Here is a 61,926-nt window from a genome sequence, read left to right on the forward strand (position 1 = left end):
AGCAATCTCTAGCTTCTGCTTGGCTTGGGAGCTGTCCAATTGATGTCTTCTTGCTAAGGGGAGATTGCTATTACCCATAGGTTGCTCGTGGGAGATGTATTTTGACAAAACACAACTCGTTTTTACTGTTTACGTATGATAGAATAGAGCTGATCTCTTTTTCTGGACAACTACTACTTAGTTTGAGCCAAGCAAGAGGTACATATAGCAGTAAGAAGCAAAAACGCTCTCCAAACCTCATCGCCCAGCTCTCTAGAGGTTGTTTGTGAAATATCTCTCCAAACCTCATCGCCTAGCTCTTTAGAGGTTGTTTGTGGCTGCAAAAAACTCTCCTACATCTCCTATCAAGTGAAGAGAACCTTCAGCTTGTAGATCTCGTTTTTTTGCTCCTGGACAGCTTTTAGAGACTTCAAAAGTGATATACGACTTACTTTCTTCCTTTTTCAGCACCCCAAAGGTTTACTATATCCTCATACATCATTTTTGTGGAGTCTTAGTCTCTCTATGAGCTACGAGGACTCCTGTGTTCCTCCAAACACAAAGTGCTGCTGCTGTTTTTTTGTTCAAAAGTGATCAAATTGTCATTTTTCGGACTGTTTATTTCTCAAACTGTGTGGATTTGGATGCTGGTCTGAACTGACAAGTTGGAGGCAAGTATACAAGCTCCGACTTTGCTTTTGGAAGCAAGTTCATTTGGATTTACTGTCAAAAGTTATGAGCTTGGGAAAATCGAAAAAAGTCACAGTTTACAATTTACTGTCAAATTGTCAGAGGCAGTTGCAGGCATGATATTGCAATGTTCATGGATATATGTGATGGTATTTGGATGCCCACTGGTTGGATGTTAATGTCAAGTAGCTTGACAGATGCAATGCCTTGTCAGTGATAGTAGCAAAGTGGCATTTTGAGTCCGGTTGATCCATTGAACTAGTAACTGAAGTTTTCGGACTGCTGTCAAAAGTGTGCAGGTGCCTGTTTTCAATAGTAGATATCAAAAAATCCTTAAGGAATTTGGATCTACACTGAACTGGAAGTTTGTAGAGCCATGCACTGGCTACATTTTTGCTTTTGACAGTATTTGCATCCCAGCTAAGGTGTGAAAGATATTGACAGTCCAATACAGTAAAGATTACCATAACTATCCCATTTGGAAATTTAGAATGAAGAACTTTGTGATTGGAAAATGCTATTGGGATTTGGTTACAGGTGATGAGAAAGAGCCTAATTTGCCAAAAAGAAATGCTACTATAGAACAAGTTAAGAATCATAAAGCTTAGCTGGAAAGAGCACGGAGGGTACTTCATTGGTTTTCAATATCTATTTCAGATGCCATGGTTATGCAAATTCTGAACTGCAAATCTCCCAAGAATGCATGGAATATCTTAACAAGATATTATGACACAACTACAAGTGCCAGGAAAATTCAGCTGAAGCAAAAATTCAACAATATGTTAAGGCGGGGTAGAACAATACAGGAGTGCGTGACTGAAATCAAAACCATAGCTGATCAATTAGCTTCTATTCATGCTTCTGTGGATAATGATGACATGGTTGCACTCACTTTGAATGGACTTGGTCCTGAATATAAGTCTTTTGACACTTCTATTTCTGTGACGCAGAATATGCCGGATTTCAATGAGCTGGTTGCTCTTTTGATCCATGAGGAAGTGAAGCTTGGGCTGAACACCAATGGCAGTAGCTCAAGGAATAGTGATGCAGTGTTCTACTCTGATAAGAGAGGCCATGGTGGATGACACAGAGGCTCATTCTGTGGTAGAGGTGATGGCAGGCATGTCCCTAAAACCCCTAGTCAGTCACCTCGGAGAGGAGGTGGAGCCTTTAGAGGTAGGGGGAGAGGTGCTTCTCATGGTAGAGGTACTTGGCAGCAACCGCAACAAACAGTGCATAATCCTAATAGTGATAAGACATGTCATTACTGTGGCAAGGTTAGCCATATTGCCAGAGACTGTTTCAAGAAGCAAGCAAATCAAAGAGGAAAGGCAAATCAGCATGGCCATTTTGCCTCTTCTAATCATGCGGATGAGACATCCTCAGATCAGCTATTTGCTATGATGCATGTGCAGGATCATAAGCCTACTGATGGTGGCTTGGATGATATATGGTATATTGATTCAGGAGCATCTAATCACATGACACCATATGGAGAGTGGTTTGATGAGATGACTCCTGGTGTGAATGGTTATGTTTGCATAGGAGATGATACATAGCATGACATTACACACAAGGATGTTGTGCCTCTGGTGATGCATGATGGTCAGACCAAGAAGCTGCATGAAGTGTTGCATGTGCCTTCGATCACCAAGAACTTGTTGTCTGTTGGACAAATGGCTGAGCAAAACTTGCAAGTCCGGTTTAATAAGGATGCTTCATTGAGGAGTTTGGTAATGGCTGCAAGTTGATTGCAAAAGGGAAAAGGCAAGGAAGAATGTTTACTTTGGATGCATGCATGCCGGAACTAAAGGCTGCCATGTTCACCCATGGTATGAGTGTTGTCCCTGATTTGGAAATTTGGCACAAATGCATTGGTCATATTAATATTTTGAAGCTGAAAAATATGCAGCATAAAGGCATTGTTGTTGGCCTACCAAAGTTCAAGTATAATGCTTTAGAGCATGTTTGTCTTGCATGCCAGTTTGGAAAACAATCAAGGTTGCCATTTACTAAGCATCTGCGGGAGAGTAGTAGACCTTTGCAGTTGATTCACTCTAATGTCTGGGGTCCCACACACACTACCTCGATGGGAGGTTCATCATATTATGTCACATTTATTGATGATTTCAGCCGGTATACATGGCTGTATTTTTTGAAACATAAGGATGAGGTCCTGCCTGCCTTCAAGCATTTCAAGCAACATGTTGAAAAGGAGTTTGGGTCATATATCACATGCTTGAGATCAGATAATGGAGGTGAATATCTGTCAAATGAATTTGATGACTTCTTGGCCTATCATGGGATTAGACGAGATCTTACATGCCCATATACACCACAGTAGAATGGAGTGGCTGAACGTTAGAATGGGGTGATTGGTTCATGTGGTAGAGCTATGTTGAATGAAAAGAAATTACCTGATTATTATTGGGCAGAAGCACTTGCAACTGCAGTGTATGTGCTGAATCGCACTCCTACTGCTGGCATTCATATGCTCACACCATATGAGAAATTGTATCAACAGAAGCCTCATGTCAGTCATTTAAAAGTGTTTGGTAGTTCATATGTGCATATACTAGATGAAAAGAGACAGAAAAGCTGAAAGATGTGTGTTTATTAGCTATGCACAGAACTGGAAGGGTTATAAATGCTACAACCCATCGACCAAGAAGACTATGGTGAGTCAGGATGTTGTTTTCGATGAGCTAGAATCTTAATATGGCAAGCCAAAAGTGGTTGTTCCAAATGATGCATCTGCAGGTCATGCATATGATAAAAATTAGCAAATTAGTACATCCATATATGTGCCTACATCTACTCTTTCTACTACAGTGAATCCTTGGTCTACAACATATCAGTATGGACTCTTTTATGAGTATGGAAAGGATATAGAACTGGTTGGATACACAGATGCAGATTGGGCAGGATGTGCCTATGACAAGAGATCCACCAATGGTTATGCATTCAGCCTTGGTAGTGCAATGGTGAGTCGGAGTAGTAAAAAGCAACCCACAGTGGCATTGTCTAGTATAGAAGCAGAGTACAGAGGTGCAACATTGGCTGCATGTGAGATTGCTTAGCTTCAAAAGCTTTTGCAGGATTTGGGACTGCATGTGGAAAAACCAGTCAGACTTTATTGTGATAACATGAGTAGTGTGCAGTAGGCAAGTAATCTGGTTTATCATGGTAGAACTAAGCATATTGAGGTACACTACCATTTCATCAGAGAGATGGTGTTATTAAAGAAGATTGATCTCATGCATGTGAAGACTGAAGATTAGGTTGCGGATATCTTTACCAAGTCATTGGGTAGAGATAAGTTTACATACTTTAGAGAGCTACTTGGTGTTATGCTCCCTACTTGAGCTTGAGAGGGAGTGTTGGGAATCAAGCTCTCGGTTATTATTCCTATTGTGTGAGTAGGTGAATAAGGTGAGTCACACTGACTCAACCATAGTTAGTTCTTATCTACTATGTATGGGTGTGACCTTAGTAGTGTTCAATAGTATTGTGTGGGTGAATATGAGCTGATTGTAGAGGAGACTGTTGCTCCCTCCTGGTTGCTTCCTATATCTCTCTTCTTGTTTTTCTTAATAACCTCAACTATAAAAGGATACTACCAGTTCATTACAAACCGCTTTCGATTTGAGAGGCAGATTCTCCTCTTCTATCTTAAGCCCCATGCCACGGCCTAGCCTATAGAGTAGTCCCTAGCCCTTATGCTCGCAAGGCACAAGAGCTAGATGGGACCACTCTTAGGGTGCAAATGTTGGTATATGTGCAATGCCCACCTTTCATATGTAATCACCAATGTTCCATAGTGCCCTTTTGTAAGGCTCCCAATATGAGGAGAAGCCATGGTGTGAGCACTGAACATTGGTAGGATCCTAGTTTTGACACTAGATGAGGTCTCATGGTGACCATTTAATGGTTAGGAGATGGTAGAAGGAACATCGTACTCCTCAAGGGTTCGGGAGCAACGCCCCCAATCTTGGGGATCTAGGAACAACTCCAACGAAGGTTCGAGGACAGTGCCCCTGATGGGGGTGTGGTGGCAACGCTTCCAAACGACGAGATCTAAGGCCTACCGATAGGCCCCACCGACCCGTGATGATATGCCCTCCGTTGCATGCGCACGATCATTCGCGTGTAAATTTGCTTACGCGCGTGTGATAGATGGTCGACGGTCAATGATCTTTAGCGAGGGACAAAATTCAAGCAAACATGTGCCACCGTCCTCACACTTAGTCATAAGTCAATATCCATGTGCCACCGCCAACCTACCAATGTGGTGAAATTGATCTTCTACGAAGGGCTATATAAGGAGGCCACTTCTCAATCCTCAACATTGAATGCCAATAGCCCTACCTCAAGCCCTTCTCCATCCAAAGTCTGTCTAAATCGCCATCAAAGCTCTACTGGAGAGCACACGGGTGGAAAGCACCATCAGTTGTATCTAATACGAAATTTCTATTCTGTTCTGTTGTGTCTATTCTTTGGTTATTGTACTATCGTTGTTAAACAATCTCTCCGTTGCAACGTATTTCTATAGCATGTACCTGGTCTCTCTTAAATACAGAGATGGTTTTTGTCACTTTTTTATTTGCGTGCATGACATTTTTTCTTTTGCATGTATGTATTCATGCTATATCATGTTGCATGCATGTAATCCAACTCTCAAAACAAAATATACATGCAACTTATATCATATTGCAGACTTGCATTGCAACCAGTATGCATGTTGCATTGTGTTACATGCATGCATTGCATATTACATTCGTAAGTGTTGAAATTTTCTTGTACCTTATGCATTGCATTTTACATTTTGTATGTGTTAAAAATTTGCTTTGAATTTATGCATGCAGAATACTCAAAATGCACCCGCCACTTCCTTAAACCTTCACATAGCAACGTTGAGATGTCAAGAGACAAGCCATCTTGTGATGACAAAGCCAAAATACCAGGGAAGAGAGCTATGACATGAGGGGAGAAGCATGCACGTGAAGTCTAGACAGATGCAAAGGATTGCCACTACAACTCTTAAATTCTTCTCGAACAGTATCTAGTGCGCCTCGTAGTGGGCAAATCCTACGGGCTCACAGTGGAAGGACATCAAGGAAGGACATCAAAAGGTTGGTGGCCAAGGAGGACATGTTAAACCATCTAGTTGACAGATGCAAAGGGAGAGCATTTTGAAGGTGAGGAAAGCCAAAGAAGGTGAAGGCACTCTACATCCGGTTCTCAACGTATTCAGTGACAACACGAATGGAAGATCAGTGCAGGCACCTAGAGATCCGAGCACGAGCATGCGATATTTATATCAATGTACATGCCAAAGAGCCTCACCATAGGGATGTGTCTCTATACATCACAAAGATGTTTTTTGGCATTCTATGAAAGGACTGACACAATATTTCTCCTCATATAGCAACAAACATGTAAGCCCTCACACAGATGTCACGATAACACAAGAGATGCTCTCAGATGCATTAATAGGAGCACAAGAGATGGAGGAGCAGTTGCACAGTCTTCGTGATGAAAATGAAATGCATATACAAGTGAAGCGGCACAAAACTTGGACACGGCTCCCTAGGCACAGTGCGCAATCGCATGATACAAAGAATACAAGTGGGTAACCAACACTCCCAATGTGCAATGATATTATAAAAAACCATCATACTAAACGTTTTTGAAGGTGCAAATACTAAATTGGTCCCTTAATAAATCCTACAGGGCACTCATTACTAAGAATTGAGTATTAATGAGGCCAATCAAATCATATCATTAGAAGAAACATATTTGACCAATCCCTCAAAAAAGATCCGAGTAATGATTCCACATGTGCAGATGCACGCTACTTAGCACCATGAGCTAATTCTAGATCCACTACATCAAATGGTTCCAAGCACACCGAGGCAATCAAAGAGGGATGTTTCTATATGTACATTGCAAAATATTTTCGCTGGACAAGAGGCAAACATAACAAAAACGACAATCCTTCCTGAATCTTTGCCGTCAACTTCAATTTCCCTGAAGTCTCGAGATCGAAATAATGTCCCAATTCATCGCTAGAGAGACTCTAGCACATGCATGCCAACAGCAAATTCCTTCATACCAGAACTTTTGCATTTCTTCTCAGCTGCTCCTGATCTGGATTTAGGGTTGAGAGTATCTATTCACAAAGAACTCATCAGCCAAAAGAAGTCAAACAAATGTTGCAGGTAGATATTTCAAATACCTTCAGCAAATATACCAGGTGCAAAAGTAGCACTACTGAGACAAACCATGTAACACAACACGTAAAAGAGTTTAAATAATCCACACCAACCTTGTCTGTAAATTCTCGAAATGACTGTTCTTCCATAGCTTCATTTAGAACCTGCAGCAAGATAATACAGGTAATCTGTGTTAAAAAAAGGGCTTAAAGAAGTACATCTTTGCAAGTGTAGTTGTCATCTGGAATTTTCAGATTCTCTTGCTTTCACTCAATAATTCATCCTGAGATAGAAACCAAACAAACCTTCTCTACTTCTGAGGAGCTATCAATGTTTCTGATGAGCTTTTGAAGCTCTGGATCCTTCAGCATGCACCGTATCTCATCTGAGGCAGCTGTAATTATAACAAACAGGAGTTCAGAAACCATAATCAACAAGTGGCACAACTAAAAAAGTAATTTGTTTGCTTTAAGTGTTAACTCTAAGTGATTGCACAACAGAAAAAATCGGTAAGGTTTTGGTAAGGTTTTGTTGGTGACTGCGCTCATTCTGACTTGTAGCAAACTCTCATGTTTCTAATTGAGGGAAGCATGGGGAAATAAAAGATCCCACAGTCTTTCTGTTACTCTCAGAGCCAGAGACATGGAAGAAAGAAAACTTATGCGATCTATTACACTCTTATTGGCTTGCCGTGAGGTAGGTCTTAGTGAAGACGATTCTGTTGGAGTGGTCACCTCCCCATCTGTAAGCCCCAATATGAGGAGAGCATGGGGGAGGGAGACCTACGGCAGTACCCCACAGAAAAAGAAAGGGGCTGCCACATGGACAGCATCATTGCTGTCATGTGGGCAGCACATCTAGAGAAGGTGAGGAGTGGCTGCATGATGGTGACACATGGCGGCTGACCTCAGCAGCAGTACAGATGAGTACAACACTGCACACGTGGCTGGAGATAGCCTGGCAGAGGGCAGAACCAGCACGACAAAAGTGGAGCAGCAAATGGGGCTGCTAGTGGGCAGTGAGTGGCATGCCTTATATAAGGCTGGGCCCCTGCCTTGATGGGAGGGCCAAAGGCCCTAGAAGTGTGGGCCAAAGGGCCCCAGTTTTAGAGCCCTTAAAGGGCTGGACCAGGAGCAGACTGGTCGGCCAGCCTGGTCGGCCAGTATGAAGCTGACTGGTCAGTTTTTATGACAGGCCCTTGGGGCCTATAAAAGGAGAGGCTCTAGGCCTCATTTCATATCCAACATTCAGCAAGTTCAGGAGCAGACAGGAGCAGCCAGAAGCCACTCCCTTGGGCCTCACACTCGGGGTGAAGGAGATTGGAAGGTGTGCTGCAGACTGAGTTCCCTAGAGGCTGGACCTTGGCTGTCTTCTAGGGCAGCAAGGTGTTGTGATCATCATACCTTCTGGAGCAGCCATTCACAAGCAGGTTGGGGCAGTGGAACACCTATCTTGGGGCCTACATTCAGGAGGACCAAGGGGACCTGTGTGCTGCAGACAAAGCTTGGCAGGGGCTGCCCACCTAGGCTGATTCACAGGCAGTAAGGTGGAGAAGAACACGGGATGCGTCAATTTTACGAGCAAAAACCTATGAGCAGGTTTATCCGAGCGTGTTTTTCAAGAGATTTTTAAAAATGTTTTTCTTTAGGAAACATGGTTCTTACACTTTTATTTTCACTAGAACTAGATCCCTTTATCATAAAAATATACAGACTAGTCACTCATTCATTTTTACACAACATAATTTTTAGAGACATCCCTTTGTACCCCTGTTATTACCTTAAAAAAGTGTTGATTCCTTTAAGAAACATTCCTCATAATCACTCTCAATGTAATAATACTATGCATATATAATTACTTATTAACACATTTATATCATATGGCAATATCTTTTTAGTGTTTTTATAGCATATTTATGGACATGTTTCTAAAGAAGTTTAAATTACTATAAATAAGTATTAACTTGGGCTTATATATCACTCTCATAAAATACATGTAATATTTAATACTATATATGAAAGATTTTCCAAAATATAACTTCATAGATGTGCTCAAATGGGGTGTTCCGATCAATTTGAGTGGTTGAATGACTATATTTGGACATTGGATATGAAAGTTATGTCACTTTTAAAAGTGTTGTCCAAGGTAGTTTCGCCAGCGAAACTACCTTGGGAGACTTGCTTCAAAGGGGTTTCGCTGGCGAAACTACCTGGATGGCTTGCTTCAATGAGTTTTCTTTGAAGAAACTCTTTCATGAAGATAGGTTGAGAGAGGGTTTTCAATGTCACCCCCTATTAAGTAAAAGTTGTAAGAAGGATCATAAGGGAATTTTCATAGAGAAGTCTACTCTACATGTGGGTTTCTTCAAAAGCCATCCCATTATGCTCTCACCATTCCTACAGATTCACCTAAAGATTTTTGTATAAAATAGGCATTGCTATAATACTTTGCATATTTCTAAGTGAAACTATGTTTTCTTCTGATCGATTTTTGCCATATTTATGCATAGTTGGAAGCTCTTTTTTCCTTCGCTCGGACGCTCGGAAGATTTCGCTCAGAAAATGCTCGTCCCCGAAGAACACACTAGACGGAAAGTCTACAGATGCTCGAGGTGGAGCACGCGGGCTCGAGTCTAGAGATAGCCAGCAGATAGGAGAAGTACCTTGTGGTAAGATCAGAGGACCACACCATTGGTGGGACTCTGGATCTCTCTTTTGTATTGTGTCCATAGTTTTGGACGGAAATATATTATTTTGGTGGTCTCTCTATCTGGCTGGTTCATTGTCTATTGATGAGTCTACACATCTATTTTATGCACATAAGTTAAGAAGTTTGTGATTCCACTCCCCACACCACACTGTGTGAGTTCCTGGGCATTACTATTAGTCTTCCGCTGTGCGTACCCTCTGTTGGGTAATTTCTAACATGGTATCAGAGCAGAGAAAAATCGTCATTTTTCGATTTTCATTTTATGACCCACTAACTATTTTTCTTTTCTACAAATCCTCCATATTTTTAGCCACTCTCTCTGTCCCCCTCCCTTCCCCCCCCCCCCTCTCTCTCATCTCTCTCTCTCTCTCTCTCTCTCTCAATTCATCATCTCTCCACCCTCTTTTCCGAGCTTCAAATCCAATTTGTTTTCTTCTTTGGTATTTTAGATTTTGGGCAGGCCTTATGAATGATTTATTATCATTCACCTTGTTATCTAAGTAAAAGAAACACCCTGCTGCTACTCAATGTCGTTTTGAAATTGTTGCTAACCCTTCTGAGACATACGCAATGCACATATGCATAAAAGCAAAAGCACTAAACTCAGGACTGATTGACAAACATATATTGCGTGAAGATGCAGAAAGATGATCACCCATGAGATGCTGCCTCAAATGAGGTTGACAAAGATTACAGCAAGCTCTCCAGGGCCATGCTCTTCAGTACCCTTCTTATGATCCTTCCATGTGTTAAAGAGGAGAAATTTCATGGAGAATATAATACAGCCCCAACTCTGCCCCAATCCCTTTAGGTCCCCCCAGAAATGGATGCATGAGAATCCTCAACCATTGTCCACGCCTCGACAAGGAGGTATGTTAATGGTGTTGAAATTGTACAATTTGTCAAAAATTAGCGAGATGGCCATTGATTCCAAGACCCTTGAATCCCATTCCAGCATATCAAACTTTTGAGCAATGGGGATAGGCTTTGTGGGACCAATCCCCTGCTCATCTCATGGTCCTACTGGTAGCCACAGATTATGCAATACGGTGTGCAGGGGGCAAATCCATAGTCCACAACAAATCAATCACAATTGCAGTCGAGCAAATTTGTGCATGCCTTGGGTATCCATTGGCAATCCTCACTGATGGAGAAACTTCTTTTAGAAATGAATTAATTAAAAAGTTAGTCAATAAACTGAAGATAAATTACATGTCCACAACACATTATTCCCAATGTAATCACTTGGCTGAGAAAACAAATGGATTGTTGTGCACTTCACTTGAGAAGCTTGTAAACACCAAGAAAAGGCTTGGGATAAGCATTTAGCAGACTTTTTATGGACTTACAAATCTACACATAAACTAGCTATTAGTTTTACACAATTCCAATTAATATATGGAATAGAGGAAATACATAGTCTTCGCATTGTTGTTGCAAGAACAAAAGGCCAGGAAGATGAAACCGGCCTTCAATAAATCAAAGGGCAGTAAAACTAACAAGAAACCAGTCAACAGTGCTACATTAACAATTCAGCAAAAGTATTACCAGCAGACTGGGAGCTAGAGTGCCCCTGCGCCAAGACAAAGACACAGATTGGCCCCAAACCTTGGCGCCCCTTTCGGCATTTCTTTAATAAAGTGAGAGGCCCTGAAATCCAAGCTACATAAAGGATACACTCCTTACAACTGGGGTATTCCACATCCCATCGGGCATCCACATACCCTGCATAACCTACTGTTCCCTGCTCACTCCTGGCAATAGGTCTCCATCCCTAGTCCAAGAAGCTTGCACAAAGTCTCGTGGAGTGTGGAGGGTTCAGGAATTCAAAAGGACTACGTGACACATATGTAAAAACAGAGTCGGTGGGGAAGAGAGGCTGCCCACGACATCATGCGTGTCCTTGGAGTCCCGTTCAAGCTTGCTCACATACCTCATGGTGCGCAGATTCCCCCAATATATATATATATATATACAGACACGCTTCAAAGGATTTCGGCCCCACAAGTTTTTCCTTGTATTCTGAACTCTGTAGCAAGCCTCCCAGCCACGCATACTGGTCTTGCAGTCATCAATAGCGCCACCCTTCGAAACGTAGCCTTTGAAACGACCAAGCTGCCCATCTATTCAATAGCGCCGCCCTCTGCCGCGGGCTCTTCAGGAGTTTTTTTTTTAACGACAACTGTGGCCCTACTATGCCTTTGTCTCGATTAATTGCGAAGGCTAGCCGCCTCTAAAAGACTTTGGGGAAGTTTCTCTTTTCTGCGCGCAATCCCACAGTCTGTGACCCGCAGTCCTGCAGTGTTTAATAGCGCCGCCACCCTCGGGAGAACCAGCCGTGCAGCGCAGAATCCTTTAGAGACCTTAATAGTCTCTCTTCTGCTGTGCGATCCTGTCTGCGAATTTACAGTTGTATGCAGTATTTCGGTCAGCGCGTCATCTTGGATTCCGAAGCCTCTAGCCCTTTGATTCCGCGTGCAGTTCCATTGTGCATTCAAGCAGCACATCAAAGCATCCGTTGATTCTGTACACTGAGAGTCGATTTCGCGAATCCGCATCTTTTTGACCCCTGTGTATCCACGTTGTTTGAGCCTATGTCTTATCCACTGTCAAATCAAAGGTTGCTTTGACTATATACAAGATTAAAGATACTAAGGTCCATATTTTACTCCTTTTATAAAAAAAAGAAAGAGAGCGCTTTAAAGTGCTAAAAAAAGAAGACGTTTCCCTCTCTTTTGCAATCTGCAACACAAAAGCAAGGCCACTCCACCGACCAGCAAAGGGCGTATATTTTTTTTTTTTTTAAAGGAAAGAAAAGAAAAGAGAGCAAGGCAAAATCTAAAGAAGCTTGAATCAAGAAGGCGATTAGAACCACGAATCACCGAGCAATTAATTGGAGATCAGTCAAGCGCAAGGCGACTACGAGCAACATCATTGGTCACATATCTTCCACTCTAGTCCTTTCTACTTCCGATCAAAGAGCGAGATAAGTGATTTCTTTTGCTTTATATTTCATACACTTAGTATCTTCCGCCATCCATTTCTTACCATACACTCGAAACGCACTTTTTCATCCGTTTAATTCTCATACACTTAGTATCTTTATTTTTGTCCGCTCTGCTTTATTTGTATTTATCGCATTATCATGGCACAGCAGCCACAACCACCCACGCTCCAAGAGCAATTAGATGCACTTCAGGCACAGTTAGCCGATGAGCGTGAGCATAGGGAGAGATTGGAAAAGAAAATCAATGGTAGGAAAAGGAAAAGACATTCATCTGATGATGAGTCATCCGACGATGATTCCAACGATGATACTATTATCAGGATAGTTAAAGCCACACTGAGAGCACAAAATTTGAGGAAGAAGAGTAAGATAAGTAGAAAAGCTTTCTCATTTCAAAATTTTGATGGAAAGAAAGAAGCGTGCACTGTCTTGGATCAGTCAGCTAGATGATTATTTTTCAGGGGAGAAATTTTCTGAAAAAGATAAGATTAAATGTGCTGCAAATCATTTAGTAGAGAGTGTTGCACTTTGGTGGAACATCACTAAGCACAGTAAAAGGCGACCAAAATCTTGAAAGTCTTTTCAAAAGCTTATCAAGAGAGATTTCCTTCCCTCACATTTCAAAGCAAAAGCTAGACAACAATGGGATCCTTTCAGGCAATTCGATAAGGAAACGATCTCCACATATACTGATAGATTTTGGCAAACGTTGATCCAATTACAATCCTTGAAGAAAGTTAATGAGCGAGATCAACGCAGAAAGTATGTGGCAGGTCTAAAGTCTAAGTTGAGAGCCGAGATTAACATGTTTCATCCTCGCTCATTGAGCTCAGCAATTTCTCTTGCAATGAATTGTGAAAGGAAGAATGGGATCCCAAAAGAAGGAAAATATCCGGAATGGCATGTACCCTTCCATAAGAAAAAGAGATTTGATAAAAAGCCCTTCTTTAAATCTAAAAATGGTTTTGTTCCACAGAAGACAGATTGTTCTTCGAAGCCAAACGGTGGGACTTTTCCAAAGAAAGAAATAAGGTGTTTCAAATGCAACAAGCTGGGACACATAGCCACTAAGTGTTCTGAAAGAAAGAAGACCCCAACGGCGAAAGTGCACATGATTGACGACGAAGAAGCCAAGCAAGAGAGAGGTAAGTATAATTGTCATGCTCTTCTAAAGATGAAAGGTTTCATTAATGGCAAAGAGGTTGTTATTTTGCATGACGATGGTAGTATACATGATTTCATTTCGGAAAGAACCTTAGCAAAGCTAAACCTAGAGTCTTTCCCATCTAACTATAAGGTCAAAGCTGCTTTTACCAAAACAAAGTACAATTGTACTAGAGAAGTCAAGAATCTTGAAATCTCAATCAAACCTTACGAGGATACACGAGACTTTTTAGTGGCACCCCTACAGGGAGTGGACATCATCTTAGGGATGCCGTGGAGGCATCAATACAATCCTAAGATAGATTACGATTCACATCAGATGTGGATTGAGAAGGACAGACAAGAAATATGTCTGAAAAGTTCAATGAAATCTCAGGTCAGTCCTTTACTCAACCACACACAAGCCAAAAGAGCAATTAGAAAACGTGCAAAGACATATCTTATTTTGGTGAATACGGTTACGGCTACTCAACCAAACACTAAGCCTATGCACCAAATATTCTTTCTCAATTTTTTGATTGTTTCTTAGAGGATTTACCGCCTGGACTACCATGTTCCCGACCTAAAGATCATAGGATAGAAATCCTACCGGGCAACACTCCACCTTGCAAAGTTCCTTATAGAGTCAACCAGCTAGAGCAAAAGGAAATACAAAAGCAAGTGGAGGAATTGATAGAGAGAGGATTGATAAGACCCAGCAGTTCTCCTTATGGAGCACTTGTCTTATTAGTCAAAAAGAAAAATGGAACCTACCAAATATGCATAGACTATCGTGCACTGAACAAAATCACAGTGAAGAACAGATATCCAATCCCTAGGATTAATGATCTTTTGGACAAATTGAAAGGGACCAAGGTCTTCATCCGGCTATCATCAAGTTCGTATGGTAGAAGAGGATATATACAAGACTGCTTTTAGAACTCAAATGGGACATTATGAGTTCTTAGTTATGCCTTTTGGGCTAACTAATGCTCCAGCTACTTTTAGTAGAATGATGAACCGAATCTTTCTTAAACACCAAGATCGTGTGGTAGTATTTTTCGATGATATTCTGGTATTTAGCAAAGATGTTGAGAAGCATAAGGAACATCTGAAGCTAGTCTTTTCACTCTTGAAAGAAAAACAATTGTACATAAATCCTGAAAAGAGCAGTTTCTTTCAAGATCAGATAGAGTATTTGGGTCACATTGTATCCGTTGATGGGATTCAAGTAGATCCAAAGAAGATTGAGTGCACAGTCACATGGCCTAAACCCCAAGATATACATGAATTGAGATCATTCTTGGGATTGTGTAGCTTTTACAGAAAGTTTGTCAAGAATTTTGCATACATTGCACATCCATTGACAGACCTTCTTAGAAAAGCTAAGCATTTCTTATGGACCGAGCATCAAGATAAATCTTTTACAACTTTGAAAGAAGTTCTCACACAAGCTCCTGTGTTACAACTACCCAATTTCTCTAGACCATTCTTTGTAGTTATAACTGATGCTAGTGGATATGGAATTGGAGCCGTACTTATGCAAGATGGTCATCCAATAGCATATGAGACCCGAAAATTAAAACCAGCAGAATGCAATTATAGCACATATGATAAAGAATTAACCGTTATTGTGCATGCCTTACGAATGCGGAAACATTATTTGATGGGATCCGACTTTCTTATCAAAACCGATCAGCAAAGTATCAAGCATTTGTTGACTCAGCCACTTATATCCGATAGGCACATCAAGTAGGCATCATTTATACAGAGTTTTCAGCCCATGATTCAGTATCAACCTGAAAAAGAGAATGTAGTTGTTGATGCTCTTAGCAGAAAGCCAAGTATTAATCATATCACTGCTGTAGAGACCCAGCCTTTTGAAGGAATGAAGAATTCTTATCAAGGGAATCCGGACTTCTCCGATATATGGAATAAATTAGAAAATAACAATTGGAATCCTATGTTGGACTATTCACGCACTGATGGATACCTCTTTTATCAAAAAAAATTATGCATCACTCGACCCTTTAGACAAATTGTAATGGAGGAAATGCACCAACCACCATATATGGGACATAGGGGAGTGACTGCCACTTTACAAGTGATAGCAAGAGAATTTCATTGGCCTACTATAAGAAAATATGTGGCTAAGTTTGTAGCCGAATGCATCACTTGTCAGAAGATCAAGAGTTACAAAGGCAAGACCCCAAGATTGCTTATGCCTTTGCCTATTCCTATGCAACCTTGGGAACAAATATCTATGGATTTCATAACAGGTTTTCCTACTACAGCAAATCAAAATGATGTGATTTGGACGATAATAGATCGCTTTAGTAAGCAAGCTTATTTCATCCCATGCAAGAAGATTTTAACAGCTCAATAAGCTGCACATTTATTCATCAAGCATATCTTTGTTCATCATGGCTTGACAAAGATTATAGTGTCTGATCAAGATTCAAAGTTTTGCAGTAACTTCTGGACTGCATTATTTCATAATCTAGGCACTAAATTAGACTTCTCATCAGCTTTTCATCCAGAATCGAATGGACAAACTGAAGTTACAAACACTACTATTCTAGATATGATAAGAGCTTATGCAAGAAGTCAACCAAAGACTTGGGACAAATACATTCATCTCTTACAGTTTGCTTATAATAATACTCCTCATTCTACAACTGGAAGAGCACCCTTTGAGATTATCCATGGGAAGGTTTTACCTATTCCTATCACACGACTGACCCATAGAGTGGAAGCAGCAGATGCATTTACCCATGATTATCAAAATATTCTCAAAGAAGTTCGAGAAGTGATTGCAATAGCTCAAGAGAAGTACACAAAACAAGCTAATAAGAAACGGAAACACATGCTTTTTAAAGAAGGCAATTATGTACCTCTTCGGATTGAGAAAAGAAGATTGAAGAGTGTTGAGAAATGGCCAGTAATCAAGATGTCACCACGTTTTTATGGACCATTCAAGGTGATTCAGAAAATCAATGATCTAGCTTATAGGCTTGAATTACCTAATAATTGAAAAATACATAATGCTTTCCATATCAGCCTCTTAAAGCCCTTCAAAGGACCTTTACCTATTCATCCTATCTATGAAGAGGCCCCATTGATTGTTGATGAAGAAGAAATTCTAGAACCTGAATGCATTGTTGATCATCAACAGACCTCCACCCGAAAAGGAAATGTCTATACTAAATACTTGCTCAAATTTAAGAACCATCCAAGAGACGATGCTCAGTGGATGCCTGAGCGGTTCTTTCGAACTTTTCTAGACCTCCTTAGTTCCTATAATCAAACACGCAACTGAGGTCAGTTGCAATCCAAGCAAGAGAGATGTTACGAAAATTATATCTATGATATATCTTGCCTTGGGACATTATTATTTTTAGTCGAGTGTGACTATGGCAAAGTACTCCATAGGAGCGCACCGGACGCGGCGGGGGTCCTAGTGGTGGATAATTTGTGTGGTTAGTTGGGGACGCCTGACTAGCTTGTGTTTTGCCATGCTAGATGATCGGTATTGTGGGTGATTCCATGTTAATACTGATGTCGCTAGTGTCATTGGTGTTGTGCTTGATTATTGTGCTTTGAGCGCGGTTATGTTGGGATCAGTTGATTCGGTGGTTCGTTCAATCAATTGTTAATAACTAATGTAATTAGCGGCTTGAGTACAGGTGATGGAACTCATAGCGAGGATTAGAGTTAGTGCGAGGGTACCGATCGAGGTATCGCACAGCGCATTATATATGGCCATGGGCCAATTTTATATTTGTTTTATTATTGCAAGTTTAAGCAATATATTTGGTTGTGGACATAATTCATTTTGGGCCCTAAGATGGCTATGTAAAGCAAATCCATCCTTTTTGGATGAGAGGGATAATTTTGGCTCCTTGGTGCTTTTATGAAATATCATAAATACTCTAGATGAGGAAGCGTGAGCCACTCATCTAGGGGGAGGAGATTGTACCCATTGTGTTGTCGTTTTCATGGTGTGATTGCATTCTCTTTCTCCAATTGATTAAGTGGTGAATTTGTGTGAAAAGAATTACCTTCTGGTTTCATATCTTCAGTGCAAATTGCAGCTATATGCCCTTGATTTAGCGTTTGGACAATGTTTTCTTGGTCAAACACTTGCATGCAGATTCTTGGGACAAATTCATACATTTGGCTCCACGTTGAGCAGTCAGTTGGGCATTCACGTTTGCAGAGAATTTGCTGTCATTTTTTGGCCTGACATTTACACATTTGCAGTTAGTTTTTGAGCAGCAAGCCCATTGCAATGATAGCCTTGCGGCTTTGATGTTTGCAAAGCACATTTCTTTTCTGGGCCAAGGAATGCTTTCCGCTGAGGACGAGCTTGATGGCACCAACTATCCCTTGTGGTTGTACATCGTGCACCACTTGCTGGTTGCCAAGAATTTTTGGGGTATTGTTGGAGGATTAGGAATCAAACATGCCTCTCAAACATAGGCATCTACTGCCACCACCACCAGTGGTGCTCCTGCTACTTTTGGTTCATCTACCACTGTTGCCGCAGTGCCTCTAGCTCCTTCCACGTAGGATTTAAGCGATGGGATTAGAGGGATACCTAGGCACATGTCTTGATTGCTTTGTCTTGCAAGAGGTTCATGATACCTCATATTTGGTATTGCAGGACAGCCAAGGTTGCATAAGATACTTTGGCTAATCCTTATCAGATTCGGAATAAGGCCAAGGTTGCCCTTTTGTGCAGGTAGTTGGACAATGGTAAGATGGATGAAGGGGGGAGCATGGATGCCTATCTCACCAAACTTAAGGACCTTAAAGAGCGGCTCATCAATGCGGATGACATTGTGCCAGATTCTCAGGTGGTTTCACGACATTGAACGGACTACCTAATTCATATTAGGGCTTTGCTACAACAGTGAATTTAGTGGCCATGGGTAACCTCAGCCACTACACTTCGCTCATCTTGTCACCTTGCTAGCCCAAAAACAAAGGCTAGACAAAAGGAAACCAAGCTCTAATACCATGCCAAAGGAAGGTGGAGTGACGGGAGTCTATCCGAAGAATCACAAACTCACACATGAGAGGATGAAGATAGCTCTCACGTGTAGCCCTCAGTGTTGTTACTCCCACGCTTTTGGGTGTTTACACAATCACACAAAGGGATGAAGTGATAAGGTGCCTTTTTAGCAGTCTTAACCTTCTATCATTAGACTCATGTGCTTTTCCGCCCCGCCCACCCCCCCACCCTCCCTTGTGTTGTATTATATATTGTGTACATAGACAAGTCTTTGATGTATTTCCAATGTTCCTTGCTTTGTCTTCTCTTGACTATTGAATTGTCTATCATACGAGCTGGTGATAGCTCGCCTCCCTTTCCCGTTATGGATGTTTTAATAGAAGTTGTACTTGTATTCTCTTGTAAAATATTGGCTAAAGTTTGTATAGCAATTTTTTTGGTTTCACAAGTTTGAAAAAATATATAATTGTTAATTTTTATCCTTTTTTAAAATTGGCACAAAAGTAATAAATCTTGGCAAATTTGACTTTTGAAAATGTTTTTTTAATTGGGGCATACAAACTTTCACCACCCATATAAAAATTAAACTTATTTATGACATTAACATGAAAAAATCAGCCATCCTTCTATTCCTTTTGTTTCATTCTAGCTGTGTACACAATCATATACCCAAAATGTATGCAATTATTGGTGATTTTTATTGCTCTATTGTATTTTTTACCATTGAATTGTATACTATAGAAGCGTTGATGTAATGATCAACTGGTGGTCATTCAGATCAAGTGAAATGTATTACATCTAGGGGTTTTGTAGGAAGATAAAGGTAGCAAATAATGACAAATATGCCGACAAGGATGTAATGTCAGAGTGACAGCAATGCAGAGGTGTTGGGAGTTAAATACTCCTCCCTTTGGACACTGCCTGGTTAGCTCTTAGTTGTTCAACATGTAAGGACCCCATATGAGGAGGAGCCAATGAACATTAGGATAGATTCGGGTGTTGTATTTGACCTGGCATTGTGGTAGGCATTGAATGACATGGACCATGAAATTGGGGTTCCATGTGGAACCATTCCATGTGGTAGCTGCACATCTATATGCAGTAAAACTGTCACGTGCACAGCCGGCTAGCTAGCAATGTTGTAGTTGACCACATGGTTGTCCTGCTGCCCAATTGGCCCACTCCTAGGGGGCCTATAAAAGGTTTGGGGTTCCATCCTACTCTCCATCAAATCCCATTTGAGTTTCTACCGTTTCCAGCACTTGGAAGGTGCATAAGGAAGGCTACGGACCTTCAATAGGAGAGTGTAGACGTGGAGAGTATGCTGTAATCTTCTTCAACATGATTTGAGGTAGCAGCTCTTGTGAGATCTCCTTTGTTCATCTTCATTCTCTACATGTTTGTGAATCAGTCTACAGTTTAGAGCTGCTTCTTTTATGCATATGTATCTCTCACATGGTATCAGAGCCAAGCTTAGTTGAAAGGTCTCTATAAGAAGTGTGGGAGTCATCCTTGAATCCATTTTCTACTCCAAGCCAAGCCACAACTTTGAAGATCTCTCTCAGAAGGTTGTGGCAGATCTTTGTCAGCCTGACTTGTAACAGCAACGAAGAAAGCGTCCTTGCTTGCTATCCAAGAAATTGATTTGCACATAGTCAATCTGGGTAGCAATCCCATGCAGCTTTTCCATGAAGTATATGCAGATTTCTTTAGGGAAAGAGGTATTTTAGGTTTGTGCTTTTAGCAGAACTTGAGAAGGCCTTGGCAAGGTACCTCTCCATCTCCCATTTGTGGGGAAGGTAACAAAGATGGACCTAATTACTTTTAGTTGTAGTTAGGTTAGCATCTTGAAGATTATGGAAGGTGACAAATGGAATTATGTAAGCACCAACCAAGGGGATTAGGAGTAGATGTCTTTGAATCCCTTACAATATCTTAAAGCGATTGACACTAAGACTCCTCTTGATCACTTCAGCCACAATCTTATTTCACACACACAAAAAAGGTGTCATCACAAAAATACAAGATATCAATTTTTTGTGTCACATCTTTCACTCCCAACAGATCCTCTCTGGTACATAGAGAGAGCCTACTGGCCATCAAGGTGGTGGATCACAGAAGAACTTGAGGTGATACTTATTGGTGTGTCCAGGGATCTCCTTTCCCTCAATATCCTCAAATAGATAGGTCTATTGGTGAACTTCTTGATGCAATTCAGTTCCTTCCATCGGCCAATAAACTTTTTCTCTAACCACTTATCCACTTGCCATCAAATCTCATAACCAAATCTCCTCTTGAAAGACCGCTTCTTGAGTCATTTTGGTGTCATATTTGGCCTTCAGTTGTTGTTGAGAAACTTCCAAGTTTTGCAAAGTGAGCAATCGACATACATCCAAGCCTTCCAACTATACCAAGCATTGAGCACAAACATCTTTTGTCACGAGGGTGTGATTTATGGCACCTGCATGTTGGCCTGCATGTGTGTAGGACCCTGGGAAGACAAAGAGCGTTGTCAAGGGTTGCTTGATGTGCTAGAACCCCTAGCAAATTGTTCCTTGGGGGTCAAAATTGTGGTTTGGACCAAAAAGGGGGAAAATACCCTTAGTTTTGAAGTTGGTCATTGGTGGGGCTTTAAAAAGGTCCCACTAGAGGCGGGCCTAAGGGAAAATTAAAGCCCTTAGGGGCAAATGAAGGTGTGGGCTGCCACGTGACATGCCCATGCAGCCCAAAAAAGAAAAGAAGGCCTTGGAACAACGTAGGGGGCTGGCCGACGTGAAATGGGGGACGTGACCTTGGAAAAAGGGAGGAGGAACTCGCGTGGAGGAGAAAAGGCATCAATGGCTTCTTTAATCCAAGGTACGGCCGTCGTACGGACTAGCAGTGCCGAGTTGTACGGAAGGTACGGGGCTGTTGGGTACTCTTGCTGCAGTACAGACTGTACAGACAGTCCGTACGTGAGCAGTTAATGCACATGTGCCTACTAGTGCCGTACGATTTGATTCAGCTAAGTAGTTATGGGCTGTATGGAGGAGTTTCCTTGCTGCTGTACGGGCTGTGGTGCCATACGAACTATGCTGGCAAGTACATACGAACTGTACGGGCAAGTGCATGCGGGCTGTACGGAGAGTACGGGCTGCTTGACGGCCATGGGCTATGAGGTGTTGGCTTTGAGGTTGTATGGGCTGTACGAGAGCCTTCCATTTGCCTCTGAATATGGGCTGTTGCCAAAGTGGCTGGGTGGAAGTGCCTTTCAGCTTGACCAGGCAGGTATTGAGTCCATGAAGGTGTGCAAATAGCTCGTGAATGAGCTTGGTTGAGCTCTTGGTTGGTAAAAGGGTCCACTCATGCCTTTCTAGTGATTGCCGGTGGGCCGTGAGCATTGGGCTGTGTTTTTGGAGAGACTTGCTTGGCAGGATGTTTCATAATGAATGCTTGAAGAGGTTGTGCGTGCTTCTTATCACCGTGGGCAGTTCAGTGATGCTTCAACCTATTGTTTGGGTATTCCAGTGAGTCAGTGGACACTTGTGATTGTTTGGGGAGCGTGTGGCCTTGTTTGGGCTGCTCAAGCTATACCTAGATCCCGAAATGGATCAACATGGGTATATAAAGGAACATTTTACATATATTCCAATACGGCCTAGATACCCCAACCATACGCCTATCAAAGGAAGGGTCCAATTGATGCACAATAATAATTTCATTGTGCTAATGCTGTCCTCCTTTGGGCTCACCTAGGACTAGAATGTGGTTTGCTGATATGCCTAGGTTCCCAAATGATTTGCAAGGACGTGTCTACAAATGATACTTACATACATTCCAATACAGCCCCAACCATACGCATATCAATGTAGGGCAACAACCAAACAACAAATCCTATCGCTCGCACGAACACATTTGATTCCCATAAAGTGTAATTCTTACAAAATCACTTTCTCAAGAGGAAAGTACCATCCCCAAACCTAAACCCTTTAGATAATTTGTTGCAAGCATGAGGATATCAAGAGGCCAGCTTAAGGTCTCATCCCCTAGGCTGAGGATCACTATCCCCCAAATTGGAGGATATGCCTAATATGTCACCCGCATGATAATTTTCAATGGATGCTTGGGTGCATCCCAATATGAGATCAACAAACCAACTGATATAGATTTAGTGCCTCGCCTCCCTTCGTCAAATATCAAATAAAAACTGCTTATCCCTCTCCTCCTTTAGATGAGGATACAAATACCACTTGCTAGGAGTCCGCAATATCATAGAGCAGGACAGCAGCACAAGCACTCATCACGTTTTTTTATTACGAGGAGGATGAGAATTGCACAAAATAAGATCACCAAGCAAGAGCCAAGATATCCAACATTCTTAAAGATTGTCTAACCAGAGGAACTTGCATCCGTGCATACGAGGCTAGTGGCAGTCAAATGCTCATAAGGAACTCGCCATAAGCTGAGATATGATAATGCTCAAAGCTCCCATACACAAAATGATGCAAAAAAATAACTTTCAGACATGGGAGCAGTCTCAAGTATCACACAGTTTGGAGTCATGGGCTATCTGAAAGATGAGTATAAGAGGAGCTATGGCAGTGGGGGATGCTGATGTGTGCCATCCCCATCCAAGTCAATGAGTCCTTTGATCCCACATAAAGATTTTGTATGAATGATACAATCCTAGGTCCCAGCTCTTTATGCCTTCATGATTACCCTAGGAAGCCTTTTTATTGATAGAATATTCTGTTACTAGAAAGAAAAGGCATACTTGGCAATATTTGTACTTGGTAATATGTATGTGTTGTTCGATGGTGCTTTGTACCATATGCATCAAAGAAAAAATAATCCTTACCTCCTCTTAACTATTCTAACGTTTCAAGGCGACTCTAAAAACCAATGCATGCTAGGAATCGATTAAATCATAATTTCTCCAATCTGAAAACAGTATCGAAATGGTATAGCTTTTTTACATGCAACTGCAAATATTAAGACGCTTAAATTTAGAACTCCAATGTAACAAACTTTTTTAAACCAACAATGTACATATTTTAAGATGGTGGAATGTGATATTTACTCACAATACTATCACCTTTGATGTCATGATATGCTGTGAAAAGATTCAAATCACCTATAGATTCCAGCTGATTTTGTTGTAGCCTCCATCCTTGTTCCTTGTCAGCTTCAAAGGACCTAGGAGGACGCTCTTGCGTGGCTGCATAACCAAGTGGAGAAGACTTCAGCCGACAAGCTAGTTGAGGCAAAATACATGTAGCAAAAACCTCTTCAGCAGCAACACCAAAGCAAAAGCAAATATGAACAAACCATAAGCCAAAACCTACAACATGAACAATGAAGACGACAAGCCCGATAACTTTGAAGATGATGGTGAAGCTAGAGCACTCCGTATTAGTCATCATAACAGTCATGCTGTTATCACATGTAACTCACGAGATTTCAGACACAAAACCCTACGACAGTCATACATCTGGATAAACCAGAGAGGGTCAAGGAGCGCACATGGCAACTCAGCTCGAGCTTATTAAAGCACAATTTTAAGTTGTACTCCTATATCAGGAAGGCCTTCATTACATCAGTTTAAGACTGAGGGTCTTTAGGATTAGATTTGAAATCTCGGATTAATGCTATTGTATCTCGATACACTGCCCATTTTCCAGCTTTACGTGCGTCCTTGACTTTGGTGGGTTCACTATTCCTTTGTTTGAGCTGAGTCGGAGTGAGCTCCTCAGATATCCATATCTTTGTACCCTTCAGCTTATTTGTCTGTCGGAGGATATTGACTCTCTCTATCCTTTCATTGAAATAAACCTGCACTTGTGATCCCTTTTGAGCGATGTAGCTAATGTGGTTGTCATTCCACTCAATTTGAGGTATATTCTTCTTGAGGCATATTATTTTCTCATCTTCTGTGAGAGCTACATCCTCACTAGATCTGCCACAACAATCTTTGGGCAACCCCCCAATGCGTAGTATTTTCTTGTTATGTACTACTGCTTCCTGCTCTTAAACTTATGCATAGACATCTGCTTTATTAATTTTATTGCTGGCCACAATAGCCATCTCTTCCTTGGCTGAGCTAACCTAAGTCTTGATCATCTCTTGGACCGTAGAAACGAGTGTTGGTGTTGGTGGGGATGTGCTGCATTTTTCCATAACCTCTGCAATAATCTCTTGCTTGTCCTTGCTCTCCATCTCCTTCACTTTTCTTCTAAGAGCTGCAACCATAAGCCTGAGCTCTCTAATTTCATGCTGTAGTTAGTAGATTTGTTCCTGTGGGTCTGATCCAATCCTTCTTTTGAATGTCAATGCATAGGGGCTGGGTATTGCTGCAACGAAGGAGTACAAAGGCTTGCTGGTCGGGGTAGAGATGAACAACTTCGTCTTGGGAAACTCCATATTGGCCTGCATCAATCTGAGAAAACCCCTTTGTTGAAGCTAACCCCTAAGCTGGGCTAGGCGTTCAGCCCAGCCTAGGGTTGTGTGAAAAGAAGGCGAGCTGCTCCTCGAACTGCTGCAGTAGCTACAAAAGAGGGGAGGGCTAGCGGCGGCTGACGGGGAGCTAGCGGAGGTGGAGCGGGGAGCTAGCAGGGGCTGACGAGGGCTAACGGAGGTGGAGCGGGGGCTGACGAAGAGAGAGGCAGAGAGAGATGTTTCTGATAACTGCTAAGTTATGGATGACATGTTTATTACTGGGCTAGATACGGGCCACTTGCATTACTATCTGGGCATCCATTTCACTCACTTTAAGGAGGGCATAATGATGAGCCAATCCAAGTTATCTATTTATGCCACACTAGGCCTGATCTGTAGTATGCACTCTCGTAGTTAAGTAGGTTCATGCACAAGCCCAATACACAGCATTGGCAAGCAGTGAAATGCATCTTCAGATACTTGAAAGGCACGCAACATTTGGGACTGGTATGTGATGATAAGTCTTCATTGGTTATGCATGCTTTTAGGGACAGTGATTGGGCTGGTTGTTACAACACACGGGTGTTTCACACTGGCAATTGGCTCTTTATACATTTCCCAGTTCAACAGCCTACACTTGATACTTCTAATTGTGAAACTAAACTCACAGATCTTGATGTTAGCCAAGCATCTTCTACCATGATCTACACTGACAACCAGAGTGCTTTGGCCATTTATGTAGTCCTATCTTTCATGGGCGTACCAAGCACATTGAGGTATACTATCACTTTGTTCAACAGCGAGTGTTAGCTGGAGACATACAGTTGTCCTACATTCCCACGGAGGATAACTTAACAAATCTCTTTACGAATGCTCTACCATGACCCAAGTTTGAAGCTTTTCGGCAAGCTTTACCCGTGGTACCTTTTGTCATGTGATTCTGCTTTCCTTGTACTATCATAGGTTGCTATACGCATCACAAATGAGCATGTGCAACCATGATTTATTAAGATATATCCAGGATACTCTAGTCATATCATGGAGGGGGTTTTGTTGCCACTTATCCCTGGTATGGCATTGTAGGCTAGTTAGAACCAGCAAGTCCTAGTTAGGCTACTTAGGACACCTACTCCTGAGTAACGCTCTGTTGGTTGGGCTATATAGTGGCCACAATTGTACTTTCCCATTATCCATTTGCAAGTACACTCTATTGCTTCGGCTTGTCTGCTCCCTTGAATTTCAGCTTTCTTCCATTGCTCCCCGCAACCAACGACGAAGAGATTAACATGGTTGAGAGCTTACTCCAGCCACTAGAATCTCTTCTTCTCCTAGCAGCCTCCCGCCATGCTGCTCCTTCCCACCGCATTGCTGCTCCTTGCCCCCGCCCCAGCCCCTAGCACCGCCTCCCTAGCCTAGCAGCCTGCACCACCTCCCCTAGCCTCTCCGCCTCTCAGCCTCTAGCCTCTCCACCTCAGCTCCTATCCTCTCCGCCTCAGCCCCTAGCCCCTAGCCCCACCCCCAGCCCCTAGCCCCACCTCCCTAGCCTAGCCTACTGCGCAACCTCCCTTAGCCCCACCTCTCAGCCTCAAGCCTCGCCTCAACCCCTAACCTCTCCGCCTCAGCCCCTAGCCCTGCCCCCAGCCCCTAGCCCCGCCTCCCTACTGTTGCGCCACCTCCTTTAGCCCTCGACTACCTACCCCGCCACTAGTCTACCTCCCGCCTACTGTTTAGCAGTAGCTGCCCTACCTACCTACCTAAACAATACAACAAGCTTGCACCAGGGCCAATAAAGGCCCTCGAAATTATGTGCCAGGGGCACACAGGCCCCCTGGACTGTGACTGAACAGAGAAGCCCCCCCCCGAACTGCAACCGGAGGTCAAGATGATGCCCCAGGGTCCCCCGTGAGCTGCTGCCTCCACTCCACCAGCAAACTGCAGAAAAAGCAGAGATCAGGGTAAAAAAGAAAAGACCAGCATGACGACACGGAGCTATGTTAAGGCTCTCGAAAGTGCAATGCAAGTGTACATGGCAGGAACACCCCCAAAGAATACCTCCGAGGTGACCCACCTCAGCAAAATTTGCTTGACCTTGATCGAAAAGGTCGATAGCCTCGAGACCACTAATGTGGCATTGATGGCAGAAAAGACAAATATTGACAAGACCCTGAATGAAATCAAGAAGAAAGGGAGGCATATGCAAGAAGAATGGCAGAAGGAAAAAGGGAAGAAGGATGAATGGGAAAAGGAGAAAGAGGCATGTTACGTCAACTGTAATACCGTGACATTGGTGTAACGGGGAAACCATGAGGGCTTCACAATACTTACCCGTGTGGCTAATGAGGGCTAGGGTCTAGGGGGAAATCCTAGGCCTAGGCAATTGATGGAAAGGTGCATTAGTTGAACCTAAAGAGGGGTTTAATGGTAAGGTCCACTTGGACACATGGCACCATAGGGTTGGCCACTTGGGAGGTATTGAGCAAGGGGGAGGATTCTAGAAAGAGAGCTCCACATGGTAAGTAGGGGGATGGAACTCGATACAGGGTTCACGGAAGCAAGAGGAAATGGGCTGCCTACAGAGATGGCAAAGTGATTATTCGAGAAAGAGTCGACAGAGGTGACAAGGGAGAAGGGGAGAAAGAAGAGGGTGAACTATGACGGTGCTAGAGCCGGGAGAAGAGTGCACAAAACAAGCTGAGTATGGCTGTATGGAACTGTAATGGCACACTTTGGTCCGACCCAGGTGGCTTCTCGGAGACATACACAGGCAGAGACATCATCTTCTACACTGAGACACATGAGAGCCCAGAGAGAGGGCTGCCCACAGTGACAAGATACACCTAGGAGTCTACTCATAGGAAAGAAATGAGGAGAGATAGTGGGGTACGAGGCTCTGGAGGTGTAGCTGTCCTTTTCAAAACACACTTGAGGCCACTCATATCTGTGGTACGGAGAGAGGAACATGCACGTCACATGTGGATACGAGTGCAGCCACTAGATGCCCGACCTATCTTCATTGTAGTATGCTATTTCCCTCCGCACATGTCATCGTATGCCCATGATGTCACTACAGAGGGGCACAACCCTTATGTGAGGATACATGAGGATATCATAGAGTTCTCCAAACAAGGAGACACGCTCCTTCTGGGGGATTTCAATGCAAGGACAAGGGACAGGCAAGTGGGCTTACTTGACTTCACATATGAGAGAGATCCCCACATGATGCCAGAGTTAGATGCAGTAGAACTTGGGATTCAGAGACTCTCTGCAGATACTTTGCATGTGACAGCATACGGGCGACACCTGCTTGAGTTGGGAGCTGACCTCATCATCTACAATGGCCTTCAGACATGGCCATCATATGAGGGATTCACATGCTTCCCACATGGAGGTGGGACTAGCACAATGGACTACCTACTGGGCCCACAGGCTTTTGTCTCACGGATACATGACCTCACCATTACCCCCCCCCCCACTTGGAGCTAACCACTCATATCTGGCCTTCGATGTTCTTGCTACTACACCAGGCACAGGGAGAGTTCCTACCGCTACCCGTACCCAGATCCACTTTGACCGTGCTCTTGATCCAGTGTATGTGTGCCACTTAGCCAGAGAGCTTTCGGCCTTATCGAAGGCTGATCTAGACCTCGCCCACGCCTCAGCTACCCTTGTCACAGTGATACAGGATGCTGCCACCAGATCCGTTCCTACGACCCGATCTTCATGGGTACAAGATGGGAAGATGCCTCAGAACCCCTGGTTTGATGATGAGTGCAGAGAGATGCGAGCCCACCTCACACGGGAGCGAGCCTTGGGTCAATTGATGCGACACGAGGCACACAGGATAGTTCAGCGGCTGACATGCCGCAAGAGACGAGCCTTCCTCACACATAGGATGGATGAGATCATCAGATCATTTCGCGGAGGAGACCCAACCACTAGGTGGGGATTCCTCGTGGAGGGAAAGCCACACATCCCCATCACCGATCCGGGCGTGTGGCATACCTATGCATGCTCCTTATACGATGTCCCGAGGCAAACACCGCCAAACATGTCCACTATGCCTAGGCCCACTGCTTGTCATCTATTCACTACGCAGAATGTGCGGTCTGCACTTCGCCGGCTCCACAACTAGAAGCACAAGATCACGAAGGCCTTCGGACAGAGCACTTCGCACATGGGCAGGAGGTCCTAGCACTGATCCTTGCACATATGTTTAACCTTGCAGTTTGCCACGCTTCCCACCAGCGTGGAGTACCACTACTATCGTACCGATACACAAAGAAAGAGACCCCATGGACACCGGGAACTATCGTACCCTCATGATTGGCCACACACTGGCCAAGATCTATGGATCGGTGCTAGAGAGAGAGATCAGCAGTCACATAGAGGCACGGGGGTAACGAGCACTAGGGCAAGCAAGATTCAGGAGGTAGCACTCTACTCTGGACCACATTTTTACTCTGAGGGATACCATTGAGGAGGCGAGGTCCAGACATCAGAAAGTCTACACATGCTTCGTAGACTTTCGAAAGGCCTTCGACACTGTTCCACGATCCCACATGATCAGGAGACTACAGGAGATGCAGATCCCAAAGATACTGATTTGGGGTGTGATGAGCTTATATGAGTCAGTCAGAGGCAGGGTCCGTGCCCCAGGCGGCCTATCGGAGTGGGTCAAGAGCACCATTGGGGTGAAGCAGGGCTGCCCTCTCTCACCGACTCTTTTTGGACTCCACATTGATGAGATCACATCTTTCATAGATCGCATAGGTGGTGAGGGCTCATCACTAGGGAATCTCCTCACACAGATACTGTTATATGCTGATGATATAGTCCTCATATCCTCTTCAGCGGAGGGACTACAGAGAGATATGGCGGCCTTAGAGGGGTTTTGCAAAGAGAGAGAGATCTGACGGCCAACCTTGGGAAAAATAAGGTTATGATCTTCAACACCTCACGAGCAGTGACTAACCGACTCACTTTCACCTATCGTGGTGAACCAGTGGAGATAGTGCAATCATACACATATCTGGGAGCAGTCTTCACAAGACCCATCTTCACGATGAAGCATGCAGCCCAGGCACTACTCACACAAGGGCGTAGTGCTTTGGCTAGACTAGAGCAGCAGTGTTTCCAGGCGCACTTCCAGGATCCACCAACAAAGGGTTGGCTTTTCGACACACTAGTGCGACCAACTGTCATGTATGCAGCACCTTTTTGGGGGTGCGATCTTCCGAGGACAGATTGGAGGAGCTTCGAGCGGCTACAAGTGACGATGGAATCCAGGATGATCCAATGTAAGCCCTCAGTTCCACATGAGATAGTACATGTAGAGTTCGCCATGATACCTCTCTAGGTTGATGCCATCTTTCAGACAGTGACTTTCATCCACAAGGTGTGGGACTTACCCCATTGGAGACTTCCGAGATTGGCCCTAGAGTCATCCAGACGACTCGCAGAGAGCAAGACAAACACATGGTATGCATGCATATCTACATAGCTTGCCAGGCACGGTATCCAGATGGATAGGCTTCCCCCCTTTCAGTACAGCATGGATGCACCTCCTGAGTTGATCCCGCGAGATGAGATCAACCGTATTATACGGTTAGACCTCCTCCAGCTTTACACATCCCAGACTTGGGGGGAGGACCAGGAACTCCCCACCAAGACCCAATTCTATCGCGACCACTTCCTGCGAGTATCAATGGAGGGATTCATTATCAGACCCCAGTATCAAGAGGATAGAGGAGTATCTCATGCACTGAGGATTGCCATTGGTCAAATGCGGGTTTCATCCCATCAGCTGAGGATTGAGGCAAGGAGAGCAGCAGGTATACCTAGAGAGCAGCGGATCTGCATGCTATGTACGCTGGGGGCGGTTGAGACAAAGGAGCATTTCCTTTGTGTTTGCCCAGCCTACTATGAGATTCGAGGATGCTACCACTATCTCTACCTAGAGGGGAATGGCTTCGGTCCTTTGGCACGATTGATCCATTTCCATGACCAGGTCTGTATCGGACTCTATTTGATGGAGATGCGGCGACACAGGGAGGCGCTTCTACGACAGATTAGAGAGCAACAGGGATTGGTCAGACCACTACAAGACAAAGGGTGACCGGGCACAGCGGCACATCACAGACTTCTATACATTTGAGTCAGCCCCCGGACACAGTGGAGTGGAGGAAGAGGAGCTAGCCGATATGAGAGCAGTCTGGATGAGCAGCTGGCACAGTACCGCCGAGAGAGGGACGCAGAGGCCACATGTGCGACAGAGAGCCCCCAGAGTACACTCTATTGAGGTCCGACCTATCACAGCTTTCCTCAGAGGAGACCGACAGAGACGAGGAATCACTCTAGACATAGCCCAGAGAGTCCAGAGAGCGAGGAGACCGCGCCCCCCGCCACAGCTCGAGACAGCTTGACAGACGCAAATACGAGATATTTTTGCAGCCCACCAAAGAGCCATCACTATACTAGGCTTCGGTTTCGTCCCAACACCTGGATAGATTGATTGATATGATATGATTATGATTATGATTATGATTATGTTATGATTATGATTCTGTTAGCATAGATTAGTACTCAGCAAGGGTCCTACCGTACCCTTTGCTTCAGCCCACTGAGGCTTGTATGAGTTCGCTTTTCTATGCAATTTGTCCCATAGGCCCAGAGGTCTCCCGTGGACATTAATATATCTTTCTTTCTTTCTTTCTTGCAAGTGCTCGAGAAATACTAGTAAACCTTCAAACGAAGGTGAATCTACACCCAACATAAAGAATTAAAATCAGTAAATCTGATCCACATTTTGGACATAAAAAGAGGCTTTTGTGGGGCTGCTCTGAAAACCAAGGCATAACAAATGTGAATGTTGTTAGAAATGAAATCCCTATAGATGGTAATTTACTGGTGTGTACTTCACAACCATTAGAGTGTGTTCAAGCCAATAAATAGACAGTGCTCCAAGAAAGATATAGAATCCACAAGGGTATATTTCCGTCCAAAACTAGACACAACACAAAAGAGATGCGGGGCTGCTCTGAAAACCAAGGCATAACAAATGTAAATGTTGTTAGAAATGAAATCCCTATAGACGGTAATTTACTGGTGTGTACTTCACAACCATTAGAGTGTGTTCAAGCCAATAAATAGACAGTGCTCCAAGAAAGATATAGAATCCACAAGGGTATATTTCCGTCCAAAACTAGACACAACACAAAAGAGATGTGGAGTCCCACCAAACCGTGGCCCTCCAATCTTACCAAAAGTTCTCCTACGATCTGCTTAGCACCTTTAGATCCTTGAGCCCGCGTGCTCCTCTTGAACTTATGTAGACTCTCGGTGCAGTGATCCCTCCACCTTACTGCCTGAGTAGTCAACCTAGGTGGGCAGATTCGGTTGACCGACATGACTTCCTCAATCAAACCAGTGTGAATGAAAGTAGCCTCAATTTCAATTGGATCCTCCCAATGCCTATGTGATGCAATGCTCTTTCACAACAAGGTGGGCTTTGTAGTGTTCCACACTGCCATCAGCTTTCTGCTTCAACTTGTAAACCCATGTAGTATCTATGGCACACTTGCCAGGAGGCAAGTCACACAATTCCCATGTGCGATTTTGGTGTATGGAATCAAGCTCAGCTCTCATGGCATCCATACATTCCCTGTTATCAAATGCATCCTTATGGCATAGAGGCTCCTCGTTGCAGGCTTTGGCAATCAATGCAACATCAAGCAAGTTGCCATGTATCTGTCTTTGACCATCTCTTGTGCAGGCAGCTAAGGGCTCAGCTTACTCATTGTCCTTGAGAGTATCCAAGGGCCATCTTGGAACTGTTTTCTGCTGTCTAATGACAGCCCTCTCCTCTGCAATCGCCTGTTAAAGAGCATGATCATCAAGTTGCTGCAAATCAGATTGAACATGGACATCAATTTGAGGAGGCTGAGAACTACTAAAAGCTTGAGGGATTTGAACCCTGGTCTTGCTGATCTGAATCTGTATTTGATTGAAAAAGGGGCAACAAGGAATCAAACATATCAGAGGCATCTATAGTAGGCTGTTTTTACAGTCCAGCCAAGGTAAAATCCAAGTTCAGCCAATCAATATGCATTTAATTGCCTTGTCTTACAACTTATGACTTAATTGAGAGGGTACATGTGCATATGCCAAGCACCCAAAAACAAGCATGTGTGAAATCGCAGGCTTCCAGCATGTCCATGCTTCATAAGGAGTGATTGTCTTCAATGCCCACGTGGGTGCTCTATTGAGTACATAGTTGGCACAAGTGATTACATCCAACCAAAACTTGTTGGGTAAAGGCTTCCCCTTAAGCTTGTGTCTGGCCATTCCCATGAAAGTCCAATTCTTCCGCTTTGCAACTGCAGAGTGTATGGCGCTATGCACGAATGTATAAGGCCCTGAGCTGCTAAAAAATCAGAAAATTCATGGGACATGTAATCACCCCCACTGTTAGTGCAGAGGGTCAAGAGCTTGTTTCCACTCTCATTTTCAGCCATGGCAAGGAAATGCTTGAAACAAGCAGACTGAAACGAAAAAAACAGAGACTATTCATACCACAAATTCATGAATGACCAAGAACTTAGAAACCATGAGGAAAAGAATAGGAAGAAGGAGAGACAAAGAGCGAAGAAAGGGACGCCGCATGGGGTCCAATCTGCCCCCTCTAGATGCTGGCTCTCGCTTCCCAGCTAGAGTATTTATAATTGCATATTCTAAAGGTAACGAGCCAATAATAGTACATCCACAAGCATCCTTTTTCCCAATGTAAGGGATTACTTTTATGCACTTTGGGCGCACTTTATCAAAAATGAATCTTTTACAAAGTCACTTTGGGCTTGCTTTATCCAAAAACGGTTTATGCCTTCTATCACAAATATTGCCCAAGGTTTTTCAATATCAATGAAATACAAAATTGGCCCATGGCCATATGCTATACGTTGTGTGACACCTGAATCAGTACCCTTGCACTAACTCCAAGCCTCATCATTAGTTCCATCACATGTACTCAAGCCGCCAATTACATTAGATATTAACAATCAATTGAACGAATCACCAAATCAATCGATCCCAAGCTCAAAGTACAATAGCCAAACACCACCAATAACACTAGCGATATCAGTATTAATATGGAATCACCCATAATACTAACCATCTAGCATGGCAAATCACAGGTAGTTAGGCATCCCCAACTAAACCACACAAAGTATCCACTAGGACCCCCGCCTCGTCCGGTGCGGTCCTATGGAATACTTTGCCATAGTCACACTTCCATAGCAAGCATGATCAGAAATTCAATTCCATAACAAGGACATCAGACTTGGATTTCAAGGGATAAACCCAAGTATGTCTAGTAAATTCATTCACAAAAGTGACAAAGTATGAGTGCCCCCCAAGTGATGCTATCCGCATCGGTCCACATACCTCACTATCTACTAAGTGCAACTTCATGGATTTACCAACAGTCCCATCTTTTGGAAATGAGAACCGATGTGTTTTGCCCAACAAGAAGCCCTCACAGACATGTTTGGTAAGTGCACACATTTGCAGAAGGTCACTTTTTTTTTTTTTGCCGAAAAAACAGTGCTAATTATATTACTTCGAAAACAAGATACAAGAGGTCAGCATTGCAGCTGACGGGCTGCGTTCACAAATCAGACGCAGCCCAAAAGGTAACAAAAGTAAAGCTCTCTCTCACGGAGGGATCAGGCGAGTGTGAATGAACAGCCAGAGAGGTGGTGTGTAGCGCCACTGAAGGCCCTGCGAAGCCTGCTCGAAGAGCCTGCTCGAAGAAGAGGCCCTGTGTGTCCCAAACCCGGAGGAAACGTCTCCGCTTCTCCCGACCGGCCCGGGAGTCCCCCTGTATCTGGTCCCACTGGCCTCTGAGGGTGTGTATAATCTCACTCCAGATGTCAATCATGATATGGGCAATCGATAAGGAGGTGCCACCGAGGATCTGCGCGTAGCGCGAGGTCCAAATGTGCCATCCTGCGATGCTGCTAATAATCTCCCAGACTGGCTGCCTCTCCTGAGCTCCTGTGCCAGCCTCTGCCAGGTGCGGCGGGATGCTCTCGAGCGGCCCCCACGTCCCCTGTGTGATAAGGAATGTGGGGTCCTGCTGACATGCCTCGAATAAGTGATGAAAACCAATTGCGGTGCTGCACCAGCAGAACGCACCCCAAGTGATCAATCCTAGCTCCGGTGCTGCGCGAGTAAGGATCCCAAAAGTCCACCTCCACACTTCCTGGGCGCGAGTGCAACTCCATAGGCAGTGTTTTGGTGACTCCTCGTCCTCATGACAGATCTGACAACGTCCGTCCTGGCCTATCTGCCGCAACCAGCTCCCCACTGGAAGACCTTTGTGGGCAAGAAGCCACAGGAAGTAGGAGATCTTCCGCGGCCGCCAGCTCTCCCACAAGGCCTTCCAGAAGGCCTGCAAAAAGAACCTGGAAATACCCTGTGCATACCAACTGGGCCACTGGGTAGGAGGGCGGCTCTGCATCCTCCCGAGAACTCGCCTGCCCAATGTCGTGCTGTAGGCAAAGAAAGAGATCAGCCCCTGACCTCTGTCACAATCTCTGGCCATCTCCACTCTCCTGGGTCCCAATCAAGCTCTGACAAGGCCCGCCCCTCCTAGAGCCAGAGTCGCCAAAGCTGCAGCTGATCCTGCTCTATGCTAGGATCGGTCCGCCAAACCTTTCCCACGAGGCCTACGACCTGAACCCTCTGCCATGGGAGTAGGGGGTCGATGAGCACATCCTCTCTCCTGAGTCGGCCATCCCCCATAACCGCGAAGAAGGAAACAGAGGAGTCGTCCATCCGCCCAGCGACCACCAGTGGGATGCCACGGGGGGTGAACTGTCCCAGCCAACGGTCATCACTAGGCATGAGGATCTGAAGCTCGGGTGGAACCAACCAATCAACTGGAATCGCGCCGTCTCTCTCCGTACGTCTCGCCTGGGCTCCACGGGCACCTCCAGCTGCGTCTGCAAGATCAGCCGTCTCCAAATGTCTGTACGTGTCCCTCCAAACTCGAAGGGACCGGGCTGGCCCCCGCATCCAGCCGTCCCACCTGATGTGTGATCTCTCCCCCAACTGAAGGCCCTCGGCATCTCTGACCTGATCGTTCCAGATAAGCGGCTGGCGATCGATCTCCTCCTGATAGCTAGGAGGGGACTGTATGAGACTGAGGTGGAGCCGCCTCCAAACCATGAGGAGGCTACGAACGAGTGGGGAGCGGGGCTGAGTGAGCGGGGCGGAAGTGCTGAGGGACGGTAGCCACTCTCCACCTCGGCGCGGGACACAAAAACCGACCCCCTGCTGAAGTAACATCTTCCACGTTTGCCCCCCCGGGATCAAACCGCGGATAACTAGCTTGCCCAACAGGGCCTGACTCTGAAGCTCTGGATTGATGACCCCCAGGCCACCCTCAATCTGCGGAAGAATGACTGTCTGCCAAGCAACCCTGGCTCTGGTATCTCTAAGGCCATCCTCCCCGGACCATAGGAAGTTCCGAACCAACCTCCTAAGCTGTGCCACGCTGGATCTCGAGAAACACCAACAGGAGGCCACATACCAAGCCGTGGCTAGGAGGACCTGGTTGACTACCAGGGCACGTCCTGCAAGGGAGAGCTTAGCAGTGCTCCAGAAAGCCAGCTTCCGTCGAATGGAATCTAGCACCGGGAGAAACTGCTGAGCTGGTGTGATATCCAGGCCGACCTGAAAACCGAGATATCTAGCTGTCTGTCCCCGCGGGATCCACCTGAAACCCAAAAACCTCCCCCACTGAGAGCACGCCCCGGGGTCTGTGAGAAAACCAACTGATTTGTTCCAATTGATTTTCGCACCGGCTGCCGAACAGAAGACCTCTAGGGCCATCCTCACCCTCTCCAACATCATCTCATCATCCTGGACATACAGTGATGTGTCATCCGCGTACTCCGAGTCCAGGAGCTCTGTCCCCTCCCGGAGTGAAAGGCGAACACCCCTGATCCCAGTAGACCTCGCCCGAAGGTAGTATGTCATAACCTCAGCGAAGAAGAGAAACAGGTAAGGAGCAAGGGGGCAGCCCTAACGCACTGATCTCTCCAAACGAAAACGCTCACCCATCCTGCCGCCAATGATGACCCTGCTAGAAGCTGTCCTGTATAACGCAGAAATACCCTGAATCCAACCTGCTGGGAAACCTAGTCGCTCCAGAGTCCCCTCCAGAAAGGACCAGTCCACTCGATCGTAGGCCTTCTCAAAGTCGAGAAGTAGGATGGCTAGGTGTGACCCACTCCGCTGCCTCTGAGAAGGTGAAGACATTATCCAGGATACTGCGATCCTGGACAAAGCCTGTCTGAGTGTCATGAATGAGGTCTGAAAGTAGAGGCTGAACTCTGGCGCTGATCATCTTGGCAAGGATTTTGTAGGCAGTGGTGAGGAGGGTGATCGGGCGCCACTAACGGATCTCCTGTCGATCTCCTCCCTTCGGGATGAGGCAAATCAATCCCGAGGAGAGGCTCTCTGGCATATATCCGCTGCTGAAAATCCTCTGAAGAGCTGCTAGGAGGGGCTGATGGATCTGATCCCAGAAGAAGGTGAAGAATGCTCGGGATAGCCCATCCTCGCCCGGGCATTTCTGCCCGTCGATGGCCATCAAGGCCTCCAACATCTCGTCCGTAGTGAACGGTGCCAACAACGTCGCCTGCATGCTGAGCTGGACCAGGGATGGAATGTGCCTCCACACCTCCTCACGGGAGCGTCGAGTGCGAGGGGCAAGCGGCTCCTGCTGGAAAAGAGTCCTGTAGAAGTCGGTAGCCAACCCCAAGACCTCACCCGGATCAGTAACGATGTGCCCCTCCGCTGTCCTAAGACTCCGAAGCTGATCACCTGTTGCTCTCTGGCCATGCATCTTGAAGAACTCCCTGCACATCCGGTCGCCCTTCCGAGCCCAGAAAGAGAGAGAGGCGTGATAGGAAAACTCTGAACGGCGCTGGAAGGTCTCCTCAAGAAGGGCTCTGGCTCGAAGGGCCTGGATTCGAAGCTCCTCCGAGCCCGGGGCTGCCTGCTGGAGTCGCTGAATGGAAGCGAGGTCCCTCCGAAGAGCTCTCTCTCTGCCCCACCAGTCCTGTCGAACCTGTAGGGCTGCGAGTTGGCACATCTGGCTGGACTCCTGCAAAGCCTGCGCCACCGAATCAACCAGATCCACGCACTCGCCCCAATCTCTGTCCCATAGACTGCCGATACTGCTGCGCACGTCCTCCCTTGAGAAAATGGAGTCGGGAATCCGGCATGAACGGGGGGGAAGGGCCTGAACTGCCGAGTCTAATGATAAGAGCACAGGCGCATGGTCGGAAAGTGTCGTCCCTGGAACTATACCCACCTGACCACCTCTGCTGATGGCCCAATCACTGACATAAAATCTATCCAGCCTCTCCAGGAGTCTGCCTCCTTCCCTGCGGAAGCCCCACGAGAAGTCCAAGCTCCCGTGCCAACGACAGAAGGACGGGTCTCTCCAGCTGTCCCTACCTCCTGTCGCGAAGATAAATCAGTCCCAAGCGGACTGCTCTGCTGGAGACATACCTGTAAACTCTGGTCCTCTGCCCTGCTGGTCCTCCAAGGTCTCCAGATTGTTGAAGTCACCTCCAACAATCCAGGAATCCATGTCTGGGAGAATCCCTGTGAGTGTCCTCCAGAAGGTGGCTCTACAACGGAGGTCTATGGGAGCATAAATGTTGAGGATTCCTATTCTGGAACCCTCCAGTTCCAGGCCTACCCAAAGGGCACGGCTTGGGATCAACGTGCCATGACCGAAAACTCCCTGGGCTAACTGCTCGCACATGGAAGTACAGACACATCCACTCCTCCCCTATGCGCCGATCGAGGGCTCCCAATAAGTGTGAGAACGTCCAGGGAGAATCTTCCCGCAGCTACGGGAGTGAGCCGCAGAAAGCTTGTGCGCCTGGAGCAGAAGTACATCCAAACGACCAATCACTGCTGGCTGAAGTTCCTGTCTCAAAATGAGCTTCCTAGGACCACAGGTGCCAGAAGAATGAAACCCGTTCACATTCCAGGATACAAGGTGTAGGCTCATGGTGAGGACTGGGAGGCTGCGAACAACTGTCAGCTCGCGGCCGATGTCGAAGAAGAAGATGACATTTCGGAGTGGAGGCGCTGACGCTTATGAGAAGGTTTGGAGGGGGAGGCGGGGTCGTCCTGCCCGTTCTTCAACACCTTCAGCAAAGGCAAGAGGCCTTTGGTGCCATGAGCAAATGCTTTCTCGAGCCAGCTCGAGATCTCTGAAGTAGTCATCCCGTAGAAGGCTCGGAGTTTCTGAGGGGTCCAGGCTCTGACATCCTGGGGGAGGGGCCATGACAGGGGGGGCCTGAGGATCACAATCAGTCTGAAACGCTTGGCGGCGCAACGCCACCGCAGGCGCATGTCACCCTCGGACCACTGAGTCTTGAGAAGCTGCCCACCGGACGGGCCTATCCAGCCTGAGCGTGCGTCTGCTCTCTGAGAGCCTCCCAAACCGAGTCGTCTGTCCAAGTCTCGGTGTCGTCGCTGAGGAACGTGAAAGCAAAGCTAGGGCCATCCCTCGGGGCCAAGGCGGCTATCTTCCCATCCGCCCCTTTGCGGAGCAGGAAGATACTGATGTCGAGACAAGCAGGGAAGGTCCCGAGGTCGGCCACATCCAAGTAGTCCCAGGGACCAGATTTGTAAAAGTCGCGAGGAAGCTCTCTCTCCTGAAGCTGAGGCCCACCAGAGTCTGCCACTGAGGGGCTAGCGGACAGGGAAGCCTGCTCCAGTGGTGGTGTAGACTCAGGGTGTCTTGCCAGTGGAGGGGAAGGGGGAGGAGGCTGGGGGGTAGGCGACTCAGACTCCACGGAGGCGACTAGCGGGGGAGGTGGAGGAGGGGGAGCGGGGGCTGCCCTCGGCTAAGGAACCATCGGTACAGCTAACTCTCCAGGAGAGCTGAGAGAGGCGGGGGGGGGGATGGGGATGCACCTCGAACTGGGGCTGAGGAGGAGGAGGAGGAGACTGAGGAGGAAGAGGCGGGGGCTGAAGCTGCGGGTCGGGAGAAGGGGGTGCAACTGGGGAAGGGGCTGGGGCTGAGTGGAAAGGGGCTGGGGAGCGGAAGAGAGGGGGACCTGAGACTGTGGAGGGCGGGCTACCGTCGAAGAAGAAGCTCTCCCAGGACCCTGGGGCGGCTGCCTGTCAGGTCTCTGAGGTGCTGCTGCAGGTTGGGTAACCTCTGCCTCCTTGCCTTTATCAGAAATCTTCTTGTTCTTTCCTCTTTTCCTTCTAACCTCAGTCCAACCGCCAGCTAACTCTGGACCGAATCCAGCTGCCTCTGCTCCTCCTGACGTGGCTACCCGGAGAGGGGGGGAGGGGGCGGGGGAGGCCGAGAAGTGTTAGAATCCAAGAGCATGTGCCTAGCGTGCCCCCCGCCAAGACCGCTAGCACCTCACAGAAGTGCACAACCTTCATGGCCACTACGGAGGCTCTGGCATGTGTGTATGGCAGGTCCCCACCCCTGCCATAAGGCACCCTTGCCTAGCCAGCCCTCCAACCTCCACAAAAGGCAAGCTTGGGGGAATTGAAGATAGGAGGGGCAACTTGGACTATTTATGTCCCTTCATCTTCCACACACCTTTGTATGTGGGATAATTCAACCCTTTCTCCTTCTTCTTATCCCCTTTGTCCATGAGAGATTTGCACCTCCAACAAGAAGAACTAGCGAATCATGGACAAACAGCCGCCAAGTGCCCAAAGCCGTGACACCTCAGGCACTAGCCTGGCTGTCCGGTGACTACCATGCTCTGGGTGATGCTGCCGGCATCTGTCACGATCTCGATCACTGCAGGGAGAGTCGCAGGATCCGCCACAGCCACACGGACTCGGGGGGCTCCTGCCATAGTCACCGCGTCGGCGAAAGTGTCGTGCATAACCCAACCAAAGTGGGAGCCCAAGTCCCTGACATTCGGCCGCAGCTCAGCAGCAAGACCTGGAAAAACTAGCGTCACTGGATGGCGAGGTATACGGAACCGAGTATCAAAATCCACTGCGCTGAATCCACGGTACCACAGGACTATCATAATAATCTTTCCATCCACCGACGTGGGGGAACCAGCAATCAGGTTGCTCGCAGCTTTCGCATTGGAGAGTTTGAGCCAGAAGATGCCCCTTCCCATAAGGGCCACCTCCTCAATATGGCCGTCCTCTAGCATGAGAGTGGACTGGAGCCAGTCCCTGATGGCTGATCTGGAGGGGGAATGTCCAATGACTCTGCCATAAACAGAAGTAAGGGCAAAGTCATTGGCAACCTCCTGAACCCGAGACGATTGTTGCTCTGTCAGGATGACGCGGTAGGCATCTGGAGAGGGAGGGTCCGACTGGGCCTCCGGTTCCGGGCAAGGAGCCGCCATACCGCCAAGACAAACTGCGAGGCTTCCGATGAAGAAGAGGCTGCCACCCAAAAAAGGGGGGGATAGATGCGGGAGGGTGGAGCCTGGGTGTGAAGAAGACGGGTGAGGCGAACCGGGGCGACGTGAGTTGGGCGGGGAAAGCGGAGGCGCAGTCGAGAGCGGAGGTGGAGAGCGGGAAGAATGGAGGGCGGAGGGCGGTGGAAACGGGGGCAGGAGGCCGGGAGGCGGAGGTGGCGCAGGGTGGGGGGTGAGGATGGAGAGCGGGTGAGGTGAGGAGGCGGGAGCGGGGGAGGGGCGGGGCGGGGCGGGAGGGCGGGAGGGGGCGGGGTGGAAGGGCGGGATGGAAGGGGCAGGGCAGAGCGGAAGGGCGGTCGAGCAAGAGGGGCGGGGGACGGTGTAGCGAGGGGGCGGGGGGGTGAAGCGGGGGGGCGGGGGGGAGCGGAGTGGGGTGGCGGGGGCGGGTGAAGCGAGGGGGTGGGGGGGTGAGGCAGAGAGGCGAGGGGGGGTGAGGCGTAGCGAGGGGGGGGGCGGAGTGAGACGGAGGGGCAAGGGGGAGTGGCAGAGAGGCGAGAGGAGTGGACGGGGGGAGGCGGATGAGGACGCAGCGGGGTGAGACGGAGGGGCGAGGGGGTGAGGGAGCGGAGAGGCGAGGGGTGAGGCGGAAAGGTGAGGGGTGAGAGCGGAGGGGGCGAGGGGGTGAGCGGAGGGCGAGGGGGCGCAGGCGGCAGCGGCGAAGGTGAGGCGGCGGGTGAGGGGGGGGTGAGGGCAGAGAGACAGGGGGGTGGGGGTGGTCGAGGCGGGGAGGAGCTAGGGGGAGGTAGAGGTTGCGGGAGGGGAGGGGAGGCTCGCAGGAGCTCGTGTTGGTACCGTATGCAGAAGGTCACTTTTATGTTCTTAGAATGCATTTTCACTAAACTACCACAATTGAGAAGTCCCAATCTCATGCCATAAATGTGTGGCTGAACAATGTGCATATGCGCCTCTCCTTGGGTAACCGCTCTGCTCGGCCGCTCTCGATACGAAGTCTGTGTGAAGAGACCCGGAACTACCCAAGGGAGATCCTCAGCGAGTGGGGTAGGTGAATCTGTGTGTATCCTGGTGGATCAATGAAACCCTCCACTGTGATATATAAGAAGTGATCTCTGTAGAAGCCCAACTTCACTAGACCCGACCAAGTCCGGAATGTGTGTAGCTGTAGTAGATCCTCACGGATAACCTGGTTGACCTCGTGTGATAGGAGGGGAGAGAAAGGAGCATCCATGCTCTACTGGAAAGGAGGTAGTCTGTCCATGTGGAGCCCTAGTCCTGCAAACCATCTCTCTATGCGTGCATACCAACACCTCTAATCTCCCTCTGTTGCAAGTGCCATAGAAGAGGATAGTGCTAGCCATGGTATCCTGCTACGCCCGGATGTGTAATCCCCATACTCCTTGACTCGGTACAGATATGTAATGACCTGAAATGCGGCATCTAGCTGTAATGGGGGTGACCCAAACTCTGCCCGAATGATCTGGTGAGGGGCGGATGGCTTACCACGGATCATCCGTGATAACATGAGAACCTATAGCTGCCCACTCTGTATCCGACAAATCTAGCCCCCAGCATGGGCTACCATACATCCCTATTGGGCTGACCGAGGAGTCAAAAAAAAACCCTTTGAAAGGAGGACCAGAGGGCTTGGTTATGAGGACCATAAAGTCGGCCAGCAAGGGTGTGGTGGAGGGGCCAGCCAGGTCACTTGGCACACACAACAAGGGAGCTGGGCCCCCACTGATATGAAGCCAGCACACAGCCCAATAAAAGGGCCATGTGGGCTCGGTTTTATGACAGGCTGAGTCAGTCATTGGGGCCTATAAAAGGAGCCCCTTGGGAGCATACTACACATCCAGCAGAACAGCAAGAGTTGGAGCAGGAGGAGCAACCAGAGCCCCTTCATTGGGCCTACATCCAAGAGGCAAAGGAAGAGCAAAGGTGCTGTAGACCTAGCTCTACACAGGGCTGAACCCTAGGCTGTCTACCAGGGCAGCAAGGTGCTGAGATCTAGGCAGAGAGTCTACATACGCTCGAGGCGGAGCACGCAGGCTCAGAGTGTTGGAAAGGTCTCCTCCCCATCTATAAGCCCACAAATGAGGAGAGCGTGGGGGAGGGAGACCTAGGGCAACACATGCCCAGAAAAGAGACACATCAGCAGGATAAAGACTCCATATGGGTGTGGATCAGATTCGGGACAATAGGCGCCATTGTACGGCCCTGTACAGAGAGACACGTGGCGGGAAGTGGCTGGAGAAGGCCAGCCAGGTGATGCAATCTTTGGCGCAGGCTATGGGCCTGGAAGAGGTGCTGCAGGACAAGGAAAAAGGCAAGGGTGGTGGCCATGGCAGACCAGCCACACTGGCCTTAGATTGACCCAAGGGAAGGGGCCAATATGGGCTGCCCTTTGAGGCCAGGCAGCAGCCCAAAGGGCCTGGCCTTAGAACTTATATAGGGCAGGAAGAGGCTGCAGAAAGTCAGCCACATAGGCCAGCCCACAACCCCATACATGGGGGTGAGTGGAGCAGCTGGCACACACTACAAGGGGGGGCTGGGCCCCCACCTAAATGCAGAGGGCACACAGCCCAAGAAGAGCTGCCCACAGCCCAAGATAAAGGGCTGGTGGGGTGGGTTTTATGGCAGACTCGTCGGCCAGAATAAGGCTGCCAGTCGGCTATTTCAAGGGGGCCTTGGGGCCTATAAAAGGGAGGCCTAGTGCCTCATTCACATCATCCAGTAAGTCAGCACACAAGGGAGCAGAAGGAGCAGCCAGAGCCCCTTCCTTGGGCCTACATCCAGGAGGCAAAGGAAGAGCAAAGGTGCTGCAGATTTAGCTCTAAACAGGGCTGAACCCTAGGCTGTCTACAAGGGCAGCAAGGAGCTCAGATCTGGATAAAGAGTCTACACACGCTCAAGGTGGAGCACACGGGCTCTAGTTCTAGAGATATCTAGCAGATAGTAGATGGTAAGATCAAAGGACCACGCTCTGGTGGGACTTTGGATCTATCTCTCTTTGTATTGTGTCCATAGTTTTGGACAGAAATACATTCTTTTGGTAGCTCCTATATCTGGCCGGATCATTGTCTATTGATGAGTCCGCACATCTATTTGAAGCGCATAAGTTTAAGAAGTTTGTAATTCCACCCACCGCACACGCTGTGTGAGCTCCTAAGGCTATTCTATCAGTCTTCCGCTCTGCGTACCCTCTGTTGGTCGATATCTAACATGGTATCAGAGCCCAAGTAGGAGGCTCACAAGTGTGGGAGGCAGAAAGCAACGACCTTGCTAAAGGACGACCCTCATTCAGAAGCTCTTGGGAATTGACTTCAACAACTGGAGGACAGTGCCCTTGCGAGAAGGAGAGTGACTCAGGTTCAATCAAGTGCGTAAGTTCTACAAAGGTTGAGTTTGCTTTTCGATTTTGCTGTGTGGTTTAGCACGATTTCAGAAGCCTCTTCAGCCCCTTTTGTCCCTTCCTCCTCCCCCAGTCGACGAGTTCTTTCTTTCACCATCCCTAACTTTGGAGAGTCCAAGAAACTGGATGGGACTAACTATCCTATCTGGAAGGTGAAGATCCGGAGTCATTTAGTGACTCGAAAACTGTGAAAACTGACAACGAGAGCCAAGACGAAGCTGGAGGATGTGATGGACAACAATAGGAGCATACTCATACTAGTAGATGGAGAGGAGCTCGAAGCATGGGAAGAAAGAGATGCCCACGCCATGGCATTGATCATAGGGACTACGGCGGACTCTGTGCTTCCTCACATCCAGATGACCGACACGTTAGTAGAGGCATGGGCCATTCTGAAGGATCTATATGAGATAGATAGCACATCCCGGATCTTGCTTCTTCAGCATTAGCTCTACAATTGGATATGGCTGAAGGAGATTCGGTACATGACCACTTGACGAAAGTCAAGGTGGTGCTAGCATCGGTTGGTCAAAAGGTGGACTCATGCCAGTTGGCCTTGATGGTGCTAAGGAGGCTACCTTCGAGTTTCAAAAGCTTCGTTATAACTATGACAACAGGACAGAGGGACAAACCTCTAACTTTTGAGGAGTTGGCTCCATTACTGCTCCAGGAAGAAGCTAGGGAGAAGCTCTACAACAACAACAACGATGACAAGGCATTGCTAGCGAAGGGTTACGCTGGCAAAGGAAAGGGCAAGTCTAACGGTGGCAAGCCCAAGAAGGATGACACTGGAGATGACGAGGACACTTCCAAGAAGAGGAAGCAAAAGAAAAAGTGTTTCTATTGTGACACGCTAGGCCATTTTGCGAAGGATTGTAGAAAGAAGAAGGCGGATAAGAACAACAAGAAGGAGTCCGACTCAGATTCAAATGGTGACACAAAAGCCAAAGCTAATGTGGCAATTTGAGAACTGTTCTTGGTGACATCTCGATGTGTTACTGAAGTAAGATATGCCGACCTAGAAGCCACAGTGAAGATGTCTGACATTAATATGTGGGCCGACGGGGAGTCAAGAACCTTCGTGAAGGTGACGGACAGCATGGAGTGCTTGGAACCTTCTAGGTGTGTGGCTGTTGATGGATTCCATAGAGTGCCCTGTTTCATGTTCAAATGGTTGCTGTAATTTAGAAGGGGACAGTACAGGATTGCACAAGTTATTGGTATGTGCCTCAATGAGGTGCATAGTTTGCTTTTAAAGCAAGCACACAGGTAGTACAATGATCCGGTATGTACTTAATGTTCTTAATTTAAGCCTTTAGAGCCTGCTATGGACAAAATCTGCTCTTCGTATGTCTCAGATGATGCGAGATTGGAAGGAATAGGCCTTCTTCGAAGGCAGAAGGGGAAGTGTGGGTGCTTCTTCAAATCTCGGACACAGATTGCTGGAAGGTGATGGACAAGGTGTACTAAAGCCACAATAGTACTTGCTTGAGAGCTCAATGAGAGTTCGTGGTCCAGGTTGTCTGGAAATATTATTGGGATTTCATTTCTCGAGATGGTTCTTTTGTTGTGGACCTTGCCAAAGGAAGGACGGGTTGAAACAGAGCGTAAAAGCATGGTTCCTCGAAGACTCTAGGTTGTTCACTCATTCTAAGGGGGACAACTGGAAGATCATGGTGTCTAGATTGCTTGAGTTCAAAGGCAGGGACGTGACTCAAGGTGGTGGTGCCATTTGGTGCTACCGTGGATGGACCTGTGTACCAGGATGTTTGCTTATGCAAGACTGGACCGGGAGGAGCAGGAGCCACTGGTTGAAAAGCTAGGAACCGGAATTGACACCGACTTGTGCCAAAGGGTTTCATCATGGGAGCTGCTCGGGCAACGTCATCGACGTATTGGCATTGGGTCGAGATGTGTCGGTGACAGGGGGTGTTGGAAAGGTCACCTCCCCATCTGTAAGCCCCCAAATGAGGAGAGTGGGGGAGGGAGACCTAGGGCAACACGCGCACAGAAAAGAGACACATGGGCAGGATAAAGACTGCCATATGGGCGTGGATCAGATCTGTGACAGTAGGCACCATTGTATGGCCCTGTACGGAGGGAGACACGTGCCACGAAGCAGCTGGAGAAGGCCAGCCAGGTGGTGCAATCTTTGGTGCAGGCTATGGGCCTGGAAGAGGTGCTGCAGGACAAGGAAAAAGGCAGGGGTGGTGGCCATGGCAGGCGAGCCACACTGGTCTTAGATTGACCCAAGGGAAGGGCCCAATATGGTCTGCCCTTTGGGGCCAGGCAGCAGCCCAAAGGGCCTGGCCTTAGACCTTATATAGGGCAGAAGAAAGTCAGCCACATAGGCCAGCCCCATACATGGGGGTGAGTGAAGCAGCTGGCACACACTACAAGGGGGAGCTGGGCCCCCACTTAAATGCAGAGGGCACACAGCCCAAGAAGAGCTGCCCACAGCCCAAGATAAAGGGCTGGTGGGGGGCGGGTTTTATGGCTGACTGGTCGGCCAGAATAAGGCTGCCAGTCGGCCATTTCAAGGGGCCCCTAGGGCCTATAAAAGGGAGGCCTAGGGCCACATTCACATTATCTAGCAAGTCAGCACACAAGAGAGCAGAAGGAACAGCTGGGCTCAAGATCCCCCATCTGATGCTTCCTACTGTGGTTTCCAGGCCTCCTTCAGGCATGATGTGATCCCAATGAATCTAATATAAAGACACTGTTTAGGACTATGTTGGAGGGAATAAATAACTGTCTATTAGTGGATTTCTGCCCAAAACACTGTCAAGACACTGTCTGCTCTCTGTTGGAAGCTTAGAAACACTGTGTAAACACGGATTTACTGCCAGATCCTCTGAAAAAGTACTTTTTGCTGACTATTTAAACCAAACTGTTTAAAAACACTATGTAGGACTTAGAAACTATTTGAACATCCAATTTCTCTGCCAAAATCACTGAATAGAAGCATTGTATAGAACACTGTTTGAACAATTACTGTCTGAGCAGAGAATTCCAACTGACCAGGGCAGTAGATTCACTGCCACAGGACAATTTGCTGATTGGACAGTTCACAGTTTGCCCAAATGACTAATATAGGGCTCAAGTCTCCAACTAAGTCTTCTGTCTAGGTTTGTATAGCACAGAATAGAGCAGATTAGCAGGAAAAACTCAAAAGCCCCAAATTTCAGTGCAACCATAACTGTGTCCACCTTTCTATTCAAAGGAATCTTCCTATGACAGGGGTTTATAACAATATGCATGCAAGATGTCATATGTTTCAGTAATGTTGGCAATAATCACAACAGCAACGAAGATAGAAATTGACAAATATTGCATCAACCATAGTATCCAGGATTAGAATGTTTACCATCAGCTTGTGGAAGATCCTCCAATTTCGTGCATGGTGTTTCTGTAGAGACAAATATCCAACTCAGAGCAATGCTGCTTTATTTTTCCTAAAATTTTGTAAAGAAGTACACCAGTTCTTGCTTTTTTTAGTAGACCCCCAGAGAGAACAACATATTAGGTCTATTTTCAGGGAACAATCAGGTACAATGTAGACCATACGTCTGCTACAAAGTCATGTCTTCATTTAGAAGCTTCTGCAATTAAAAGAGGTGAATATATAAAGAAGTGTTTACCTTTATGGCGCTTGTAACAAGGCAATGAGCAGCTGCAGAGAAAAACAGAGTCAAAAAGTAAAATGCTTGTTGAATCTCTCTCTCTCTCTCTCTCCCTCTCTCTCATATTTTTTTGGGGGGGAAACCCATGTATGTTTATTACAATCAGCAGTCCCAAAAGAGGGGACATGCAATTACAATATCAAAAGATCTTATTGTAATACAAGTAATCTATCTCACGAACACACAGACCATCATAAAAAGATTGCCTGAGTGACATCCGGAAGTAGTGAAACTTGGAAAAAAGTAGTCTCTCTCTCTCTCTCTCTCTCTCTCTCTCTCTCTCTCTCTCTCTAACACGCATCTTGTCATGCTAGATGTGCATTTACAACAGCATTGAGGCAAAAGACCTTCTAGAGAAACATTGTAATTCAGCAAAATCGTGTAGGTCCCTCAGGGATTCCATATGTTGATTCTACTTGGCCTCATAGACCAATTTGGTCCTTTGAAAATGTTAGCAAACTGTATGGCCCAGGAAATACAGAAAAATGGGAGCCATAGACCTTAAACAACCCCTCAACAACATGCTGATGCAATATGGCTGTACTCAAACTGCAAAGTTCAAAGAAAATGTAAGACATCCTGGGAAAAATTCCGCTACTATTAGCAGAAGATGCAGAACCACAAACCAAACCATGTATATATCAAGATAAATCCAGGAAGTGCCGAAACTCATTCTCTGAAAACACAACAAATAGGTGAACCATCACCATTATTTCACATACAAAGTGAGCTCCTACTATTTCCTTGAGCCAACGGCACTAGCAAATAAAAACTTGCAAAACTGAACCCTGTTGGGTATGGGCGAACCCCCTTGGTGCACGCCCTCATGGCTTTAATGGATATGGTTTGAATTGGGCTCTTTGTGGCACTTGATGACACGTGGATTTGTGGCTTGATTAATCCCAAGCAATGTTGGGATCTTGTGAGCCTTGGATATAAGCGAGGGTGTGGGACCCGTTGTACCGCTGCCTCCTTTGGACACATGGCACCTTTTGCGAGTTCCTATATTGGTATCAGAGCTGGTTTGGTCCAAGTAGACTGTGTATCATGTGGCAGCTGTCGTGCGTGACTGACATGGCAGCAACTATCTCTAGACTGCTGTGAAGAGTTGTGATTTGTGGCAGACACATTTAAGTGCAACTTTGCGTGGCAGAGTTGTCGCGACCCATGGCGGCTGACTGTAGTGTGACTTTATGTGGACACGCAGCTGCTTGCACCTGCAGTTAACTCTATGTCTGTGTGGTGTGACTTTGAGGCACTTTGGGATGGCTTTGGTTTGCTGACACCCATGCGGTTTGTCTCGCGTCAATATAGTTTGTGGGCTGGTCTTGTGTTTGATCAGTTCACCTTTCAAGGTGCTTAGCCCACTGGGGCCATTGGGTATGGGCTAACCCCCTTGGTGTACCCCCTTGTGGCTTGGATGGCAATGGGTTGAATTGGGCTCCTTGCGATGCTTGATGACACGTGGATTTGCAGCTTGATTAATCCCAGCAATGTTGGTATCTTGTGAGCCTTGGATATAACTAGGCTGTGTTAAGAGTCTAATACTTTTTATGTTCATTTCATGGGTGGTCCCATATTGTGCTAAAGAGTCAAAATTCTTCCACTTCCTCATGGTTTGAGAACCCCTATAATTAAGTTCCTTGCCAAAACTACCTTGCAACTAGCCAAAATGTGCTATACCTTTCGTGTACCTTTCCCTTACGTGGCACTGTGTCTAGCGTTCAATAAAAGTATGATTTTCTTTGCCAACTGTTTTTGGTAAATGTGTCCACTAGTTTGAGAAAATTCTCTCCCATCTCCCTAAAAGGGTGACGTGCTGGAATGTAGCAAATGATGCTCCTTAATGAGAAATACTTATTCAGGTGTAATAACATCTGTAGACCAAAGGAAGAGCCTATACAGCTGACTTCCACAAGGTGGATCTACATAACCTTGTCGTGGAATACATGGTGCTAATAAGGAAGAAGACGTGACAGCCATCAATTTCTCAAGTACATATACCTAGATGAATCCAGGAACATTCCCAAACTCATCCTCTAAAAACAAAACATAGTGTAGTTTCAATCTCACCATAGTCACTCATAAAATTGAAAACCATAAACTCCATCATGCATAGCAAGGACTAGGTACTATGACATCCCCACTGATGCCATGAGCGCCCCAACAGTGGGTGTAGGCTATAGTATAAAAATATGCTCTCACACATACAAATCCACAGACCCACACATACTTAAGCATCCATTTATACAAAGTCTTCGTACTGAGTTTCTGTCAGCACTCCAGAGGTGAAGGGCAGACTCAGCCATGACGAAGGCTAGCACTGAAGGAGAAGGCTAATCGAAAAGTAGTCCAAAATCTCTTCATTCAAGCTACAACTGCTTGTGAAGTCTAAATGATTTCATTTTAGTCTAAACGATCTCATTCTCAAATACAGCATATAATCATGCTCATACGCATGTATTCAAAATCAATGTGTCGATAAAGGCATTGCATGTGGACGGGTGAACCCTCATGATAGTATGAACCTATGCACCACTAAAAACTGAACTAAAAGACCGATTTGACTCCGTCCTAAGGAGGGTGTGGAGGAGTACTTCCTCCAAATACTCTATCAAGACCAGGTGAGGTGCCATAGGGTTATAGTCAAAGGAGCATGGTCGTATTGGATCATAAAGCAACATATCCAGCAAAGTGGTGAGCTGTAAGGCTACCTTCAAGGGATGCCTTGCATGCTAGTTAAGGACCAGCTCACACGATTTTAAAAGTAGAATCAGGTAGATGGCTGAAGAACCCAAAAAAAGATTTGTAAATTATGCCCCAAGGGGTGAAATACGAGAGGGAGTTCATACACTTCTCGACGTTGTCCCTATGGACATACCAGAGAGGGACACAACTTGGACAGTACGGAAGAAGGTCTTGGAGAGGGAATACAACGTTGTGAGATCCGCCCCAAACTCATAGATATACACATCCTTTATCTGGCTTCCGGTTGTAGTTTTGGTGGTAATTCTGCATCAGCCTAAACTCATGGACATACACATCTTTGTCTGGAACTTTTGATGCAATCTGGAGCAGCTATATCTAGAGCCAGAATTGTAATCCAAATTTGATTCCTCTTGTTTTTTACTGTCCCATAGATCCTGTTGGGTGTCCTGTGGACATCAGTGGAGTCATCTCTCTCTCTCTCTCTCGATCCCCTTGTCAGAACACATTCACATTCGCTGCACACACATTTGGTAAGTTCAAATTTTAATCAATATGCTCTAGACAGAGAACGTCTATAGTGTAGAGCACGAGGTTGGTATGGTGATATTTCTATGAAGTTGAATGTTCTCTCCGTAAGCTTTGCAAACGCTTCAACCCTGGAGTGTGTGGAACACCAAGTTCAGCACAAACAGACACAGACCCCATACAAACACCACGCACAAATTTCTAAGGCGCGATCATAAAGGGAGAAAACTCAGCTGGTAAACGAAACTGGAGGGGAAAATACGGAAATGGTGAAGATGTGTACTAGGGAATGAAGCAGGTTGGACACTTGTATTTAGAATGAGCGTCCTGGCAGACTTTGCATTGTTGAGGACCCATCAGAATAAACAGAATAGCTGGTAAACCTTGCCAATCAAGCCACACGCAAAGTACTAGCTAACACCTTGAGTTCTTCCATTGCATCTTCACGTGTTTTCCTCTCGAGTAGGTCTTCTAGCAACTAATGTGCAACACAATGGGCTTCATTAGTGAATGGTACTCTTGAAATATTTATCAGGATTAACAAGGTGAAAATTTCACTAGGCCTCACCCTTAGATTATGACAAAATTTCACTATGGGCATTAACAAGGTAAAAATTTCACTAGGCTTGCCAAAGGAGATATGACAATTTCACCCTTAGATTATGACAACCCTTAAAGCCCCTCTCAACTTACCCTTCTATCATAGCATTTCATTTAACGCCTTGCACAATCCCCATAATAAATAATCCAAAAACAAATGCCTAGACATTTGCCTTTGGCATGCCAAACAGGAAAACGGCACCATTTCGATGATAATCCAACCAAGTGCAACAACATTGGATTGTGGACTGTATCTCCCTTGTAGTGCAAAAAACGTAACTTTGGTACAAGGTAGTGGTTTCAAGCATGCTCTTGCTCAGCTTGAGAATTCGTTCTATCCCGTTCTCATCTGTCTCCTCTTGGAGGCACTTTAGTTTTCTAAATCTACACTTCTCTAAAATATCTTAATCCATTCACCAATTACTAATTCCAACTCGGCATACACCATTTAAGGCATATGGAACCATTGGGCTTGATTCAAGCATGCTACTTTAATAGGAAGAGCATGCACATTTGAATAAAAGAAGTTATTCTTTATACCATGCCTCCTATTGTGATAGCATCCTCTAGGTTTGCCTTCTGCCTTCACCTTCATCTCTACTCCTCTTCAATGAAAAATCAACATAACACGTAAAGGACCCCTTATCAAATGGTAGAAATTTTTGAGAAAGGCTCCCACCCTTGAAGAATGGCATCATGGTCCTGATGGGCTCCTCTCTTGTCGCATTAATAACTCGGATAGATAGGGTGAGCTATCTACATGGCCACCTCTCTCCATTATTATCATCTATGAGTATCCGCAGTGCCATTGTACTACTTGCTAGCTGTTATAATAAGCCAAGACAGCCTACTAAATAAGCAGGGATGGATAGTCTCATATGTTTCAGATCCAATCTTTTCACTGACATGGATCTCTTTCTTTATGATGAACATCACAAGAGTTACATTCCTTATATGACTAGCTTGTTGCCTATAACTTTTGTGCTTCAACTCCCATTTCCTTATTCCTCAGCTTGTTCGCTTACTCCTCTATCATCCAAAACATTAATCCTAATTTTTTCTCCCAACTCTCAACCGTGAGGGTCTTGCAAGATTGTAAGACTCTACTTTTATACAAAGCCCATGTTATATCCCATCCCTCCATTCATGATACACTGACATCATCAACAAATCATGATCTTGGAGCGATCTCATAACACATGATTCCCCAAAACCATGTATAGACATTGCTAATTAGGATTCAACCCAAACCAGTGCGTTAGACTCCCATTTCATGATGCTAATAGGCTTATGGGTTTGAGCATCTACTTCTAACAACCTTGTTGTGTCCTCTATGACCTTTCTCTTTAAATTCTACAACCTATCTAGTGCTCTCTATTCTGTCCTCCATCTCTCTCTCAATGATGCGGTTTGTCTTCTCTAGCAATTGCTCTCAAAGAACCTAGTCAGCTAGCTTGCACTGCACCTTTATCAAATGCTAAGATTTGCTTAGCTACCCTTGTTTTTAATTTATAGCATGATATGTATTCATATGTTGTCTTTGATAGTGTTTGAAGGTTATGTTGTAACAATTTTTGTCATGTATTTACTTTTGTGATTTTGATATGGTTGGGTGATTTTAGGTGATCATTAACCTATTTTCTAGCAGAATTTGTTGGATTCTTTCCTTACTTTTGCTGCATTAAGTGTGTTGGAATGCAGTAGTGTATTTGGCCATCCTTGGTATCCCGAAAGGTAAAAATGTATGTGCCATCTAGGAGATTATCATGACTTTGTAGCTCTTGAATGCAACAACTTTGGAGGAGATGTACCAATGAATCACACTTTGCCAGTTGGAATTATATCGAGATTGAGGAACTATTCATAAAGGGTATTCCTACTAATAATTTTGATGAAGATGTCTGACACCACCATTTGGACCACTTGATCATGCACCAATCCCTCAATATTAGTGCAAGAAATGTAGAATATAAATGTGGTTGAGTTCCGTGTAGGAAATCTACACATTTTTGTAGATTTTTGTTTTTAACACACACAACATCGATTGTAGTTTTGCTTTGCCTTCCAACATACTTCACCCTATAAAAATTAGGAAAGAATCCAATAAATTCTACAAGAGGACATGTTAATGATCACCTAAAATCATTTGAGCATACCAAAGATCCAAAAGTAAGACCAATGACAACAAACATCTCAACATAACATTAAAGTACTATCAAAGACACAGCATATACACATAAAAACAAGGGTAGCTATTGACCAAGGGGGGGAAGGGAGGGGAGGAGGTCATAACAAACCATGCAACTTGTCACTTATCTCTGCGAAGACACATTTGGGTTAATGCCTGTTTGTATTTAAGATTGCCTTCCTAGTGACTAACTAGCCTCATTCTGACTTGTGATATTTATGCAAGGCTAATTATTCTTTACTAACATGATCCTTTCCTAACATAAACTCTTTTTGTCCTAACATAAACTTGTTGCTAACTGATGACCTATCTAGTATTTGTGTTGTCATTTCCTAGCCCAATGTGGCCTAAGTTTTCCTCTATTTGTCAATTCCCTAACTATAATACCCTGATATTACTATTCTCAAAATCCCTATTAACACATTACTATGCATGTCCATGCATCGTGTACACTCCTTGTTGTCAAATATAAGACTCCTTTCTTTCTTTCTGGTCCAAACATATTCGTACAATTAAAATACATGATTGCAAAAAAATCTTTTACATAGATTTGCACTTGATTTACCTCAACTTTTTCTTATCCATCTTTTGTTCCTCATACTAAACATTAATTGTCAATACATAACTGCTTATTTAATTAATTAATTGTCAATGCATAACCTCATACTAAACATTAATTGTCAATACATAACCACTTATTCAAATTTCAACATGCCAATCCAAGTCCATTAAATGAGAAAAGATCCTCCCTTTTAACCTAGTATTATAATGCAAGGTAACAATAACTAATCAAGGAAATGAGATGATGCCGAGCAATTGTTGTGTCTCCACAAGGAAGCTTTCCACCCAAGTGTGTGTAGCCCCAACATTGCTTTTCCAACTAGAGAAGTCACTTTGGCTCCACTCCCTCCCTTTCCAAACTCCCATCAAGATCCATTTGAGAGATAAAGAAAATGGAGTAAGTCCCTTCTTTTATAGGCATTGAAGGCCTCTACCACCTTCTTTTACCACCCATCAACAATCCTAAATATTAACATGGCATATACGAAATAAAATTATTGATACACATATTAGTGTGCATGGCCCCTCTCATGCTTCTCTCACGTGAGTGTAAGGGAATTAGGTGGCTCCTTCTCATGAGTGTAGGAAATGTACATGGCTCCTAGGGTGTGAATGCATCATTGAAAGTGATTCATTAAGGTAGATCGGGACCCTCATGATGATAAATACCAATGGTAGCATCTCGACCATAGTAATTGAGTAATGTGCTCACCTCTGTCTTAGCAATCTCTCACTCACTCATAAGCATGATCACCATTCTTAGCAATCCCTCCCTCAGAAGCATGATCACCACACAAACATTGCCTAAAATTGACCATCAAAAACCAAATATAGCTCATATTTACTAATAAATATATGCATAAGCACTCAATAGAATAAACCAAGGAAATATGTGCCATAGTGCACAATCAAGACATATATGGTCCATATTGCCCAATCAAGACATATATGTGCATACCACCCCTGGAACAGTGTAAAAACACATGGACTATGAAAAATCCACATTAACCATGACTAAAAAAGTGAGTACAAGTGAACCTAACCATGCTAAAATTTTAACTCCTTTAAAATTTTTCCATCCTAATGTAATTTTCTCAATAAAAATTTCTTCTTAATTTTCTCACACGTTTCCCAATTCAATTTCTTTTAATTTTTTCTATCTTAATTTTCATGTAAATTTTTTAATCTTAATTTACATCTCCTTTCCATCATGTTGTAATTTCCTTTAATTGTTTCCTTCTTAATTTTTTAATATTTTCCATCTTTATTTCCCTTTAAAATTATCCACCTAAATTTCTTTTAATGTTTTCCATCTTAATTTTCCTATTAATTTTTTCCATCTTAATTTCCTTTAATGCTTTTCGTCTTAATTTTCTCATGGTAATTTGCTTTTAAACCCTTCTTTTTCTCTAATGAATTTTACATGGTTGATTGTCATCTATATTTTTGCCTAGGGTTTTATTAGCTCTTTTAACTTAATTAATTATTTATTTAGTCCCCTATCTATATCAATTGCCTTGTCCATGTATTCAATTAATTCATGTTGTATTTAAATAGTTCCACCATCTTAGCATTTAAAGCCATGAATTTTATTGATCATATTATTGTTTTCTTCTAAGCTTATGAATCTTTTTGGAACTCTAAAATTATGTTCAAGTTCTTAGGTAGAGCGATAACAAGCAAGGGAATACATGCATTACCTAAATGCAATGGCATTGTTCTAACAATTCATTGCTTTGGATGGTGATAGGTAAGTGGATCTTGACCTTGAAGCCTAGGCTACGTAACAGATTCTACATTTTCCTTTATTGGATTTATGCTTCTTTCTTGCAAACTCAATATGAAATCCTTTTTTATAAGAAATTGGCTATGTTGCTATTTTGAGCTTTGTGTGTTGTATCGTTAAGGGGTCTTCTTTACTAAGCACGTGTGCATGCACACACACACACACACTTCCTATTCACTTCTTACCTTACAGTTACTTTACCTTTTTCCTCCCCCCTCCCCCTTACATTTACACTCCTTGTCTTCCTCTCTCATTTACACTCCCTAACCCCTTAATTTTCCCTAAATTCCTAAATCCCTATTAACTTTTTTCATATCTTCCTATTTTTTCCTATTTTCTTGGTTTTTCCTTTCTACTTCTCTAAGCCCCCATTTTTCCTAGTTTCATATTTGTCCATAATTTCCCATTTCCCTAATTCTCCCTAAACCTCTTTTTCAAAATTCCCTATTTTGCCTTTTTTCCATAGTTTCCTAATTTCTCCTTTCTCCTAGTCCCCCCCCCCCCTTCCCTCTTATTTTCTTCCTAATTTAATTGCTTCAAAAAATTCCCTACTTTTGCACTCCCTACCTATTCCCTTATTTTCCTAAACAACCCCCCCTTTTTTCCTTAATTTAAAAATCCCTTTTAAAACACTAATACCCCTAGTACCCCCTTCTTACTTTACCTCGCTATGCAACCCTTTTAAAAGTCCTCGTTTCATCCCCCTCGTAGTGTGGGCTCTATGCCTCCCTCACTTCCCCCTTGACGTCTCACTTCCCGTGACTCCCCGACTATCCTATCCTCCCTTATAAAATGGTACCCATCCCATCTCTCACAGCTCACTAAATCATTGCCTCTCCCCTACCTACGCCCACTAAAGCTCTACCCATACGCCCGCTAATGCTTTGGAGTTTGGCCCGCTACCTCGCACTGACGCTCTGCCTTGCTTTGACCTAGTCTCCCCATGCTTTGGCTATCTAGCACTACCTACATTTGTTACCTACGGCCTACCATTGCTCCCTCACATACTGGCTTTGTCCTCTCTGCTCCATACTCCCAGTCGCTTCTAGCAATCCGTGTGCTTTAAAAGCCTCGCCCCCTCTCTACTCCTCACTGTCCCTGCCCATGATCGCTGTGTTAGAAGCTATCCGTGAGCTTTAAAAGCCTCACCCCCCCTCTCTACTCCTCGCTGTCCCCACCCGCAATCGCTGCATCTTGACGGTTACCTTTTGCATGTGCACGAGCGGATCTCTCCACCACCACAAGTTCTCAATGGACTCACAGGTCCTTAATTGCTCACACTCTCACCTTTTATACAGTTCTAAAAGTACTTCTTCCCTTGTTATTTTTCGTCCATTTATTCCCCCTTTCTCTAAAACTCCCTTCTAAATATATTCCTTATACCCAAAACCCCCCCCCCCCCCTTGTCCCTTTTTCTTTTTCTTTAATTTTCCTTTCGTATTATCTCTCAAACAAACCCAACCCCTCTCACGTATTTACTCTTCCCTTACTTTACCCTTCCCCCCTTAGTAATTAAATAAACCTCTTCTTCTCCCCCCCCATTTCCCCCTCCTCTTTTTTATGCCCTTTTTAAAGGTTATGGTAGTATTTCCTTTTTTCTCCCATGTTATCCTCCTTCTTTACTTATTCTTCCCTTTTTATGTTTACCCCTTAACATTCCTTTGTTTATTATTTATTCATATAAACCCTTTTTCTTTATTTATCTATACACTCCCTTTTTCCTCTTATTAATCCCCCTTCCTCACTAAGCTAATCCCCCCTCCCCTTTCTTTTTTTCTCTCCTCTCAAATCAATTTTTTCCCCTTTATTGATATTTTGAACCTTCAAAAAACTTTTTAAATGAAGTTTAAGGAAAAGGTGAATTTCCTTTAAGTCTATCTCTTTAACTACTAAGGAAGTACTCTCTTGGTCAGGACTTCCCCACTTCCCCCAGCATTGTTTTATAATGATGCTAACACCTGCTCCTCCGTCTAAGATGGCCATAGCTTTCTTATCATGGAAGGAGATGGTTATCACTACATTCGTGTCATCACTCTCAAAATATTGACCGAATTTGTTGAGTGGCACCCTTGGAAGGTCTTGAGCATGATTGGGAGATTCAACATTATCAGGATTTGTTTTCTTTACCTTGTGTTATAAGCAATTTATGCATGTAAAATCTAATTTGTCCTCTCAAAAACGTTTTAGTTGTATTTTTCTAAAACTCTTACACTCTCCTCTATATTATTAACCTGCTTCCTTTCATTATGACTTTTACCTTCTTCTTCCCCCTTTAAAGCATAAATTCAAAATTTAGCTTTTTAAGTTTGTTGTGTGAGCATTTATTTTTATTGTGATCCCGATAACAAGGGAGGGGTATCTATGATAGCTGTCTTCCCAACCAAGTTAAATTGTGATTCTTATCATTTTTTCTTGTTGGATGGTGGTAGGTAGGCAGACTCCCCCCTTCAATAAAAGTGTTGCTGCCAACGACTTTTCAAAGCATTACTACTCGCTTTATCTCTTTTGGGAAAAAATTTTGTTCTTTCTTTAATGATGTCTATTCCTTTTTTGTGGATATTTATTGCAAAATACTTCTATCAAAAGATTTCTCTTTTTCACTGCAAATTCGTCTACTTTTCACTATGAAAGGGGTGTTGTTAATGTCTACTATACACACACACACACTCACACATGCACATGATGAGGATTCAACATTCTTAGTGGTGTGGAGAGCTGTAATCCTTGTTTTTACATGTAGCTATAATTCTTATTTTCAATATGAGATGCAGATAATTGCAAGCACATTAACTTGTAGCAGAGTATTTTTATCTCACTTGGAAAGGCATCTCATGGAGGTATAGTCATAGTGCCAACAACTCCTCATATCCAATGAAAGGCTTTGGAAAAGTGTTGCTCACTATAGCAGACAGTAGGCCACTTAGACTCACTGATGTTTTATGGCACTTGGAATCAAGAATAATCTTTGATTAGTTTCAACCATTGCTAGGACTTTTCTAATTGTCAAGTTTGATGATGATAGATGCATGGCTCATGATGTTAGGGATGGGACATCATTGTTGCTTCAGGTACATGACGTGATGGCCTACATGATGAGTATGAGAGAGTTGTACATGATGTGTTCTCAATTGCCACTACTTTAGAGATGCAATTGTAGATATTTGTCATGCCCAATCTAGCCATCTAAATTGTTATATCTTGGTTGCATTATGTATGATGTGGTGTTTGAGATGCCATAGATACATAATCCTACCCATCGTGTTTGTGAGGGCATCTTGGGGACAACCACATCAAGCATCATTTCCAAAGATGATCCAAACACCATCTATTGGGGGACACCTCTATTTTGTGACGTTTATTAATGACTATTTTTCTAGCTTCACATGGGTATATACAATGAATGAAAATTTGATGTTTTAATGGACTTCCAACATTTTGTCTTGATGACAAAAAATCTATCAGGATGCAAAGTTGGTTTCTCTTCATACAAATTAGGGGGGAGAGTATATCAAAGGAGTTAATGAATGCCTTGCAACAGAGCTATTATATATCAGTGCACTATGCCATACACACCTCAACAAACTTCGTAGCTGAGAGAAAGAACAAATCCTCTCATGGAAATGGCAAGATAATGATAAAGGGAGAGAGTTCAGCAATAGGTTTTGGGTAGAGGCAATTATGTGTGCTACTTATGTGCTAAACAGATGCCTCATAGAAGTTTTGCAGAGCATTACTTTGTATGAAGAGTGTTATGGGAAGAAGCCTTCAATGGGACATCTTAGGGTGCTTGAATGCTTGGCATATGACTTAATGCTAGAACAACATAGGACCAAGCTTGATGACAAAACAATAAAACAATTTTTGGTGGTATACAGTACAGAAAGTAAGGGTTATAGACTCTACCATCCGGCCTGTGAAGAGAGTGGGAGAGAAGTAAGGAGTCTCACTTGCAACTTTCTCACATACATAATGGGGGAATACACATAAAGGTGAGGCTGAAACTAGTTTTCCTCTTCTTATTTGTGAAAGCCAAAAGAACTCTCTCTAAGTACAAAAGGAATAGGTGAACCCTATATGTGGGTCTCAAACCAAACTCAACTAACCTAGGTGACATACTAACTGAGCCACTAACTAGAGTACATAAAGATAGCTGTCATCCAGCTATTATTCATGGGTGGTGTACCAACCGCATCTGCAGCTAACAAGTCGGTGACATAAATGCACAATGGTCACCCTGGCATATCACGAGTTGGAGCTCGATATCTCAACACTCCCCCTCGAGCTCAATCCCAATTCCTGCACACCAAGCAAGTCACTTGCGCAACTTCTTTGCACCCAATGCCTTTGTGAATATGTCAGCTACCTGATCCTCTATGCTGACATAAAACAGATCAATATAACCTATTAGAACCTTCTCCCGCACATAGTGATAATGCACCTCAATGTGCTTTGTTCTAGCATGATAGACTGGGTTATTTGCCAAGTATATACTGCTCATGTTGTCACAATAAATGACAACTGGCCCATCTGTAGACTGATGCATATCATAAAGTAGCTTATGCAACCAAAGCAACCTCACATGCCCATACATCCATGCTACTAGTCCATTGCAGCTTGCCAGGTAGTTCCTTGTCTCTATAGCTGCCATGCTCCACTTTCCAAAAGCACCACTACAACTTTTGAATGCTTCCAAATAGAACACCACCAAGATGACCTCCTAAGATCAAGTTGCCAATAATCCCTGCCATGAGATGAGGAGGGAAATGAACAAAGATGAAATGTGAGCATAAGAGGAACTACCCACACAGGGCAAAGTTCAGAGCTAGTC

The 61,926-nt window shown here is 45.0% G+C and overlaps 1 protein-coding gene across 1 annotated transcript; it reads right to left on the reverse strand.

Moving 5' to 3' along the window:
* Positions 1–6,383: 6,383 nt before the first annotated feature.
* LOC147901122 (HIT-type Zinc finger family protein) lies at positions 6,384–52,483 on the reverse strand. Its single transcript, XM_087376226.1, has 7 exons — positions 52,247–52,483; positions 48,688–48,719; positions 48,414–48,455; positions 23,874–23,957; positions 7,190–7,278; positions 6,998–7,048; positions 6,384–6,841 (listed from the first exon to the last, which is right to left on the reverse strand). The coding sequence occupies exons 1-7, from the start codon at positions 52,318–52,320 to the stop codon at positions 6,779–6,781; spliced, it is 435 nt and encodes a 144-aa protein (XP_087232352.1). The 5' UTR covers positions 52,321–52,483; the 3' UTR covers positions 6,384–6,778.
* Between the last annotated feature and the right edge of the window lie 9,443 nt (positions 52,484–61,926).

Source organism: Dipteris shenzhenensis, chromosome 6, assembly GCF_047967505.1.
Source record: "Dipteris shenzhenensis isolate YYH24624 ecotype China chromosome 6, Dip_SZ_1.0, whole genome shotgun sequence".
Taxonomy (NCBI): Eukaryota; Viridiplantae; Streptophyta; class Polypodiopsida; order Gleicheniales; family Dipteridaceae; genus Dipteris; species Dipteris shenzhenensis.

Coding starts and splice junctions, on each gene's coding strand:
- LOC147901122 (XM_087376226.1), bottom strand. CDS start 52,320: ATGGGTCCTCAACAATGCAAAGTCTGCCAGGACGCTCATTCTAAATAC. Junction 48,456..48,687: donor TTGTTACAAGCGCCATAAAG/GTAAACACTTCT, acceptor TTGTCTCTACAG/AAACACCATGCACGAAATTG. Junction 23,958..48,413: donor GGATCTTCCACAAGCTGATG/GTAAACATTCTA, acceptor TTGGTTATGCAG/CCACGCAAGAGCGTCCTCCT.